This window comes from Diabrotica undecimpunctata, chromosome 7 (genome assembly GCF_040954645.1).
Source record: "Diabrotica undecimpunctata isolate CICGRU chromosome 7, icDiaUnde3, whole genome shotgun sequence".
In the NCBI taxonomy this organism is placed as follows: Eukaryota; Metazoa; Arthropoda; class Insecta; order Coleoptera; family Chrysomelidae; genus Diabrotica; species Diabrotica undecimpunctata.
This window is the reverse complement of record NC_092809.1, coordinates 50622309-50694397: the sequence shown is the minus strand read 5'-3', so window position 1 is coordinate 50694397 and position 72089 is coordinate 50622309. Positions and strand designations below refer to the sequence as shown.

Genomic DNA, 72089 nt, shown 5'->3' with positions numbered 1-72089 from the left:
ATATACAAAACTCAACAAGTATGATGTCAAATCGATTCAAAACAATGAAATCTACCATCTATCTATGAAATGGATCTATCAGTAAGTTATTAGTGTTATTATATTTGTGTTAAAGGTATAGAAAACATTATTCAATCTCTTCATGATATTGAAAAATGTCATTGATATGAAACATGCCTCTTAGTCTGTTCTCTGCATCTATTAACACATAACTATTTAGTCCATTCTGATTTTCAATTCTGTATGGACCTTCAAACATTGGTTGAAATTTCTTACAGCGATTTTCTTTAACATTACTTTTTCTAAGTGAACGAATTAACACTAGGTCTCCTTTTTCAAATGTGATTGGTTTTTTTATATTTCGATTTTGTCTTCTGATATATTTTTCAGCTTTCCTCCTAATTCGGTTATTCACTTTCTGCATTACTTGTTCTAACATATCCTGATTATATTCACTAATCCACTTTCTGTTTCCTATATGGCCAAACATTAAATATTCTGGTACTTCCTCTGTATTCAAATTATGTGTATTATTTAAAAAATACTCTACTTGTGGTATATGTTGCTGCCAAGTTTCGTGTTGATTTTGGCACAGTATCCTTAAATATTTTATAACTTCTTTAATATATCTTTCTGCAGGATTTGCCTGAGGATGTCTGATACTTGTAAAATGAATGTTGATTCCCTTTTTCTCACAAAATGTCCGGAATTTTTGGTTGTTAAAATATGTAGCATTATCTATTATGCAATTTCTAAATGGTCCTATTTCTTCGAAAAATTGATTAATATATAATTTTAATGTTTTAACATTTGTTCTAGAGCAGGGATATAGTTTAATAAACTTTGTATATAAATCAACTATCACTAGTATATGCTTTTTTCCTGTTGGACTGAGAACTAAATTTGAAATAAAATCCATGGAAACTGTATTTAGTTTTTTATATACAACATTAGATTTATATGTGTTCTGGTTTTTGAAATTCTTTTCTTTGTTTAGTTGACATATTGGGCATTGGGTAGTAATTTCTTTTGCTATACTTATGTCATTCTTTGCAAAATAATTGTCCCTAAATAGCATCCATAGCTTTCTTGAACCAATATGCATATAATTGTTATGTAAATTTTTCAATATTTTCTTTGCTAAAGTTCTAGTTATTACATATACTTCTATGCCATTTATTATTTTATAATATACCCCATCTTTCCTAAGGACTTTTTGTTTTTCACTCAAATTGATCTGATCTCTTATAATTTCTTCTTTAGAATATAATCCAGTACTTTCTACTAATTGATTTAATCCAATTTTTATTGTTCGCTGCCCTTTTTGTGGTGTATTTTCTAACCTTGATAAAGCATCTGCCACTATATTGGATTTTCCAGAAATGTATTTGATTTCAAAGCAGTATTCACTAAGTATTGACTCCACCGATGTATTCTACTGTTTCCATATTTGTTATTTAATATAGACGTTAAAGCTTGGTGATCTGTTTCTATTGTAAATTCATTACCCAACAAATAAAATCTTAATTTTGTGACACAGTGTATTATACTTGCTAGTTCTAATTCTGAAACCGAGTAACCCTTTTCATGTGGCTTTGTAATTCTTGAAATGAATTGTATTGGGGATTCGACCCCATCATGTATTTGTAATAATACCCCTGATAATCTCTCTATTGATGCATCTGTTCTTAATATGAATGGCTGTGTGTAGTCAGGATAGTATATTTTCAAATTTGGCAGAAAAATGTTTTTAATCTCTTGGAATGCTAGTTCTCTTCTCTGATCCCATCTCCATTTTACACCTTTTCTCAGTAGTTCAAGTAATGGAATTTCTTTTATACTTAGATCTGGTATCATCCTTTTATAATAATTAATTATTCCAATAAATCCTCTTAAAGTTCTTAAATTGTGTGGTGTTTTATATTCCTGAATGACTTGTGTCCGTTCTGGATCCATTTCGATTTCCTTAGTGTTAAGTTTATAACCTAGATATATGACTTCTTTTTGAAAAAATGTACATTTTTCTTGATTTATTTTTAGTCCAACTTTGTCTAATCTATTTATTATAATTTTTAGGTGTTTCTCATGATCTTCAGCCGTTTTAGAAAAAATTAATATATCATCAATGTAGTGAATTACAAAATGTTCATATTGATCCAAAATATCATGAAGACATCTACATAGAGCACTGCAAGATGATTGAAGTCCAAATGGTACTACTTTGAATTGATATACTACTCCATCTATCTGAAATCCTGTATACTGTCTACTTTTTCTTTCTAGAGGTATTAACCAGAAACTATGCTGTAAATCGATTTTAGTGAAAAATGACATTCCTGTAATTCTTCCTAATATTCCATCTATACTCATTGGTGCTTCAAATTGCTTTTCAGTAATCTTGTTAATATTCCTTGCATCCAAACATAACCTGATTTCACCTGATCTTTTTCGTACTACTACTATGGGGTTAATAAAACGTGTGTCTGCCTTCTCAATGATCCCATCTTCTAACATATTATTAATTGTTTTGTTTACTTCTTCTCTGTATTTATATGGTATTGGGTATGATTTTGTTTTAAAATCTTTTTCTTCTTTAACTTTTATACTATGGATATAATTTTGTGCAATTCTATTTTCTCTATTGACAAGTCCCTTGTGTTGCTGCAATATGGAAATGACTATTGATTTATATTCTTCAGGGCAATTTAAAACTTTCATCATATCTTCTTCTTTACAAATCACATTATTCTTCAATATGTACTCATTATTCCTTGCTTCCAATTTTACGCACTCCGCCTCGTAGGCATCCATCTGCTTAAAATTTCCATTCCTTAAATATTCACTACAATAATTATTCTTTACATTCTTTTGGGACATTTCCCTATCATCAAAATACATTTCTTCTTCATAAACTTCATTATTTTCTTTTAATAATATCCTATCAACTCTTATTCCTTCTTCTACCTCATCTTTCTGCATAAATTTAATTATTTGCCCTTCCAAAGTTACCATTTTTTCTTCAAAATCTATCTTTACTTTCTTCTTTTCCAATTCATCATTTCCCATTAATATATCAACACATAAATCCTTGACAATAAATCCTTGCATATTAATTTCTGTATTAAGAATATTAATTTTAAAATTGGCTAGTTTATCAATTTCACCCAACTTCTTATTATTTGCACCAACAATTTTAATTTTTGGAATCTTTATTATATCTGATAATTTTAATGTATTAAAAATAAAATTCTCCGAGACTAAAGTACTTTCTGAACCAGTATCTATCATAATTTTAATCATATTATTTTTGACCAAAGCATTTATATAAATTAAATTAATAGATTCAATAATTTTCTCTTCATCTAAAGAAATAAATTCAGAAGGTTTTTCATAATAGCAATGGCCTAACTTGTAATTCAGAAAGTTTACTGCACAAAATTTTGATTATTAGAATTGTCAGATTGTATCTGACCACTTGGATCTGATGTCCTATGTCTTTCCCTACTATGACTTCTACTCACATTTTCCTGCCTTGTACTACTTCGTTCCCTGTCTTCCCAGCTTCTATTCCTTCGAACACAATTTACCTGTCTGTTATAGTTAGGTCGCTCTGTATTTTTTCTATTGTTAAAATCTTGTCTATTATTATTAGTACTGTTATTAAAATGTTGTCTATTATAATTAGTATTATTATTAAAATTTTGTCTATTATAACTAGTATTATTATTAAAGTTCTGTCTATTTGGATTACTGTTATTATTATTAAAATTTTGTAAACTATCACCATACCTAGTATTATTGTTATATGATTGTCTATATTGTTGATTATCATTTTTATTATATTGAAAGTTATTATTGTTTTTTCTGTTGTTATTATTACTTGTCATATTGCCTCTTTGTATTCTTTGAATAAAATTAATAAAACTATCTATTGTTTGAATATTTTGTACAGTTACTGTTTGGACAACATCAGCATCAAAATGTCTAGATACATTTAAGACTGTTTCTTCCTCTCTAAGTGGTGGTTCTAAATATTTTGCAACTGTTATCAGTTCCAATGCATAATCTACCATATTTGATTTTAAATTGTGATTATACTTTCCAAAATATAGAATTTCTCTAAACTTTGCTTGCTCTAATTCACCCCAATAATAATTTAAAAATTTATTTTCAAATGTTTGAAAGTTATCTAAATCATTTTCAATACTAGCAAACCAAGTTGCTGCATTGTCATTTAATGTCATTCTAATATAATCTTTAATATCATTAATATTATTCACAAATCTTAATTTATGTTTTAAACTATTTATGTATACTCTAGGATGCAAATTTTTTATATTACCAGAGAATTTAATCCCAGTCTCATTTGTTAAATTTAAGTAAGGTCTCCCTATGTCTCTCATTTGTGAAATATCATCTATTCTCTGTTCCACATTTCTTATGTGATTACTATTTATTTGGATATTTTGTTGTATATCGTCTAATTTTTCTTCTGTGTTTCTCCTGTCTTCGTTAATTTTTACTTCTAAGTTACATTTTTGCAACTCTATTTTCTGTTCTATATCTATCTTATTATCTTGAATAATCCTCTTTACTTCTGTCCTCTCATTGTCTATCCTTTTCTTGTAGTCATTCCGTATACTTTTTATTTCATTTGCTACTTTTTTCTCTGCAGTTTGAAGTTTTTTATCCATTTGTTTTTCTATTTGCTTTACAATTTTATTATTATTATCTTCTATTTTCTTTTCTAATTTTCTATAATTCTCTTCCAATTTCTGTTCCATTTTTTTCATGTCCTCTTTGACTTCTTTTGAATTCTCTTCCATTTTTTTCGTATTCTCTTCCATTTTCTGTTCTATTTTTTTTATGTCTTCTTTGACTTCTTTTAAATTCTCTTCCATTTTTTTCGTATTCTCTTCCATTGTCTTGTTCATCTGCATCATTAATGACATCAAAGCTGCCATATTGACATTTTCCTCTCTTTCTGGATTCATTTCTGCAGTATCTTGTGGAACTTGAATTAAACTCTCCTCTTGTATAGGTTGTGTTTCTACTTCCACATCTTCTTCATTCTTTTTGTTTCTTGTACCTTTCTTTCCTTGAGACATTTTGAGACTTTACTTCTTCAAATATAATTAAAAATAAAATCTATAATTTTTTCTTTCTAATGAAAATTAATTTAATTATATGAGAGCACTTATCTTCCCAAACTAATTCTTTTAAATAGAGAGCCACCGCGTTGGGTGCCAAATTGTTATGATGTGTTTTTTGTTTGAATGATGAGCAATGAGTATTTTTAATAATATAGGGTTTTTATCGCGGTTCTCAAAGAATTAGTTTGTAAGTACTTTTTTAAATTATCTTTATTATAACTATTATGAAACACACATATATATCTAACCTAGCCAATGTAAATTTAAAATAAACTATCTTTAAATTGATGTTTTTATAAAACTAATTAAATTCTATAGACAATGTTAAATTTAAACAAACTATCTTCAAAATTGAAATTGTTATGACACTAACTAAATTATATTAACAAAATTTTGTACCTTTCTTTCACTGAATGCCTAAATGAACTGTTTTCCACTATATATATTCTAATCACCACTGAATGTCTTCGTACTTCGGTTATCCTTGTTTTTGTGAAATTTCTTTTTCCAATTATCAGCTTCTACCAATTTAAGATATATTTTTCTTCACCAGCATTTATACACCACCAAGCAAACCAGCAAACACCATTTATATTTATTCTTCTTTTCAATATACCAATATCCAATTATTATAAGTTGATATATACTAATCTCCAGTCATAATATAATTTTAATTCCTTCCAATGTCCATCCAATATTCTTCTAATATACTTTTATAATCTTCAATAATTATTTGTGTATAATTATAAATGTGCATTAAATATAGGCATAATTTTTAATCTTCATTTAACTCACTATATTAAACAATTTGACTATTTGTAACTGATTCACTGACTCCAACTAACTTTCATATTTCTTACTAAACTTTTCTGACTGACTTCTTGAAAATTCTGAACAATTTACTTCACTAACTAAATGTGTCTACTAACTTTCATAATGAACTCGCCTGACTTCTGACTTAAAAACTGCCATCTTGAATCCAAATCACGGGTATTTATATCTTTTTGGATATTCTAGAACCATCTGGTAAGAAATCATGTTCCAATTTCGTTCTATTTCTTCGATATGGATGTTCTCGAAAAAATATCTGTTCCATCCACCCACATAATCATTATTCCAGAATGTTCGACCGTAAACAATGGTCACACTCTGCACTCTGGAGAATTCGTTAATGTTCCATTGATAATTTTGTTGACATTTAGGCTTTTCAGATCAGAATAAACATTTAAATCATTAAATATATATAAATTAAACATTTTAAACTAACATTATTATTATAACCCCACTTATATTCGTATTATGATTAATTTCTATCTGTCAATTTACTGTATAGTTGGTTGCCTATGCACATGGCTCACTTAAATATATTTACAACATTAAAATACAACTTTTTACACTTATTATATGCTAATTTCTTAAAATTGCCCTCACATAAATATATTTTTATAAAATTCTCTACTAGTTATAATAGACATATACTAGAATAATAATACTAGTTATAATAGACAAAATTTTAATAATAATACTAATTATAATAGACAACATTTTAATAACAGTACTAATAATAATAGACAAGATTTTAACAATAGAAAAAATACAGAGCGACCTAACTATAACAGACAGGTAAATTGTGTTCGAAGGAATAGAAGCTGCGAAGACAGGGAACAAAGTAGTACAAGGCAGGAAAATGTGAGTAGAAGTCATAGTAGGGAAAGACATAGGACATCAGATCCAAGTGGTCAGATACAATCTGACAATTCTAATAATCAAAATTTTGTGCAGTAAACTTTCTGAATTACAAGTTAGGCCATTGCTATTATGAAAAACCTTCTGAATTTATTTCTCTAGATGAAGAGAAAATTATTGAATCTATTAATTTAATTTATATAAATGCTTTGGCCAAAAATAATATGATTAAAATTATGATAGATACTGGTTCAGAAAGTACTTTAGTCTCGGAGAATTTTATTTTTAATACATTAAAATTATCAGATATAATAAAGATTCCAAAAATTAAAATTGTTGGTGCAAATAATAAGAAGTTGGGTGAAATTGATAAACTAGCCAATTTTAAAATTAATATTCTTAATAAAGAAATTAATATGCAAGGATTTATTGTCAAGGATTTATGTGTTGATATATTAATGGGAAATGATGAATTGGAAAAGAAGAAAGTAAAGATAGATTTTGAAGAAAAAATGGTAACTTTGGAAGGGCAAATAATTAAATTTATGCAGAAAGATGAGGTGGAAGAAGGAATGAGTTGATAGGATATTATTAAAAGAAAATAATGATGTTTATGAAGAAGAAATGTATTTTGATGATAGGGAAATGTTCCAAAAGAATGTAAAGAATAATTATTGTAGTGAATATTTAAGGAATGGAAATTTTAAGCAGATGGATGCCTACGAGGCGGAGTGCATAAAATTGGAAGAAAGGAATAATGAGTACATAATGAAGAATAATTTTATTTGTAAAGAAGAAGATGTGATAAAAGTTAATTGCCCTGAAGAATATAAATCAATAGTCATTTCCATATTGCAGCAACACAAGGGACTTGTCAATAAAGAAAATAGAATTGCACAAAATTATATCCATAGTATAAAAGTTAAAGAAGAAAAAGATTTTAAAACAAAATCATACCCAATACCATATAAATACAGAGAAGAAGTAATCAAAACAATTAATAATATGTTAGAAGATGGGATCATTGAGAAGGCAGACACACGTTTTATTAACCCCATAGTAGTAGTACGAAAAAGATCAGGTGAAATCAGGTTATGTTTGGATGCAAGGAATATTAACAAGATTACTGAAAAGCAATTTGAAGCACCAATGAGTATAGATGGAATATTAGGAAGAATTACAGGAATGTCATTTTTCACTAAAATCGATTTACAGCATAGTTTCTGGTTAATACCTCTAGAAAGAAAAAGTAGACAGTATACAGGATTTCAGATAGATGGAGTAGTATATCAATTCAAAGTAGTACCATTTGGACTTCAATCATCTTGCAGTGCTCTATGTAGATGTCTTCATGATATTTTGGATCAATATGAACATTTTGTAATTCACTACATTGATGATATATTAATTTTTTCTAAAACGGCTGAAGATCATGAGAAACACCTAAAAATTATAATAAATAGATTAGACAAAGTTGGACTAAAAATAAATCAAGAAAAATGTACATTTTTTCAAAAAGAAGTCATATATCTAGGTTATAAACTTAACATTAAGGGAATCGAAATGGATCCAGAACGGACACAAGTCATTCAGGAATATAAAACACCACACAATTTAAGAACTTTAAGAGGATTCATTGGAATAATTAATTATTATAAAAGGATGATACCAGATCTAAGTATAAAAGAAATTCCATTACTTGAACTACTGAGAAAAGGTGTAAAATGGAGATGGGATCAGAGAAGAGAACTAGCATTCCAAGAGATTAAAAACATTTTTCTGTCAAATTTGAAAATATACTATCCTGACTACACACAGCCATTCATATTAAGAACAGATGCATCAATAGAGAGATTATCAGGGGTATTTTTACAAATACATGATGGGGTCGAATACCCAATACAATTCATTTCAAGAATTACAAAGCCACATGAAAAGGGTTACTCGGTTTCAGAATTAGAACTAGCAAGTATAATACACTGTGTCACAAAATTAAGATTTTATTTGTTGGGTAATGAATTTACAATAGAAACAGATCACCAAGCTTTAACGTCTATATTAAATAACAAATATGGAAACAGTAGAATACATCGGTGGAGTCTAATACTTAGTGAATACTGCTTTGAAATCAAATACATTTCTGGAAAATCCAATATAGTGGCAGATGCTTTATCAAGGTTAGAAAATACACCACAAAAAGGGCAGCGAACAATAAAAATTGGATTAAATCAATTAGTAGAAAGTACTGGATTATATTCTAAAGAAGAAATTATAAGAGATCAGATCAATTTGAGTGAAAAACAAAAAGTCCTTAGGAAAGATGGGGTATATTATAAAATAATAAATGGCATAGAAGTATATGTAATAACTAGAACTTTAGCAAAGAAAATATTGAAAAATTTACATAACAATTATATGCATATTGGTTCAAGAAAGCTATGGATGCTATTTAGGGACAATTATTTTGCAAAGAATGACATAAGTATAGCAAAAGAAATTACTACCCAATGCCCAATATGTCAACTAAACAAAGAAAAGAATTTCAAAAACCAGAACACATATAAATCTAATGTTGTATATGAAAAACTAAATACAGTTTCCATGGATTTTATTTCAAATTTAGTTCTCAGTCCAACAGGAAAAAAGCATATACTAGTGATAGTTGATTTATATACAAAATTTATTAAACTATATCCCTGCTCTAGAACAAATGTTAAAACATTAAAATTATATATTAATCAATTTTTCGAAGAAATAGGACCATTTAGAAATTGCATAATAGATAATGCTACATATTTTAACAACCAAAAATTTCGGACATTTTGTGAGAAAAAGGGAATCAACATTCATTTTACAAGTATCAGACATCCTCAGGCAAATCCTGCAGAAAGATATATTAAAGAAGTTATAAAATATTTAAGGATACTGTGCCAAAATCAACACGAAACTTGGCAGCAACATATACCACAAGTAGAATATTTTTTAAATAATACACATAATTTGAATACAGAGGAAGTACCAGAATATTTAATGTTTGGCCATATAGGAAACAGAAAGTGGATTAGTGAATATAATCAGGATATCTTAGAACAAGTAATGCAGAAAGTGAATAACCGAATTAGGAGAAAAGCTGAAAAATATATCAGAAGACAAAATCGAAATATAAAAAAACCAATCACATTTCAAAAAGGAGACCAAGTGTTAATTCGTTCACTTAGAAAAAGTAATGTTAAAGAAAATCGTTGTAAGAAATTACAACCAATGTTTGAAGGTCCATATAGAATTGAAAATCAGAATGGACTAAATAGTTATGTGTTAATAGATGCAGAGAACAGACTAAGAGGCATATTTCATATCAACGACATTTTTCAATATCATGAAGAGAATGAATAATGTTTTCTATACCTTTAACACAAATATAATAACACTAATAACTTACTGATAGATCCATTTCATAGATAGATGGTAGATTTCTTTGTTGTGAATAAATTTGACATCATACTTGTTGAATTTTGTATATATGGAAATTAATTTGTACCCTAAAAATCATAATTTGGGGTTAGACACAAAATTGATACTATAATTGCTATAAAAATGTCTTTCTAATATAATAAAGTGAAAAAACTTACCAATTTATATTGATGAAAGTTATTTTGAATGGAAATAATTCCTGGATTTTGTCTATAAATAAACAGAACACCATATCGATTATATTTTTAATTAAGGTTATATTTTATTTTCTGATAGCCTCCATTTTCAATTGCTTCCATTTGACATGACAGTTTGATATAGACAGCGAACAGGGATGTATTTAACACATTTTAAATAAAAAAAAAATTGATTTATTAAATTTAATAAGGTATGAGAAAATTAATATTTAAAAAAATAATAAGAAAATTATTTATTTTAAATATTATTTTGGGGTATTGATATGATATAGGAGAAAGAAAGGTATTGTTTAAAAAATTAATTTGTAAGTTATATACTAGATAATTTTAGATATAACAAGTATTTGGTTATTTTAAGAAGTTATATACTAGAGAATTTAATAAAAATATATTTATGTGAGGGCATTTTTAATAAATTAGCATATAATAACTGTAAAAAGTTGTATTTTAATGTTGTAAATATATTTAAGTGAGCCATGTGCATAGGCAACCAACTATACAGTAAATTGACAGATAGAAATTAATCATAATACGAATATAAGTGGGGTTATAATAATAATGTTAGTTTAAAATGTTTAATTTATATATATTTAATGATTTAAATGTTTATTCTGATCTGAAAAGCCTAAATGTCAACAAAATTATCAATGGAACATTAACGAAATCTCCAGAGTGCAGAGTGTGACCATTGTTTACGGTCGAATATTCTGGAATAATGATTATGTCGGTGGATGGAACAGATATTTTTTCGAGAACATCCATATCGAAGAAATAGAACAAATTGGAACATGATCTCTTACCAGATGGTTCTAGAATATCCAAAAAGATATAAATACCCGTGATTTGGATTCAAGATGGCAGTTTTTAGTCAGAAGTCAGGCCAGTTCATTATGAAAGTTAGTAGACACATTTAGTTAGTGAAGTAAATTGTTCAGAATTTTCAAGAAGTCAGTCAGAAAAGTTTAGTAAGAAATATGAAAGTTAGTTGGAGTCAGTGAATCAAGTACAAATAGTCCAATTGTTTAATATAGTGAGTTAAATGAAGATTAAAAATTATGCATATAATTTAATGCACATTTATAATTATACACAAATAATTATTGAAGATTAAAAAAAGTATATTGGAAGAAATTAAATTATATTATGGTTGGAGATTAGTATAAATCAACTTATAATAATTGGATATTGGTATATTGAAAAGAAGAATAAATATAAATGCTGTTTGTTGGTTTGCTTGGTGGTGTATAAATGCTGGTGAAGAAAAATATATCTTAAATTGGTAGAAGCTGATAATTGGAAAAAGAAATTTCACAAAAACAAGGATAACCGAAGTACGAAGACATTCAGTGGTGATTAGAATATATATAGTGGAAAACAGTTCATTTAGGCATTCAGTGAAAGAAAGGTACAAAATTTTGTTAATATAATTTAGTTAGTGTTATAACAATTTCAATTTTAAAGATAGTTTGTATAAATTTAACATTGTCTATAGAATTTAATTAGTTTTATAAGAACATCAATTTAAAGATAGTTTATTTTAAATTTACATTGGCTAGGTTAAATATATATGTGTGTTTCATAATAGTTATAATAAAGATAATTTAAAAAAGTACTTACAAGCTAATTCTTTGAGAACCGCGATAAAAACCCTATATATTATATTATTAAAAATACTCATTGCTCATCATTCAAACAAACAACACATCATAACAATATATATATATATATATATATATATATATATATATATATATATATATATATATATAAAGTTAAAGTTATAATTTTATCGAAATAAATTGTCTTTAAAAACTGTCCCGAAACAGCAAAATCCATTAGTCACTTGTAAGGTTTTCTCCAGAACAATTTCATACACAACTTCATATTAATCGCTTGAGAAAACTGCTTATAACAAATTTCACAGATGTTTTTCTCCACTACGTACCCCCAAAAAGTATTTTTAACATATTTTTGTAAGAAAACCGCTTAAATAACATTTCATGCTTGTTACGTTTTTTGTCCAGTGTGCACAATCAAATGTGATTTCAAATTAGTTTTCTTAGAAAACTGTTTAAAGCAAATTCCACATTTATGAGGTTTTTCGCCAGTATGCATTCTCAAATGTGTTTTTAAATTACTTTGATTACTAAACTGCTTTAAACAAATTTTACACTTGTGAGGTTTTTCTCCAGTATGCAATCTCAAATGTGTACTCAAAGCTCCTTTTTGAGAAAATTGCTTTAAACAAATTTCACACTTGTGAGGTTTTTCTCCAGTGTGCACTCTCAAATGCCTTTTCAAACTTCCTGATTCAGTAAATTTCATAAAACAAATTTCACACTTGTAAGGCTTTTCTCCAGTGTGCAACCTCAAATGTTTATTCAAATAAACTTTCTGAGAAAACTGCTTTAAACAAATTTCACACTTGTAAGGCTTTTCCCCAGTGTGCAATCTCAAATGTGTTTCCAAATTACTCTTTTGGCTAAACTGCTTTAAACAAATTTCACACTGGTTAGGCTTTTCTCCAGTGTGCAATATCAAATGTGTATTCAAATAATTTTTGTGAGAAAACTGCATTAAACAAATTTCACACTTGTGGGGTTTTTCTCCAGTGTGCAATCTAAAATGTGTTTCTAAATTACCCTTGTGGCTAAACTGCTTTAAACAAATTTCACACTTGGGTTTTTCTCCAGTGTGCAATCTAAAATGTGTTTCTAAATTACCCTTGTGGCTAAACTGCTTTAAACAAATTTCACACTCATAAGGTTTTTCTCCGGTGTGAATTTTCATGTGTTCAGGTAAATGATATTTTCGAGAAAATTTCTTTAAACAAATTTCGCACTTGTAAGGCTTTTCTCCAGTGTGCACTCTCACATGCATTTTTAAACTTCCTGATTCAGTAAATTTCTTAAAACAAATTTCACATTTGTAAGGCTTTTCTCCAGTGTGCAATCTCAAATGTCTTTCCAAATTACTCTTTTGGGTGAACTGCTTTAAACAACTGTCACACTTGTAAGGGTGTTGTCCAGTCGCAATTGTCATATTTTTATTTAATATTTTTTCTTCAGTGTGTTGACCTGGATATTTTCCTTTAGCAGATGAATGTAACGTTTCCATGATTTTAATTCTATTCTCCTCTTGCGAACAACCTAAAATACAAACCAACTTTAAACATTTTACTGGAACGAAAAAATTATTGCAGAAACAAAGGGATTTAATAAATAAAGAAAATTATACCCAAGTTGACCTTTCAAGGTTTGTTACTACATGTGCAACTATTGTAATGAAGAAATTGTGATTGCTCAGTTTTATATGTTGTAAAATATCATTTATTTAAAATTATACTTTGAATAAATTTTCTTCATTTACTTAACTAATTATTATTTTTAATACAGTCTCCTTTGGCACTAATAGTGGTGTTTCCAATATATCCCTTTCATCGGAGAATGCGAGTACGTTGATATATAAAGAGGAGAGTTTCTATATACATTTTTCATATGGTGCTCTGCAATGCGATGTTAGAGAGTAATGTGGAAAGGGCATCTTCATGGTGGAGACCGCTACTTATTGTTTAAGTTGACAGTTTTCCTTTAAGTTTTACTGCTCTTCTACACAAGCTTTTAAGAGATTAATTAATTTTAAATAAAGTATGAGTTAGGAAGTTTTATTTTTTTTTCAAATCGGCGTCTCATGTAAAAAACAAAAAGATTTTTTGAAAAAGATTAAATGGAGAATTCAAAAATAATTTTTAATTTGTTGGGTACCATTTTTTTTAACTTGAGAGCATTCCCGAATGCACGCAACTGATGAATATACAATTTCTAACTATGTCAAAAAAATGTGCAATAACCAATTCGTAAAACCCACTAAATTTTATTTGCATATCACAAGCAGTGTCAGGGCAATAAATAAGTCGTTAGTTTGTAAGAAAAATTTTAACACCCCGTATCTCGGAAAAGCCAACATTTGCAGGCATAGCTTTACATAGGATACTGTCATTATTTTTCTTGGAGAATCACTCCCTGAAGTTAGTTGTACATATTTACTAAAACTCTGTATATTTTACAAATATGTATTATTCAAATGGACTAAAAACCAACACTTGGAACCTCCGTACCTCAGACACAAATAATTTTTGAGTCTTAGCGAAATGATAACTTTTGGTCAGCTCTGAAAAGTTTCACCTAATTTAACAGAAACCACTTTTACATAAAAGTGGCGGAGTTCTTTGTACATAATGTAAATATGTATATAGTAGAATATTATTTAAATTTAAAAAATGAGATTAAGATTGACATTAATGAATTTTATTTTTATTATCACATCGCACTATACCAATATGTGGTAGAAAGTGTCTGCATATATATATATATATATATATATATATATATATATATATATATATATATATATATAAAAAGAACGTCAGAGTTATCGAAATAAATTGTCTTTAAAAACTATCCCGAAACAGCAGAATCCATTAGTCAGTTGTAGGGTTTTCTCCAGAACAATTTCATACACAACTTCATATTAATCGCTTGAGAAAACTGCTTATAACAAATTTCACAGTTTTGTGATTTTCTCCACTACGTACCTCCAAAAAGTATTTTTAACATATTTGTGTAAGAAAACCGCTTAAATAAAATTTCACGCTTGTTACGTTTTTTGTTCAGTGTTCACAATCAAATGTGATTTCAAATTAGTTTTCTTGGAAAATTGTTTAAAGCAAATTCCACACTTATGAAGTTTTTCGCCAGTATGCATTCTCAAATGTATTTTTAAATTACTTTGATCACTAAACTGCTTTAAACAAATTTCACACTTGTGAGGTTTTTCTCCAGTATGCAATCTCAAATGTCTTTCCAAATTAGTTTTTTGGGTAAACTGCTTAAAACAACTTGTAATGATTTTCTCCAGTGTGCAATCTCAAATGTGTTTTCAAACTACTCTCTTGGCTAAACTGCTTTAAACATATTTCACACTTGCAAGGCTTTTTTTTCTCCAGTGTGCACTTTCAAATGGGTATTCAAAGCACATTTTTGAGAAAATTTCTTTTTTCACTTCCTTTAGTAAATTCCTTAAAACAAATATCACACTTATAAGATTTTTCTCCAGTGTGTGTTCTCAAATATTGTTTGAAATTATTTTGAACACTAAACTGCTTTAAACAAATTTTACACTTGTGAGGTTTTTCTCCAGTGTGCAATCTCAAATGGGTATTCAAAGCACATTTTTGAGAAAATTGCTTTAAACAAATTTTACACTTTTGAGGGTTTTCTCCAGTGTGCAATCTCAAATGTATTTCCAAATTACTCTTTTGGTTAAACTGCTTTAAACAAATTTCACACTTGTAAGGTTCTTCTCCAGTGTGCAACCTCAAATGGGTACTCAAATCACATTTTCGAGAAAATTGCTTTAAACAAATTTCACACTTGTGAGGTTTTTCTCCAGTGTGCAATCTCAAATGTCTTTCCAAATTACTCTTTTGGCTAAACTGCTTTAAACAAATTTCACACTTGTGAGGTTTTTCTCCAGTGTGCACTCTCAAATGCCTTTTCAAACTTCCTGAGTCAGTAAATTTCATAAAACAAATTTCACACTTGTAAGGTTCTTCTCCAGCGTGCAACCTCAAATGGGTATTCAAATCACATTTTCGAGAAAATTGCTTTAAACAAATTTTACACTTGTGAGGTTTTTCTCCAGTGTGCAATCTCAAATGTCTTTCCAAATTACTCTTTTGGTTAAACTGCTTTAAACAAATTTCACACTTGTAAGGTTCTTCTCCAGTGTGCAACCTCAAATGGGTATTCAAATCACATTTTCGAGAAAATTGCTTTAAACAAATTTCACACTTTTGAGGTTTTTCTCCAGTGTGCAATCTCAAATGTCTTTCTAAATTACTCTTTTCGCTAAACTGCTTTAAACAAATTTCACACTTGTGAGGTTTTTCTCCAGTGTGCACTCTCAAATGCCTTTTCAAACTTCTTGAGTCAGTAAATTTCATAAAACAAATTTCACACTTGTAAGGTTCTTCTCCAGTGTGCAACCTCAAATGGGTATTCAAATCACATTTTCGAGAAAATTGCTTTAAACAAATTTCACACTTGTGAGGTTTTTCTCCAGTGTGCACTCTCAAATGCCTTTTCAAACTTCCTGATTCAGTTAATTTCATAAAACAAATTTCACACTTGTAAGGCTTTTCTCCAGTGTGCAACCTCAAATGTTTATTCAAATAAACTTTCTGAGAAAACTGCTTTAAACAAATTTCACACTTGTAAGACTTTCCCCCAGTGTGCAATCTCAAATGTGTTTCCAAATTACTCTTTTGGCTAAACTGCTTTAAACAAATTTCACACTTGTGAGGTTTTTCTCCAGTGTGCACTCTCAAATGCCTTTTCAAACTTCCTGAGTCAGTAAATTTCATAAAACAAATTTCACACTTGTAAGGTTCTTCTCCAGTGTGCCTTCTCAAATGTCTTTCCAAATTAGTTTTATGGTTAAACTGCTTTAAACAAATTTCACACTTGTAAGGTTGTTGTCCTGTCGCAATTGCCATATTTTTATCTAATATTTTTCCTTCTTTGTGTGTATATTTTCCTTTATGAAATGAATCGAACGTCTCCATGCTTTTAATTCTATTCTCCTCCTGGGAACAACCTAAAATACAAACCAAAAATTTTACTGGAACTGAAAAATTATTGGAGAAACAAAGGGATATATTAAATAAAGAAAATTATGGCCAAGTTGACCTTTCAAGGTTTATTACTGTCATATACTTGTTATTTTAGTAGTTCTATGAACACTTGGATGTTGACAGAGGTCATGAAACGTTACTCACTTCATTACTTACAGAGTTACATTATGTAGGTTACCACACGCATGTTTTTAATTAGTGAAATAGAGGAACAATAGAGGAATAGAGGAATTAAATACATTCAACACCATTTTCATTACATTACACATACATATAGTTGCTATCATCAAGTCCTCGTAGACACTTCATCCCAGGACCAGCAACTTCATGTGGAGTGGTACGTTGCCATGTTATCAAATCCACTGGTAACTTTAACATCCTAATATATAAGACTAAAAATAATGTAAACCAAATTGTAACCTATAACTTTTAACGGGTTTTTACCCAAAGATTTAGTGGCTCAAAACATGTACACCTAAATACTGACGATGGAATATGCATTCCGAAAACGTTTTGTCTTCATGACATAGCCCGATTGGGTTTTTAATTATATACATTTTATAAAGGATTTTAACAATTTTTTTCTTATGTACCTAATAAATGTTTTTATTTTCAACACAATAGAAACTTTTCTTTATTGTATATTGTATTTTGACAATTTTACCGGAAATACACAATGATTTTACTTTCTCTGTATCTCCAGATGATATTTGGTGCAGGCAATTTAAGCAATATATCCTGTTTCTCAATAACACTATTGTCCCCCACATTTGGAAAATAAAATTTCCAGATTCCTCCTTTTTACGCATGAATTGAACTTCAGAGCTAATCTTTTGGCCTTTGCTTTCTCTGGTGTACTAGTTAAAATACGACTTCTGCCTCTCTTCTTTCCTCTTTGAGCTTCTTTGCATTGTGCAGCTTTAGGAAATGGTCTGATTTGCTCAGATGTAATCAGGATTTTCGTTGCATGACAATTTATGCAACATTGGCATGGAAAAGTCACATACAGCAACTTAATAAAAGGTTTATGTCAGTATGCTCTGGAACATTATGGGGCAATTTTTGATAGTGGAAGCAATAAACGTAATGATCATAAAATATTTTTCTGTCAGAAGCAAATGCTCAGAATTATTATAAAAATGAGCTTTGGAGCATTTTGCAGAGGGGCATTTAAAACTAGCAATATCTTAATAGAGTATATATATATATATATATATATATATATATATATATATATATATATATATATATATATATATATATATATATATACACATATGTATCAAAATATATTAACATTACAAATTAAATTAAATATGCTGATCAGGGAGAATAATAGGCCAGGCACTCCACTACAGTATAGGGTTCAATGTTAATTAGGTGTTAAAAAACCTTTCTTTTAAAAGCTCTATAGTGTGTTTGTTTCCTGTTGAATGTCAGAGGGTAGACTATTATAAAATTTGACATACGCATACAAAGGACATCTCTCTGTTATAGACATTATGTGAAGTGGCAAATTCAAATTAAGGCTTCTTGCATTATATTCATGATTGGCAAGCAGATGATAAAACAAAGTAAAATTTTTAAAAAAGAACATAATACATTCAAATATATAGATGGCTGAGAAAGTGAGTATATTGAGTGATTTGAATCAGCCTCTACAGGATTCTCCCTCCTTCAGTTCTAAAATCACCCAGACTACCTTTTTTTGGACTATAAAAACAGTTAAGCTATGTACTGCAACAACCCAGAAGAGCCCTGGTCTAGATAGCTATACACTCTATTAAATGTATTTATCTCTTTGAGTGAAAAACATTATATACAAATTTTCTGAACTATATTCATAAAAGCATCCCACTGATTATCTACCTCTAATGTCTCAAAAACAGATACCCAGTCTGCATTACCTAACATGAATTTAAAAAAAATGTTTATTCTCCTTGATAAATATTCGTTTTTTTTTTATTATATTTGACTCAAAATTATTTTTCAAATTTTACCTTTTGAGCAGTATGATCAGATGTATGAGGATTGAATACAAGAGAATCAAATATGTCAAGATAATAGTACCTGCAATATATATTGAGGAATATCTACTATTCCTCTTTAGAAATAAACATCTGTTAGAAATTAATCTACCTACACATAGTTATTCCAATAAGGAGATTAAGTATATTTACACCATTCACAGATTGACTGTGACAGAAAAATATTCCAAATATTTATTACTGCATGAGATTCTTTAAAAAATTGCCCTATGACATTAGAGTAATACCAAAATTAACTCAGTATAAAAAAGCTGTGCATAAATTACTGTTATAAATTGAACCATACAAGTTAATTGGTTTTATGAATTCAAATATTTAACAGAATTTCTGTAATTTGTTTCTTTGTTTTGACATGTATTTCACTCTACATATATGTATGTGTATGTCTTTGTGTAAAATTTGTATAATTTTCTAAATAAAGATTACTACTACTAAATTGACATATAATATCATCAAATTATTAAAAAATATATTGTATGCATCTAGATAATTACCTTTTCAATATAAAGGTAAGTAGTATAACAACATGTAACATTTTTTTCCTAATAAACCATGGTTTGACCAAAGAATATAGACGCTTATATAGTCGCTTATATAATAAGCGTCTATATTCTTTGGTTTGACAAAACCCTATACATAGATATGCATCATATTACATATTACTACCATTATAACAAAGAATGAGAACTGGTCATTGCTTGACAAGAGTACATTTATATAAAATTAACATTCAATTCATACTGAAACAGAACACATATTTTGGGACTGTCCAATAAATAAAATAAAGGATCAGGATGTCTATCAGTAACTGATTAAAATTGATAATCAATATACCAATTACCAATGTTTATGTACCAATATAGAGGCATATGCGTCTATATTCTTTGTTAATACTAAAATTATCAAAATCCTTTTTAGGTTCCTTTTTCCTTTATAGCTCACACCAAACGATTGAACAAAATGGGACACTCACGAAGTGGAGCTAAAGTTTAAGTGATTTCCACTTTAAGAAAACAAATTTACTTACTTTCTTCATTTGTTGTTTGCTTTTCTTGGAATAGTGTAAATTTATATTTATCTTGTTCTACTTCAGTATTTACTGGTAAATCGTTTAAGTCTAAATAATCAAATGCATCGTATTCTGTTTCTGTCTTAAGTTCTTCTGTAATTTCAATTTTGAACGTATTCAAGGGACCATCATATGTCTCTGTTTCTATTTTACAAGTTTTTTCACTAGCTTCTTGTTTTATTTCCATACTATTAAGTTTAATTTGATTTGTCAATTTCAGTTTTGTTTGCACAAAAAAAATCACTATAAATAAATTTTAAGAGAAAATCTTCGGCACAATAAGCATTACATTGTGCTATTCTGAACTATGCCACAATTTAATGCTAAAAGAATTCTTTAGAATATACCGTGACTGCGCATTATTAGGAACTCATTTATGTAACGTTTAATCAATGCGAGAATGCGTCTTTTTCTTTGGTTTATTATAATCACTTTAATGATGTTAGAGCTTAGAGGTTATCCATTCATTCATGTCCATATTGAATTTATTGAAAATCAGTTGAAAATTATTGATAAATTGACATCATAGTATAAAAAGAACACACAGTTTGTGGTTAAACTGTGTTGACATATTATTTGGTAATATTTTGGCATAAATTGGTAATTTGACAGTTGCGGTGTTGACTAATGTTGTTTTTGTTTAAGTATTCCATTTTACCAAAGAATATAGACGCTTAAACTTGGTTCGCTATTCCCAGTCCGAAGTTATTAGTGGTCTGTGGTCCGAACCCGAACTGTCTATTATAGTGCATTTAGTAATTATTTTTTTGCGAAGTTAGTTACTTTTTGACAGACTAAAAGTGGCTGGAAATTACTACACAACCAAGCACACGTACTCACAGCCAATATTAATAGTAAACAAACTAAATAGTAAATAAAATAGAACTTTGCGAATTACCGACAATTAATATTTATTTATCAGCACCATATAATAAATGGTTATGTTAAATTATAACGACTAAAATATATTTTTTAAATATATACTACCCAAAATTTGATGAGTTTAGTATACACTTCCACTATTTAGAATAATTCTTCTTTTTTCAAAGAAAGAAGTCTGCAATAGTAGGATACTTGAGCTATTAATACTGAGAAGTACGAATTGTTGTGTTGTAGGTTTCCGACAATGAATCTGTCAAAATATGCCCGAGCTACAGTGATGCCACTCCTCACGATTGACGTCTTATATCTTACGATTTTTAAAATTTTTAGGCTGTTACCACAGTTTAACCACAGTAGCCACTACCAAACTTCTATGCGAATATTCTAGTATCACAGACCACGTGATTTGTGAATAGTATTCAACTGCATTCTGGTTCTGGATCATTCTCGGATTCGGAGGATTAAAGTTATCGATTTTCGAGAACATTCACGAGAAGATTCGTTGTCGTTGGAACTCGGATATAAATCGCTCGTTGCCGGTTGTCCTGTCAGTCAATTCAGTCAGACCAGAGAACAAACCCAACACATGTGTCTCGTGTCTCTGTTATTCTAGGGTCAGACAGTCAGTGTCACAGTTCACAGTGTCAGTGAGTTTCAAACTGAAAAATATATTCGCAAGGCGAATAATAAGTAATTTTGTTATTTACAAAGTAAAGTACTAGTGAAGTGAAACATGTCTCTGCTTCCATATTTGTTTGGCGATAGCTACTATACAAGACCATCAAGACTATTTGATCAACATTTTGGACTAGTTTTGGAGCCAGAAGATTTGGTACAACCTGTCTCCAGACAGTTCCTCAGATGCCCTGCCGGATATCTCAGAAATTGGCAGTCTGCATCTTCTGGAAATGATTCTGGCTCTACAGTAAATTATGGAAAGACCAATTCTCGGCCAACCTAGATGTCCAACAATTTAAACCTGAAGAAATATCTGTGAAAGTAACAGGAGATCGGGAGGTTACCATTGAAGGAAAACACGAAGAAAAAGAGGACGAGCATGGACATATTTACAGACACTTCATCAGAAGATACGTTTTACCTAAAAACTACGATATGGGTAAAATCGAGTCGAAGCTGTCCTCAGACGGTGTTCTCTCCATCACCGCTCCGAAAGTAGCTGTTGGGGAAATAAAACATAAGAGTATTGTCATCGAACAAACAGGCCAACCTGCAAAATCAGTAGAAGGAGGAAAAGGAGCTGGTGATAAGTGAAATTAAAATGTTCTCTAGATTTTTAAATCATTATTTCTTTGTGTAGTTCTTAGTTTTGTATACATTGTATACATACTATTAGTATAAATTCATCTTTGTATTTACAAATCCTGTTAGTTTGTATTATTGTAAGACTGATTTCACTAATGTTTAATTTTTTTTTTGTATTTACAATATAGAATATCAATAAATACTTATCGTGTTTTTATTTTAATAAACCTTTGATGTCTGAATTTTTAAAGGACTATGAATGAAAACCTTGAAAATACTTAATGAAACCATGTAAAGTACAAGAACAATATTTATTTATATATATATATATATATATATATATATATATATATATATATATATATATATATATATATATATATATATATATATATATATATATATATATATATGATAATATATCTTAAGAGTTTATTAGAAATAGTTAATATTTTTCTGTTGTTTTATCGACTTCTGTGTTTGATGGTTTGTACACAACTGTAACTTCTTTGCAAATAAATCTAATCTTTTTTAATCTTTTTGCCCTCTCAGTTGAAGTTGGGACACACCAAATCTAATTAAAGTTTAATCATCTCTTATGTGCAACCATTACTTTATAGATTTCTGAACTCATAAAAACTTTTTCTAGCTTTATGTCCTCTCAACCTTCTTATCTTATGCATATTTTTCTTTCCTTAATATATGACAAAACAAAGTGTTTTTCTTTTTATGATAATGTTCTGTTTGTTCTAGTTGTTACTGTTATATTAGTTATTCGAAAGAATATAGATGCTTACATTTTTTATATAATTATAGTTTGTATTTCTTGGTTATTCTGTTGACCCAGCATATTTGTAATAAATAGCAGAAAAACCTCATTTCAAATGAGTATAATTCTCTAATGATATATATATATATATATATATATATATATATATATATATATATATATATATATATATATATATATATATATATATATATATATATCGCTGTTGGGCGTGAAAAAGGGGACAAGTCAATTTTTGATGAAAACGGGATTAACTCAAATATAGGTTAAAAAAAAGTACGTTTTAATGGTGTGTAAAAGGGGACTAGTCAATATAGCTGAATTTGTATGTAAAGTTGATTGTTCCAAAAGAGGCACTTACAAAATAGTACAAAAAGTTTAGTGTAAAAAGGGATATGTTAACATATTCCTTTTGGCACTGCCCATATCAGTATTGCTCTTAGTGAATAATGAGACAACTTGACTTGTCCCCTTATTCACGGTTAGCTTTTAATGTAACTAGCAACTAACTTAACACACACAACCTATAAATTAGTATGCAACATGAGTCATAGTTGTGATTATTGCTGCAAAATAAAAATATTTGTTTAAATTTAGTAATACCAATATAATAAGTGAAAATTAAAAAATGTCTAGAGGAAAACAAATTCTAAATATGCTTAATGCCGATGGTAAGTAAAATCATAATTTATTTTCCACTGGTAGTTGTACAATATTTTTACTGTAATCTAGAATTATCCTGTTGTTTCTGTATGTATTGCACACAGAATAAATAAAACAAATGGGATATTGTTTTACAGATTAACAAGTGAATGTTCGTATATATTGTTCAGATAAGGAAACTGTATTAGAAAATTGCAATAAAAGATATACAAATGCTGACAATTACTTGGTAGGGATTATACCAATGATAAAAACCTTTCCTTATGGTAAGTAATAAATAATTTTATTAAAAGTAGATACACGTAATACAAACTATGAAAGAAATATGAATAAAAACAAAATGCTCATTTAGTGTCGTTCTTTTGTTGTTTGCTAATAAAAATTTTATGAAATAATTTTATTTTTGTTGCATTTTAGAGCACCATGCCAGAGATGAGTCTGAGATGTCCTACGCCAGTAGCGTTGCTGCATCACTTCCAGATGAAATTCAGGATCGATTAGATTTTTCATCAGATGATAGTATTGCAGATCCAAATTTTGTCCCTGCGTAGGATAAAAAATATGATAGCTTTGCCGAGGACAGCGATATAGTAGAAAAAAAAATTAAGAAGATATAAATAATACTGCAGTAGTCAAATATAACTTAGACGGGGAAGTCCACGAGAAAGTTAAAAACGCACGAACAAAGAAACGAGAAAAATGAGACAGGAGAGACGAGAAAAACGAAATTTTGGTAAGGCGTAGGTTACAAAAACTAAAAGAGATTAAAGAAAAAACTATGCAAGAACTGAAATTATACAGAAATAAGTGCAAGGAAAAAATAAAGGACGAAGTTCGCTTGCAACTTTTTAAAGAATTCTGGGAAATGGGAAGCTACAATCGTAGGTTAGAATATATAGCTTCTCTCATGGATGTTAAAGACAAGAGTTCTATGCGAATTAGGTGTTCTGACCCAAGCAAACAACGGTACCGACAGCATACCATAATTTATCATTTTCCTCTTCATGGCGTTCGTTCTGTTGTTTGCAAGGACTGTTTTGTGAAAACTGATAATATTAGTAAGAAATTCATAGAAGTTATAGTAGCAAAAAATGTTCTCAAATATCAGGCGTAATGACATTAGATTAACGAGGATATCATGAAAATCGGAAGAAGGTATCAGATGATGAAAAAATAAGGGCAAGGGATCACATTTTATCTATCCCCTTATATAAAAGTCACTATACAAGAAGGCAGTCATCGAGGAAATATTTACCTTCAAACTACACACTCACTGCTATTTATGAAGCTTACAAGAAGATGTACCCAGATAACTTGATTAATCGTAAAATGTACGAAAACATATTTTACAGCCTTAACATCAGTATAAATAAATCTAAGAAAGACACATGCGGTAAATGTGACAAATTAAAAATAAAAATTACTATGTGCAAGAATGAGGATGAAATAAAACTACTAAAAGAAGAGTAAAACGAACACCATTTACAAGCTGATCAAGGATATAAAAACAAAGAAGACGATAGATTTCTGACTAAGGATAATGCTAAAATGAAATCTATTACTTTTGATCTCCAGCAATGCCTGCCAACACCAGACCTCCAAAGTGGTGAGTCGTTTTACAAGAGGCAATTGTGGACATTTAATCTTACAGTTCACGACTGTGATAACTCACAAGCCCACTGCTATTTATGGCATGAATCCTTAGCAAAACGGGGCGGAAATGAAATTAGTTCCTGCCTATATCAATACCTAACAAAAGATTTAGATCCTAAAGTTGAACACCTAATAATGTGTTCAGACTGCTGTTCTGGCCAGAATAAGAACAGGTTCATAACAGCAGCTTGTTTAACTGCTTTACAATGCTCTGCAAATTTAAAAATTACTGAACACAAGTTTTTAATACTACGTCATACACATATGGAGTGCGATACGGATCATAGTTTAATAGAAAAAAAAAAGAAAAAATTTAGTAGTCACATAGAACATCCACATGATTGGGCTCAACTAATTCGGCAAGTAGGGAGGAAACGTCAATTTTTAGTTACAGAAATGCAGCGCTTTGCGTTTCTTAATTTTGGTGGCTTATTTAATTCTGTATTAGTTAACCGCAAAACTGATACTCAAAATAACAAGATAAACTGAAGACAATTTCGTTGGTTACGGTATAAAAAATCTAACCAGTTTCAATACAAGTTGTCCTTTGACAAAGAAAAACCTTTTAAGACCGTAGATTTAGGAAAGAGGGAAAAAGCAGATATAAATTTATTTCCCAAAAACGCATATAACAAGCCTGTGACAATAACGATAAAAAGAAAAAGCTCCTGATGGAGTTACTGCCGTATATATCAGAATCACTGTGTGACTTTTACAAAAACTACCCACAGATAAAGACTTAGCTGATGTGCTCCCGAATTCATCAACTTCTGACGACGATTAAAAGTTTGAAGTATCTTTTAGCTAGATTTGTATGAATAAGTTATTTATGTTTAATGTTTTTAGTACATAAATACAACTAGCACTATACAAGTAAGCTTGTAGTAACGTAATAAAGTTTTCCATTATCCTGTGTTATCATTATAATGTTCAATTACAAAGGGGGTAAGTCATGTGAGTATTTGTGAAAAACGAGGTAAGTCAAACAAATATCGTTTTAAACATATTTTTTTCCCAAATACTCAGCAAAAAAATGTTAAGCCATGTTGGAAAAGTACATCTAAAAACAAATTTTAAGTAGATTATCATTCAAAACAACTGTAAAAAAACATCATTTTTTTGTAAAATTTTAAATAGTGTTTTTCTCGTTTTCACATTTTATGACTTGTCCCCCTTTTCACGCGCAACAGCGATATATATATATATATATATATATATATATACATATATATATATATATATATATATATATATACATATATATATATATATATATATATATATATATATATATATATATATATATATATATATATATATATATATATATATATATATATATTCTTCGTTTTCTTCTAGTGGGTGATGACCATTTTTCTAACTTTTTTGGCTATCTATTTTCAGGCATTCTCTGTAGGTGTCCATACCAGTTTAGTCTTTTGGCTTCGATAGTATCTATTATGTCTAGATCAATTTCCATTTATCTACAACCCAATACTTTCTATTATTGTATTATAAATCCTTTTATTTTCTTTTGTTATTTTATTATTCCAAAACAGTCCGTGTAGCTATCTAATGGCTGATCTTGTTTGGCCAATCCTAAAATGTATTTCTTCGTTACTCGGTGCTTTGGATGTTATTTGGACTCCCAAGTATTTGAAGGTATTGCTTGATTTTATAGTACCCATTTCAATTTGTAGGCTTTCTGATTTTTCTCCTGTAACTAAATACTCGGTTTTTTGTATATTAATTGTAAGGCCCCACTTGGTGTACTCCTCCTCCAGTTTTCTAAGCATATAGTTTATATCGCTCTCGTATTTAACGAGAATGGCTTGGTCGTCAGCAAAGTATATCGTGTACAATCTCTCGTCTTCGATTAGAATGCCCATATTGCAGCATTTTTTTCTCCACACTGAGAGCGCCTCATTCAAATATATTTTGAAAAGTGTAGGTGCTATGTAGCAGTCTTGCTTTAGACCCTTACTATATTCCTTGTTTTGCTACCCAGAGCATTGAAAGTGGTAGACTATCGTATGCCCTTGTCAGATCTATAAAGACTACATGAGTTGAAAGGTTGTGGGCTAATCTTTTTTCAATAACCTGCTTTAGAGAAAATATGCTGTCTATACAGGATCTGCCTGTATGAAAGCCATTTTGTTTTTCTTTCTGTCATCTCTTTTTCAATCTTATTTTTTATTATTTTTCCATAGAGTCTTGAGAGTGAATTTATGACACTTAGCCCCCTGTAGTTTGAATAATTCTTTCTATCTCATTTTTTTAGATGTTGTTAATATGTGCTTTGACCAGTCTGGTGGTAAGTCATGTCCTTTATAGAATAAGGTGAAGACATATGTCACCGTAATACTTGTGGGCTGTGTTTTAATAATTCGTTCGGTATACCCTGTGATCCGCATGCTTTTCGATTTTTTTATATTCCGTATTGCATCTTCGATTTACTGTACTGTTATTTCATCTTCTTCTTCTTAGCCTTCTGTCGTCCATGTTTGGACATAGGCCTCTCCCAACTCCTTCCATCGGTCTCTATCCTGAGCAACATATTTCCAATTTGTTCCGGCTATTCTTTTAATGTCATCAGCTCATCTCATCTGTGGTCTTCCTCTTGGTCGTTTACTTTCGTAAGGTCTCCAATGTTGTATTGTAGTATTCCAACGTTGGTCTTTTTGTCTAGCAGTGTGGCCCGCGAAGCTCCATTTAAGTTTGGCAATTTTTGTTGTTATGTCCTCGACTTTTGTTTTGGATCTTACCCAGTCGTTCCTCTTTTTATCTGACAGTCGTATACCTAACATTGCCCTTTCCATCGTTATTTCTGTTGTGGCTAGTTTATTCATGTTTGCCTTGGTTAGGGTCCAGGTTTGACATCCATATGTCATGATAGGAAGGATGCATATTTCATCTTATTCCACTTCATATGTTGTAATGGTGTTCGTGAATTTTGGTTTTGTTTCAGTTAGAATTTGTGAGTAATGTTCGATCCAAGATCTTTCTTCTATTAAATATATTCTACTCACTTCTTTTCTGTTTGTTCTCAGGTTTTTTACTGTTTTCCATGCTTCTCTTGATCTTGTTGACCCTATATATTTGTTGAGCTTTTCGCATTTACTTTCCCAGGAAACATTTTTTGCTTTAGTTACTAGATTTTTTACTTCTCCGTTTGATCTTGCGTACCTATGTTCGTCTTTCATCTGGGTCATTTGTTTGCAGTCACTTCTGATATGCTTGTTTCTTGTTGTGTACTGCATTAGCGATGTCATTTGTCCACCACAATGGAGTATCCTTTTTGTTCTTTTGGATCGTGCCGAGTACTTCATAAGCTGCTTTATTAACTTTATTTATTATCTCTTGGTAGGTATTCTGGGCTGAAGAGTAGATCAGGTTTGTTAATTTTTGGTTTTTTTAATTTTTTCTTCTCATGCAGTTTTTAATTTAAACCTGTGAACTGTTTTTATAAATTTAATTTATTGGTTGGTCACGGGCAGTGTCTTTTGTTAGCAGGTAGAAAAGGTAACGTGATGCATCTTGGAGTTTCAAGGCTTTCCCGGGAGTTGGCATTGAAGTTCTGCAACTCAACCGAACTTCCTTCCAAAGATGAATGCCAACCCTGGTGCGTCTTTGATACTGGCCGGGATGGTAAGGGCCAGCGAGTAGTCATCGGGGAGCGCGAGTAGATCTTGCTTTTCTTCAGTGGTAACACCATGTCTTGCTTTACCGGTACCTCCATAGGCACCCATTAATTCCTCAAACGTGAGGTCAGACACATCTTGGACTTGGTTTACTTCCACTTCTTCATCTATGTCGTGGTCACCTTCGAAAGACGCCAGCCGGTTATGGTGTACTATCATCGGCTTTCCCCTCGGAATCTTGCTTATTCGGTAGATGACATCGTTGATCTTCTCCATAATAAGGAATGGACCTTGACCTTCCCAAAACTGCTGCAACTTGGGAGAACAACCTTTTCGCTTCTTGGGATTATAGAGCTAGACTTTGTCGTTCTTCTTAAAGCACCCCTTTTCGGCTTGAGTATCGTACCGTTTCTTCATTCGGTCGCTAGCGATCTGAAGATGGGAACGGACCAACTCGTGTACATCGTCCATTCTTCTTCGTAATTCGATCACATAATCTTCACCTGCTACATCTTCTCTAGGTCGACACTCAAACTCCAGATCACAAGGTAGTCGCATCTCGCGTCCGAATAGGACTCTGGCTGGTGTCTGGCCTGTTGATTCGTTAACAGCATATCTGTAGGCCATTGTGAAGAACGGAAGATATTGGTCCCAGTCTCGCTGATGATCAGACACCTTCTTTGTCAAATATTCATCAAATATGCTGTAGTTCTTGTTTTCTTCATGCCTAGTCTATCACATATTCCTTGGAATAGATCGCTTTTGAAGTTCCTTCCTTGGTCACTATGGATATCCAAAGGCACTCCAAATCGGCTGATATATTCTTTGATCAACTCATCTGCAATGGTGGCGGCCTTCTGGTCTGGAAGTGCGTAAATCTCCAATAAAACCGTTCCCGAATCCGCTGAAGGGTTTTCTTTACACCGAAAAGCCTTCCTGATGGACTGTCGTGTAATTGACGAACTACTTCGGCTATTCTGCTCTTTGATATCACTAACTGTCTTCTCTTCTCTGAACCGTCATCATTTTCCAGTACCCGTTTGAGCAAGCCATCTTCCATGATAAATGAGTCCCACTGGGCCCAATACGTCTTAACTACTGAGCATACTCTTGATATTTCTTGCCAAGGTGGTCGACGGTTTTCCTCTTTCCATTTTCGAATTTTCTGTACAACTGGATCTCTCTCTTGTTCTTCCCTTTTCTTAGTAGGCGTCCAGTCGTCGTTGACCATCGTTGTCCCTTAGTTGTTTTATTGCAGTGGGAACACTCTGCTGGGCATGGCCTTCTGGAAAGAGAATCAGCGTTTCTGTGGCTAACTCCGGCACGGTGCTCAATCTTGAAATCGTATTCTTGGACTGGTTCGATCCATCTGGCTATCTGACCCTCTGGATTCTTAAACTGCATTAACCACTTAAGGGCGGCATGGTCAGTTCGGATTAAAAACTTCCTTCCATAGAGGTATTAATAGAAGTGCTCTACTGATTTCACTACTGCTAGAAGTTCTCTTCTCGTGAGCAATAATTCCGCTCAGGTTTTGAAAGAACTTTACTAAAATATCCAAGGACTCGTTCCTGTCCTCTTTGAATCTGAGATAGCACTCCTCCAATTCCCACATTACTTGCATCTATATCTAAGATGAACTCTCCTTCTGGCAGTGGGTACCCTAAAATTGGTGCTGTGATTAAATGCTTTTTTGAGGTCTCAAAGGCATTTTGACAGTCTGTATCCCAGCGGTAATCTCTTGATTCCTCTGTAAGTCGCGTTAATGGCTTAGTGATATCTGCAAACTTCTTAATAAACCTCCGGTAGTAAGTACATAGTCCAAGAAAACTTCTCACTTGATGTTTGTCAGTTGGTTCTGGCCATTCCATAATGGAATCGATTTTTCCCTTATCCACGGCCACTCCTTCTTTACTGAGTATATGACCCAGATAATTGACTTTACCTTGAAATAGGTGAAACTTCTTGGGGTTTAACATCAATTGGGCAGCTTTAAGTCGATTAAAAACGTTTTCTAAATTCTTCAGATGATCTTCAAATGTCACCCCCAAGACGATTATGTCATCTAGATAAACCAGGCATGTTTTCCAAGATAACCCTCTCAACACATTGAGTGAAGGCTGTCTTCTCTTTATCTACTGGGTCCATTTCTACCCGCCAGTATCCAGACTTCAAATCCAAAGTAGAAAACAATTTACTTCCAGCCAATGTGTCGTCGATCCGAGGCAGAGGATAACTATCTTTCTTGGTAACGTTGTTCAGCAAACGGTAATCCACACAGAACCTCGTCGTTCCGTCTTTCTTCTTAACCAGGACCACTGGAGAGACCCATGAGCTCGAAGAAGGTTCTATTACCCCGTCTTTCTTCATTTCCTGAACAATCGTTTCAGCTTCCTCTCTTTTCGCCTGTGGTAATCATCGAGCTGTTTGACGAATTGGCTTAGCATTACCAGTATCAATTTTATGCTTAACAACGGTAGGTCTCCCCATCTTTCCTCCTTTCGGTACGAAAATATCACGATACCGCCGAAGAAATTTCCTTTTGTCCATCTGATTTAGACTGTCCAGCAACTGCAACCATTTGGTCGAATTTGTCGTTGGAATTATCGGATGTTGTCGTCTGACGGATTATGGATGTCACAGGTACACAAGTTCCTACTTTTGTCTCTTTCTTGATGATCACTGGGTAGTCATTGACATTAATAAGTCTCACAGGTATTTCTTTAGCCGAAGTCACCAATTCGTTTCCAATTATGATTCCTCGTCCAACCTCGTCGTCATGGTTCCAAGGCTCCATCATAAAAGGTGTCCTTTCGTCCACAATTCCCTGTAACCGCGCTACTTTGATCGTTTCACTTCTCGCAGGCACGACTGTATCTTCTTTAACGGCTGCTTGCACAGTGTTTTCATCATGTGGATGAAGAAATACCTCCTCGTTACCAACTTTGATTACCTTATTCTTAAAATCCAATTGGAATCCATGTATATTCATTACGTCCATTCCTAATATAACATCCTCTTCGATGTCAGCAACTATAACAGTATCTATGGACGAACTTTTCTGCTCCAATTCCTAATTGTACCTGGATTTCTCCATGAATGTTGGCATTTTCACCTGTAGCGGTCCGAAGTCGCAACCTCGTTGGTAACTGTTTCTTACGGCTGTTTATAACTGTCGGGCGTATAATGGTTCTGGTCGCTCCGGTATCTACCAACAACGTATGCCTTTTACCATTTATTTCTCCCTCTACATATACACTATCTTCACGACATTTCAACGAAGCTATTAGTATGAGAGGGTCTTTGGAAAAATTCCGGGTCGAAGCTGTCCCCTAAGGCTGACTCGTTCTAGTTTTCGTGATGGTGAGTTTCTTGATTTTATGGTCTTCGTTTTCTTGTATGTAATACTTTTCATCGTTTTAACGAGCTGGTCAAGTTTATCTTCATCTCCTTCCTCTTTTACAGTCCTAACTTTAGCATATCGTACTAATCTGACAATATCTACCTCATATTCTTGAAGAGCCTCATCTCTCTTTTGTCTTCGATTTTTAAGCTGCGACTGATATTCTTCTTCTTGATGTGCCTATCCGTTACGAATGTTGGCAATCATCATGGCAATCTTTATCTTATCTGCAGCAGCGCGGAAACGCTGCACAGATGTTGTATTGAACCAGATTCTGAGGTTTTTTAACCAAGATGTTCTTCTTCTTCCTGGACCTCGTTTTCCAAATATTTTTCCTTGCAAGAGAGCTTGAAGGAGAGCATATCTGGATTCATTTCGCATAATATCTCCAAAGAACTGCAACTTTCGAGATTTGATGGTGGTCAGTACCTCTCGGTTCGTATTCATTCTTCTGAGGACCTCCTCATTTGTGACTCGGTCAGTCCACGGGATCTTAAGCATTGTCCGATATGGCCACATCTCAAATGCTTCCAGTTTTCTGCACATATCTTCGTTCAAGGTCCACGATTCAATACCATAAAAAGGACAGAGAAGACGTAGCATCGCAGCATTCTTACTTTTGTATCAAGAGAGAGGTTGTGACTCTTGAAGAAGGCCCCCATCCGTTTGAAGGTGGATCTAGCTTTTCCAATGCGTGCTCTAATCTCCTGGTTGTTGGTCCATTCTTCATTTATTATGATGCCGAGGTAGTTGTAGTGCGTCACTTTTTCTACAGGGGATTGGTTGACGTAGAGTTGACCTTCTGTTATTCTTTTCTTGCTAATTATCATAAGCTTTGTCTTCTTAACGTTTATATTGAGTCCATATTGTTGACTGTAATACGTGATTTTGTTCGTAAGAACTTGTAGGTCTTCTAAGTTGTCCGCAAATACTATGGTGTCATCTGCATATCTGATGTTGTTTGCCGGTAACCATTTAGTAGAATACCTTTTTCAGTTTCGTGCAAAGCTTCGATAAATATTGTTTCAGAGTACAGATTGAAGATTAGAGGAGACAAAATACAGCCTTGCCTCACTCCACGCATGATTTTCACATAGTCAGTGTGTTCACCTTCAACTCTGAGATTTACTGTCTGATTCCAGTAGAGACTTCTAATTATTTTCAGATCTTGGTTGTTAATTCCTGTTTCTTTTAGTATTTGCATCATCTTCGCGTGCTGTACTCGATCAAACGCTTTCTCGTAATCAAACAGACATGCGTATACGTCGCAGATGACGTCTTTGCATCTCTGGAATAAGACTTGTACTGAGAACAAAGCCTCTCTAGTACCAACAGCATTTGTGAACCCGAACTGGTTGGGGGAAATTTGACTTTCACACAGCTTGTAGATTCTCTTATGAATTACCTTTAGGAACGATTTTAGGAGATGACTCATGAGGCTTATAGTACGGTAATCTTCGCATTTTTTTGGCTCCTGTTTTTTTTGGAAGTGCAATAAACTTTTAGTCATTCTGTTGGTATTTCTCCAGGGTTGTATATGTTGTTGAACTGATATACATGCTCCAAATGTTCCTGGCCATATCGCATATTTAACCTTTTCTTAAGTTGTTCGAAATCATCCGTCTCCTCTACGGCTATGGTCTGAAGCACGTCTAAGGCATCTCCTCGAATAGCGATAGTCAGGTTTACAGCCTTTTCTTTTTCAGACCATCTATTCGCTCTTGCAGCTGATTCGAACTGTTTCATGTAGTTGTTCCATGACGATTTTCCGTCTAAAGTTGGGACTTTAACAAGAACAGAACCTCCACTTTCTTCAAATTTCGGCCGTGTTTCCAACTTACATTTCGTCTCGTCTTCTTTTGTCTCTATTGTAATTGGATTACTCTGCTGTTCCTGTTTCCTCCATCTTCCTTTCCATCTCTTTTATCTTTTCTTCGAAGGCCAACTTATCGGCAGCAACTTGGTTTTTTAACGAAGATATTCTATCGTCGAGGGCAGACATCTCAGAAGTGACTTTAGGGATTTCCAAAGAGATGTTAGCAGAAACTTTGTTTTGCAGAGAAGAAATCTCGTTAGTGACTTTGTTTTCTAAAGAAGCGATGTCGCCGGAAACTTTCGAAATATCGCCAGAAACTTTGTTCTCTAATGATGCGATGTCACTAGAAACTTTGGTCACATCAGAAGAAACTTTCGAAATATAGCTAGAAACTTTGTTCTCTAATGACGCGATGTCACTAGAAACTTTGTCCACATCAGAAGAAACTATGGCCAGATCAGAAGAAACTCTCAAGATCGACGAGATGACAGCAGCATGTTTGTCTTCAAATATATAAGTTTCCGGGTCCAAACCCTCTTCCTCCAAAGAGTTCTTCAGTCGTTGGACTAAATCAGCCTTTTTTCCGGTAGAAGCTAATTCTCTGTCCTTGAGATGTGTTCTTAAATTCGTAACTGTGAGCTCATAAATCGTAGTCATTTTCACAATTTATTTAAAACATATTCCACTCTGACACCATTGAACTGTTTTTATAAATTTAATTTATTGACTTTATTTATTATAAAATGTTCTATACTTTACAACACTTTATGAGTTTATTTACATACATTTATTTATTTAATCTACATAGAAAACACTTAAATATTAATTTATTTACACTTATATAATTTATTTAAAACATTCACACCGGTTACAATTTAAATAGCCGCGCGAACAATTTATTAATCGACACTTATTTTCGACTGTCCTTTTAAATCTTAAATCGTCCGTTTTATACCTGATTTGTTTGTCTAGAAATTTCTGCTGGCTTCGATCGGAACGCTGGTGTATTATTCAATCCTCATCTGGAAAGTTTCAATCGCAGGTATAAGCGGGGACCCGTATGAGTCACATTTATCGTAACACCTGCTTAGAGTAAATATATGATGACTAGAAACGAATTGATCGAGAGTAGTGAATCGATGTCAAGAACTGCTATTATACGAGACTATACTGGATAAACAACAATAAAAAATGTTCAGTTGCATTACCATCCAATAAAGGTAAAAGAATTATTACATATTTTACACTGCGGTGAAGAAAACGAATGGATCAACGACGTACTATTGATATCTGCCAAAACATTAAAGATGCATCATTATACTACCACGACATGAACGTGAATTGAAAAAACTCTTCTCCCAAAAACAGCGTAATTGTCATGGACAACGCTTCATATAATTCCAAATTAATTTAAAAAATACCGAATTCTACTTGTAACAAACCCCAAATCCAAAAATTTCTAGATGAGGAAGATTTGTATTTTGAGGAGACATATACGAAAAAGCAATTAGAGGTTACTAAAAGTAAGCAATTTCAAAAGAAATATGTTGTTGATGACTGTGTTCTCAATAATGGACATACCGTGCTTATACTACCTCAATATTTTTGTATATTAAATCCAATATAAATAATATGGGCGCAATTAAAAGAAACTATAAGAAGAAAAAATGTTGCGCCTAAATTTTCATCGGCTGTTCTCCAATTAATTGCCGAACTATAAAACGTTACAGCGACAAGTTGGGAAAATGCTATTGAACACGTAATGGAGGTGGAAAACGAATACGCTAAATATTTGCCAACATTAACTAATTTAATTATAACTATAGTGGCGCTGATATAGCGATAAGTGATAAAATGTGCGACAGTGATTCTGCATAGGGTTGTAAGTAATTAGAAATAGATCTTTATTTACTGTAGTATTTATACTTGGTTTTTTAATTTTGATATACTTAACAGGGAAAATTTACATATTATATAGATGCTTTTCTATTTATTTTTTTTTTAATTGGAGCAACATCGATAAAACCTTGTAACAAAATAATTTACGTATTTAAAATTTTAAAGTATAATACGGTCCTGTTGATATCCGAGAATACTTGTTCTTCATACAATGTTGCCAAACTGAATTTTGTTATTTTCAGTTTAAATTATCTAGCCGAATTCCGAGACTACTAGACGGGAATGTGTGTAGAATATTGGACGAAAGACTTACAAACAAGTGTTCGAAACACGAGTGCAAGGAAGCATGATGGATAGAGGGTACCAGGAAAGAAGTTGTAAATAGGGGCTAAGTATGCGAGACAAAAATATGAAGAGCACAACCCAAACCGCCTTACACACAAAGGTAGAAAGGCTCAAGACTAAGTAAGTTTTAACCTATAGTAGTAATGTTAATATGATTAAAATAAACTAATTTTCATTTAAGACTACTTTACTTATAGCAAGAAACCTTTTTCTTTTTATAATTTGTGGAAATAGCTTGTTTCCTATACCTTATTTTGAAATAGGTTTTTATATATGTTGTCAGGATATAGGTAAAAAATACAAATCTTTAAAAAGCTGGTTTTATCGTAAATGCCTTCAAATAAATACATATACAAATTAAGTAGCACTTATTTAATTGGAGCACCAACCATTGTTTTACTTCGTATTTTGCCGCCAGATTTCGTAACTAAATTATTTCCCTGCCACTGTGCTATACATTCTGTATTTGTTTTCAAGTCAACTTGCAATTTTTCCCAGACCTTTTTCTTGGGATTTAAAACGTCATCCGGCTTTCCGTCTTCGAAATTTTCTATTACTACTCTTTCACCAGGGATGGCACCTTCTGGCGGTATGAGGGTTTCTACTTGTTTAGGAATATCCCTGAAATAAAAAAAAAGATTTAATTTTTGTTGAAAATGATAATACAATATTAAAAAAAACTGGTTCTTTTTTATGAATATTTTATTTTATTGCAATAAAAAAAACAGCAAACTAAATCAATTTGTTTATATTATGCGGTCTGTTGTTCCCGCTTTAATATCTGCCTCGCACTTTCCGCTATTAATTTTGAGAGATATATCTATGGTCTAAGTTTACTCTTTCCAAGTACACACGCGGGTGTACTTGGAAAGTAGATCCCCCAGGGATGAGTGCTGCCAGGTCTGGCACGTGTGCTGTAAGTTACACCCCCTTCCAATATGGACGTCGTTCTCGATTGACGTCATGTGACCAATCCAACATGGCGGCTGTCAGCTGTTAACACGTGATCAATCCAACATGACGGCTGTCAGCTGTCAACACGCGGCCAATCTAACACCACGACTGTCAATTTTTGTTCTAAAGTAATATCAAAAGAATATTAAGTTATTGTATTAACATAAATGTATAGACTTAAGAATCTTTTTCTACAGCATTTCACTATACGCCTTCTAAGCGTTCAATAAATAATATTGTGATAATAATTCATAATAAAATATCATGAAATATTTTACAGTTTTTTGTAGATACTATTTTTCAATTTGGATAATTGATCCCTCCTGGGAAAGAGGCGGAGGGCACCTTTGAAATCTTAAATAAGAACCCTAATTCTTTATTGCATATTTGGATTCCTCATAAAAAAACAGTAACTTATATTAGAAATATTTTTTGGAATTATTGATAGATGATTCGATATAATCGAAACAAAAAACGATTTATCCTAGCAACCTCGGAAAATTATGGAATGAGTCTAATATCTCGAGAAATGCATTTCTAAATGAAAAACCAAAAACCAAGTGTCTCATATTTTTCAAAAATCTATCGAATGACATAATACAAACACTAAAGTTTGTTTGAAAGAAAAAGGCTTCGGTCCGAAAGCTTATCTATTTGAAGACAGGAATTCTGCCTTGATGTCGTCAATCACATCGTTAGAAAATAAAGTTTTTGTTGCATTGGACATTGCTTCATTAGAAAATAAAGTCTCTAACGAGATTTCTTCTCTGGAAAGCAAAGTTTTTGCTAACATCTCTTTGGGAATCACTTATGAGACACCTGCCCTCAACGATAAAATATCTTCGTTAAAAAACCAAGTTGCTACCGATATGTCGTCGTTTGAAGAAATGATAAAAGAGATTGAAAAGAAGATGGAGGAAACAGGGACAGCAGACAGAATCATCAGATCAATTACAGTAGAGACAAAAGACGACGAGATGAAATGTAAATTGGAAACACATCCGCCAGACGACAACATTGGATAATTCCAACGACAAATTAAGGGAATTTCTTCGGCGGTATCATGACATTTTCGTACCGAAAGGAGGAAAGAACTAACGTTTTTAAACATAAAATTGGTACCGTTAATGCTAAGCCAATTTGTTAAACAGCACGACGATTACAACAGACGAAGAGAGAGGAAGCTGAAACGATTGTTTAAGAAATGAAGAAAAACAGGGTGATAGAACCTTTTACCAGCCCATGGGTCTCTCCAGCGGTCCTGGTCAAGAAAAAAGTCGGAACGATGAGGTTCTGTGTGGACCATCGTTTGTTGAACAATGTTAGCAAGAAAGATAGTTATTCTCTGCCTCGGATCGATGATACGTTGGATAGGTTGACCGGAATTAAATTGTTTTCTACTTTGGATTTAAGGTCTGGATAGTGGCAGGTAGAAATGGACCCAGTAGATAACGAGAAGACAGTTTTCACCACAGGATCTGGATTGTGGCAATTCAATGTTATGCCATTTGGACTCGGTAATGCTCCTGCGACATTTGAGAGGCTTATGGAAAATGTGTTAAGGGAGTTATCTTGGAAAACGTGCCTGGTTTATTTAGACGACATAATCAACTTAAAGCTGCCCAATTGATGTTAAACCACAAGTGCCAGCTGTTTCGAAGTAAAGTCAATTATCTGTGTCATATAGTCAGCAAAGAAATTGTGGCCGTGGATAAAGGAAAAAACAATTCCATTAAGAAATGGCCAGAACCGACTCACAAACATTAAGTGAGAAGTTTTCTTGGGTTATGTACTTACTGTCGGAGGTTTATTAAGAAGTTTGCAGTTATCGCTAAATCATTAACGCGACTTAAGAGGAAGCAAGATATTACTGCTGGCATGGAGACTGTCAAACTGCCTTTGTAACCTTGAAGAAGCATTTGATCACAGCACCAATATTGATACCGTTATCTTAGATACCGCTGCAAGTAATATGGGAATTGGAGGAGTGCTATCTCAGATCGAAGTAGGACAGGAACGAGTCCTTGGATATTTTAGTAAAGTTTTTCAAAACCTGAGCGAAATTATTGCATCACCAGAAGAGAACTTCTAGCAGTAGTGAAATCAGTAGAACACTTCTATCAATACCTTCTGTAAGGAAATAGTTTGAATTCGAACCGACCATGCTGCCCTTAAGTGGTTAATGCAGTTTAAGAATCCAGAGGGTCACGATAGCCAGATGATTGAACGACCTCAAGAATACGAATCGGGACGGAGTTAGTCACAGAAATGCTGATTCTCTTTCCAGAAGGCTGTGCCCAGCAGAGTATTCCCACTGCAAAAAAAAAACAGAATCCAAGGAAGCAGCGCTACTAGGAACAATGGTCAACGACGAGTGGACGCCTACATATTTAAAGAAGAACAAGAGAAAGATCCAGTTTTACAAAAAATTTGAAAATGGAAAGAAAAAAACTGTAGACCACCTTGGCAAGAAATATCAAGCCTATGCTCAGTAGTTAAGACGTATTGGACCTAGTGGGACTCCTTTATCATGGAAGACAGCTTGCTTAAACGAGTACTGGAAAATGATGATGGGTAAGAGAAGAGAAGAGCAGAATAGCTGACGTACTTCATCAGTTACACGACAGTTCATCAGGAGGGCATTTCGGTGTAAAGAAAACCCTTCAGAGACTTCAGAACAACGGGAACGGTTTTATTGGATGAATAGTTCCGACGATGTATAGAACTGGTGTAAGAAATGTACTACCTGTGCTACGAGTAACGGAGCTTATCGAAAAAGAAAGGCTCCTATGAGACAATACAATGTTGAAAGTCCGTTTGAAAGAATACCTTTTTATATTACTGGGCCTTTTCCAGAAAGTGAATGGAGGCAAGTACATGTTGGTGGTAATAGATTACTTCACGAAATGGGTCGAGATCTATGCAATTCCAGGCCAGAAGGCCGCCTATATCAGCTGATTTGGAGTGCCTTTGAAGATCCATAGTGACCAAGGAAGGAACTTCGAAAGCGATCTATTCCAGGAAATTTGTAATAGACTAGGCATGAAGAAAACAAGAACTGCATTCTATCACCCACAATCGAATGAAATAGTAGAGCGAATGAATAAGACCGATGGCAAAAATTTGACAAAAATGATGTCCAATCATCAGCTAGACTGGGACTAATTGCTTCCGTTCTTCGCAATGGTCTACAGATACGCTGTTAATAAATTAACGGGCCAAACACCAGCAAAAGTGCTATTCGGACGCGAGATGCGACTACCTTGTGATCTAGAATTTGGATGTCGGCCTGGAGAAGATGTAGCTGGCGAGGAATATGTGAACGAATTGCGAAGAAGAATGGACGATATACACGAGTTGGTCCTTTCCCATCTACAAATCGCTAGCGACCGAATGAAGAAACGGTACAATACCCAAGCCGAGAAGTGAGGTTTTAAGAAGAACGACAAAGTCTAGCTCTATAATCCAAAGAAGCGTAAGGGTTATTCTCCCAAGTTGTAGCAGTTATGGGAAGGTCTGTACCTCATTATGGAGAAGATTAACCATGTTATCTACCGAATAAGTAAGATTCCGAGGGGAAAGCCGATTATAGTACACCATAACCGGCTGGCGTCATTCGAAGGAGACCACGACGTAGATGAAGAAGTAGAAGTAAACCAAGTCCACGAAGTATCTGACCTCGCGTTTGAGGAATTCATAAAGCGGGACATGGTGTTTACCACTAAAAAAAGCAAGATCTACTTCCAGATAAGTACTCACTGGCCCATACCATCTCGACTAGTATTAAAGACACACCAGGGTTGACATCCGTTTTTCAAAGGAAGTTTGGTTGAGTTACTGATCTTCAATGCCAACTGTCAGCTTCCGAAAAAGCTTTGAAACTCCAAGATAGATCATGTTACCTTTTCTATCTCGGAACTAAAGATACTGCCCATGACCAACCTACCTACCAAGATGTATGACCAACCTACCTACCAAGATGTATGGAAAGCATTACTTCAATCGAGAGAGCATGTATTGGAGTCCAACATGCAAAAGTAAGCCATGCCAAAGCTAGAGTGCCACCAATTAGATTGGAGGGTTGTCCGAAATATGGTGGAGATCTTCAAAGACACCGAAGTCCAGACATACAATTAGTCTGTTGCAATCCGCATAGTTACTGATTTGGAGAGAAAACAGTCCCTTGCCACTTTTATAAAACTGGGAGTTGTAAAAGAGAGTCCAGTTGCCGATACCAGCATTCATTTCCAGTCTGAAGTGCCCCCTCTGAAAGAGGCGCCGAATGTTACGCCACTGTATCCTAACCTAACAATTGAACGCAGACAGCCCGTTACCAGAAGCTGGCTGAAAGATCGAGAAAAAGAACCGGTGTTTAGAAGGCTTCGATGAAGTTCCAAGAGAACAATACAGTTACGTGGAGATGTGGGTAGAAAATTCCAGTGATTATTCGATTCAGAACTGAATCATATAAATACAAATAATTTAGATTTTTAAGTTTAGTCTAAAATAAACTGTTATGTCGCGTAAGCTGTAAAATAAATTAATATTTATTATTATTAATAAATTAATGTTTATTTTACAACTGTTTCTTTTTTGTGAATTAGAATAAGTGTAGAAGACTGCAATAAATTATATAGTGTAAATGAATTAATTAATTAATCTTAATTAGTCTTAATCGTAATCTTAAGTCTTAGAATATTTTAATAATAAATTAAATGATTGTAAGTAAAAGTTAATCAAATATAGATACAGTAAAACCTCCGTTAACCGAAATAATTGGTGGGGAGGCCGTTTCGGATAACAAGAATTTCGGTTAAAAATAACTTTGTTTTTTATAATATTCTTGATCAAAGTATTGGTATTAGAAAATACTATGAGTTGATTTCGTAATGTTTTCTAATAAGTAAATCCAAAATAAAGTAATAAAATTAAGGAAAATGAACAAGTTTAACATGCTTTTTTAAAGAAATCTGCTATTTTTTTTGCGTTTTCGTTTGACAACGATGTTTCTCTCTCCCTCCATCGTTAATTTGCAGAACGTCATGAGTTTGCCTCATTCGATTGTTCGACGAAACGTAAAGCAATCTGAAAAGGACAAAACTTTATGTAATGACAACAAAAATTAAGAATCTAGTCGTGTCCCTAACTAATTAGGCCTACTGTATAAAATTCTTTCCTCTAAAGCATTGAAAATCTCGTCGACGGTCTTGTGCTGCCTGTTACCTCTTGGGTCGTCATCTTCGTCATCTGATATGCTCAGGTTGTCTTGATAAAGAACCATATCAATGATGTCCTGGTCGATGAATTCACGTTCTGAGTCATCAGCTGCTAACCAGTCACGTATCTCTTCTTAGTTAATTTCGTCATGTCCCGGCAAATTTTTAATGAAAGGTTTAATTTCTTCTGTCGTTTTCTTACCATTTTCTTCTTCAGGATTGAGAATTTCGGGAACAATTTTGGATTAATTCGTCTCCTGTAATAACAGATGTCTTAAGAATGCTTCTCTATAATGTCTCTTGAATGTCTCTATGACTCGCTGGTCTGACGGCTGGATTAAGCTTGTGATATTCGGTGGCAAAAATCTGACAATTGTCACCATTTTGTAGATTTTGAGGGCGAGGGCGCATTTTCAAAATATTCTAAAAATAAAGTGGTCGACATCCATGAACTTTTTTGGCTTCTATACCTTAAAATGCCTTTTCGGAAATATCTTTTAGAGCTCTTGGTTTTTGTGATTTCCCAACACACATAGACATCAATTGGTGAGTGAAATTAACGGAATTGTTTACGTTTTGCGACAAACATTTACTTTTTATTGACGAAATTATTGAAACTGTCAGCCGTTTCGGTTAAGGGAGGTTTTACTGTACAATATTTTCGGAGTTAATTTCTGAATGACAATCCCGTGACTTCGGTCCTGATTTTTGATTAAAAAACATTAGATATAAAAAGACTTTATTACTACTATATGTAGAATAATTAGCCATTAAATGGCATACTATTTTCTTTGGAAAACATTTGCAAATAAACGTTTTGTAGATTCGTCAAACCAGTTCTTGGAAGATCTGTGTTGTACAAATATGTTTCCCTATTGGTCTGACAATGGGCGTTGCTCACGGGGCGTGGCCACATGACGTCAATGGACCAATAGGAATGCGGCGTGACTTACACCTTACCTGTTCAAAATTTTTCCATGTAATTTTTCCATTTTTACTTAAGAAATATTTAATTGTTTTCAAATATTTAATACGTAAATCACTAATGTCCATTTTTCAATTCAACCTTAAGATTTGTTACTTCATTGAGGTGAAGACATGTCTAGAGCCGTTATTAGAACATTTACATATTCACAAATACAACCCTCTTGATTCACTTAATCAGATATGTCACTGAATAATTGAATGTCTAGCTTCCAATAATATTGCTGGTAACTATATTAACTAATGAAAACAATACCATCAAAATACTTACACTGAAGCACACAAAACCATTCCTTGGGATTCCACTCCTCTCATTTTTGCCGGTTTAAGGTTACAGAGTACCACCACCATTCGGTCCTGCATCTCTTCGATGGGTATGAAATTAACTAAACCACTTACAATGGTTCTAGGTTTTTCCTCTCCTAAATCGATTTTTTCAACATAGAGACTATCAGCTTCGGGATGTTTCGACACTTCAACAATTTTTCCAACACGAATATCTAACCTGCTCGGGACGATTTCATCTGTAGTGGCATTTTGATTGGCAGGGGCTTCTAGACAAGAATTAAGACATTAAGTATTGTAAACAATAAAGTATTATACTCAATTTAAAGTGGGTGAAGATAATCACTATACGAGATGTGGCAATTAACTAATGAGACTGATGCAACTACAAAGAGAAGTGGATATGTGACAAATGTCTTATATTTAGTGTGTAACCTTCTAATTAGAATATAGTATCTCTTGCTTTTATAAATAAATGAATGGCTAGAGATGATTTCACTGTAAAAATGGTGAGTACATAATTTATCAAAAAGAAGTTGTTGAAATAATGTGTATTGCTTGTACATGCTTTTGAGTATTTTGAAGATGGCCAGAAAGAAGCTGAAGATGATTCATGACGAAATCCACTTACACATAAAAATTAATGAAAATATCTAAAAAATCAGTAATCTGATTCGATCTAACCATCAATTAAGTATTCAAATGATTGTTGATATTGTAGGAATTAACAATGAGTAAGTATGACGACTTTCACTTTCCACTACAAATTAACTGTCAAGAGGTTTCTAAACAAGTACAGAATTCCAGTGTATCTGCCTTATTCTTCTATAGGTTTCCTGAGGTGAAATTTGTATTGAAAAGAATGTAATTTTAGTTTGTTGAAGCTGTGAAAGCAAAAATAACATACATCCCGAAGGATCTGACAGAAGAAGACTTCCAGCACTGTTACAAACAATGGAAGAATCACATGAAGAGTTGCAGTGATATAAAAAGGGTGCATATTTCAAAAAATATGCAAATAAAGTTTTATGGCACTTACTGTTTTTGTTTGGTGATGGATATGCCTTTTCAGCTAGTTTCTTCAATTCAGCAGACTCAAAAATTTTTCTAATTGGATCTAACAACCTATTAATATACATTTCCACAGCTCCCTTTAAATCGCCTGGATGGACATCTTCTTTGGCGAAAGATTGTTCCAGATCTTCATAAACCGAAAAGTTTAAGTCTCCTCCATATTCTTGTTTCCTAGAAATCACGAATTTCTCATCTGGTTTTAATAAAGGAAATATAACATGCTTAGCAAAAGAAAGCAAACCATTGTTTTCGATATTTCCAGGTTCACAAAAAGCTTTCTTTAGTTTCTTTTTTACATTGGCAGGAGAGTCGAGTAAATCAATTTTGCTGTCTTCTTCTGAAGAGGACATTTTCGTTCCTGTTAATCCTGGCACTGGAAAATATATATATTTTACAATTTAATTTTTTAAGAGACTGTCAACAAACTGTTAGATCCATATTGTAAAATTGAACTTTCTGTTTAATTTCTTTAAATAGTGTTATTGTACAAAATATGTTCCATTTATTTCTATTTTATTAGGTTGTAAACTTTTTGAATAAGTCAAATCCTTTTTAAGCAAAAGGTTTCATTTACTAAGTGATTTTAATAATTTTATCAACTACTGTAACAGTAGGTGATAAATCACTGGGAAAACTATCTATAGTTAATAATTGATACTTACCCATTGGATTCATAAGGTGAGCCCTCTTTTTGTATCCTAATTGTGGTAAATATTTTTCTGCAAAAGTAAAGATTTTTCTTTGATCGATTCCTCCAAACTGTGCATCAACTTTTAGGTACTCTTCATCCAGTGCTTGCAAACCTAATAGTAGAATATTTTTATAAATACTATAAATCAAAAACAAATGTAAATCTTAAGCGATAAGACCGCTGTTTATCTTTTATCAAGTTATATGTCTATCAAGACCACTATACTCGGTTCGCTATTCCCAGCCCGAACTGTCTAGTGAATTTAGTAATTATTTTTTTGCGAAGTTAGTTACTTTTTGACAGACTAAAAGTGGCTGGAAATTACTATACAACCAAGCACACATACTCATAGCCAATATTAATAGTAAACAAACTAAATAGTAAATAAAATAGAACTTTGCGAATTACTGACAATCAATATTTATTTATCTGCACCATATAATAAATAGTTATGTTAAATTATAACTAAAATATATTTTTTAAATATATACTACCCAAAATTTGATGGGTTTGGTATACACTTCCACTATTTAGAATAATTCTTCTTTTTTTACAGAAAGAAGTAATTGTAGTATACTTAAGCTATTAATACTGAGAAGTAGGAATTGTTGTGTTGTAGGTTTCCGACAATGAATCTGTCAAAATATGCCCGAGCTAAGCGAATGGAGTATATTAATATTATTTATTACTATGATCTTTATATAAAATATTAAATTTATTTAAATGTATATCTCTTTGTTTAATATATGAATTTTCATATACTATATGTAAACTAAAAATAATTTCATCAAAATCAGAATTTGATTTCACATCGAAAAGCAAATCTTCAATACTTACAATATCTTGTTCAACAAAAAATAAATTAGATCTATGATATTGTAACCTTTCGCAGATCATGGACAAGCTGGCTCTATGTAGAATGTTTTCCAACCTTCTGCTTGAATATGTTTGTATTTTGAAAACGATTTCCGAAGTGGAAATTGAAATGTTAATAAATGTACTTTAACCTTTAATTGTGGCTTATTCCCATTTAAATAGTAATTACTTTAAAATGCCACAAGAAAATAGCTTCAGAACAATATTAAGAAACCGTTACGGGCCCAGCGTTATTCAAAATTTTCGGAGATTGGAAATTCTATACAAGAAACTGGCACATTGTCAAAATTCAATCAAATTGTTACGAAGATGTAGAGACAACAACCTAATACCAAAGGGCTTGAAGTTATGTCCAGCATATTCAAGCAGAAGGTTGGAAAACATTCTACATAGAGCCAGCTTGTCCATGATCCGCGAAAGGTTACAATATCATCGATCTAATTTATTTTTTGTTGAACAAGATATTGTCACTAATCTTTATATAAGTTTTAATCTTAAGTAATAAGGCCTCTTTAAAAAATTTTTGTTATTGTTAACTTGAGAGATGTTTTGGAGCTTCTAAAATTAGATTGAAAGTTTTATATTCCTTACGAAGTTTTTTTTTTCAAATTCCAAAGTCTTTTCTGAGAATGTACAACTACTAACAGCTATTACAGCTACCTCTAGGCATCTAAATATATGTAAACTTTATCTTTGAATTCTACAAGTTTTCCTCACCAAGAAGAAAACAAAAAACACTATTTTATGCTACTGATAGAAAAATCTGGTAGTTCTTGTGCTGCTTCAACCTATGTGCATATTATATTATTCATTGGTTGCACTAAACAAATATAAAAAGTTTAAAAAAACTTTACAGAAATTATAATCCTATGTCTCCCAAAAAATGTGGATGATGTAATAAGTATCCATTTTTAAATTAAAATATATTTGAACATCTTATATGATAAAATGGGAATAACTTCAAATCAAACAAAAAATTAATCAAAAAATTAAAGTTAATAGAAAAGAAAGATAGAAAAAATATATCTCAATAATTGAAAACATGAATTGAGTGGTATGAAAGAAGGTAGCAGAGAAAAGAATAATAAAACATAATAAAGTGATATAAAGATGAATAATTATAATTTGATCTAATAACTTACTAGGATACAGAAGACCACTTAGTAAAGGATTTTCTACTTGTTTAACAACTTCAGCTCCAGCCTTCTTTGCATCATGTTCAGTAACAACTGAAGTCATTTTGTAAACATCTAGTGTGTATTCTTTAGACAATTCATAATCTGTTCCCTTCACAAATTTAAGTTTGTCCAAAGGAACTCCAATAGATTTTAGCATAGCTTTAATGCAATGTTCGTAATACTGAACTCTAAGCTCTAAAAGTTCCCAAGGTGCCTTCATGTTATCTAAATATGCATGGAGATCTAAAAATCTATATTTAGTACGTGGTAACTAAAACAAACAAATGCATACATACCAGCAAAAAGAATAGTAACTTCTACGCCAGCTCTGAGAAAGTCTGCTATCTTGGACATTGGAACAAAGTATGCAATGTGAGGTTTACCCGTTGTAGCTGTGCCCCAATACAACTTCAAATCACGTTCTTTCAATACTGCTTTAATTCTATCTTCTCCTAATATTTCCTGCAGGTTTCTGGATATTAGGTGAAATTTTTCATCTATAGTTAATTTGCTGTTCTCAGCCATGTTCTAAAAAGTTTTATTTATTAAGGATGTCAGTTTAGAAAAGTGTTCGCACTTACTAACTACTATGTTTAAGTACCGCTTTTAAATAAAATCAGAACAATATTGAAACAAATTGGGCAACAAATGATGAAACTTCGGCAACTTTGAGGAGAGTAAAAGACTACCTAACCCTCTTATCTATGGACTAACCTACAATTATTGACTTGTCAATGTCAACTTTGAAATCGTATTGGACTTGAACGTATGTAATATGTAGCCATAATATACAGAATAAATTTTTATATTTAATAGCAGTTAAATTAATTATTTGCATCACTTTTTACATACATATTTATATTACGTAAGTTTTGGTAGTTTTTTACTGTGTATACCGTCTTGTCAGTTCTAGAAAAATTCAAGGAATATGGGGCCATAAGATAAAGAAGAGCCACGTAGAAACATAGGTTATAATTTTTGACAGTTCGAAAATGGTGATGTGTTTATAATTCGTGTCAATTTAGTGAAATAGCATTCAATTTTTTGTATAGGACCTCTTCAAAATGGTAATTATTACAAGTAATAATTTTGTAACATTGTTACAAGTGTTTTCCATTTTAGCCACTTCGATTAGATATAAAAAGAAAGCTAACAGCTCGCTCAGACCGGGTAAAATGTGTGGATCTTCACCCTACAGAACCTTGGATGCTATGTTCTCTTTACAGTGGAAATATCAACGTTTGGAATACCGAAAATCAACAACTGGTTAAAACTTTTGAAGTATGTGATGTACCTGTACGGACAGCTAAGTTTTTGCCCAGAAAGAACTGGATAGTCAGTGGATCTGATGATATGCAGATTCGAGTTTTCAATTACAATACCTTAGATCGGGTGCATTCTTTTGAAGCTCATTCAGATTATGTGAGATGTATTGTCGTACATCCTACACAACCTTATATATTAACAAGTAGTGGTAAGCATTTAATATGATTGTGTATTTTGTATATATAAAGATAGTTCTATAGTACATACAAAGTTTTTAAGGTGATTTATACTATTTTTCAGTAATGTATACATCAGACTGAAAATTTTGCAAAGGGAGGAAATGTATTTTAATCTGAAAATAAGCAAATAAAACTTAAATAGAAAACAAAAATAGACTTGTAGTAACTAATTGGATACTGAAATAACTATGAAATGTGGAAAAATATTTTATATTTTACTTTTACAAAATTTATAGGAAATTCCATTTTAAAATTTCAATATCTAGTAATAGTAAAAAAATATGATAACATAAATCTATTATACTTAAGTTTTAAAACACACATTTATGCATAGTCCTCTTAAAATCATTTATTTATTTATTTATTTATTAACGGGATACCACCCAATTCAATATATACACAAAGTATTACAAGTATTATCTAGTGATACAATAATTACAAAGATATAGCAAATATGTATGAAAAGAATTGGCGATGCAGCCATATAGAAAAAAAAAACAAATATTAAAACTATATAAAGCACAGAGCAAATACAGATCACATAAAATAACAAAATTTTTTTTTAAACACATTCTACAGACATTTTCCGAAGCGCACAGCAACAAATCAAAGTCTATTCTATTTCCATTTAGAATGATTCTAATCAGTGGAGAATGCCTACCAAAGTTAGAGCGATGAAATTTAATTGCAAAATTATGAGATGTTCTAGTAACTCTAGAGGGAACATTAAAGTCGATTAGAGACAGTAGATCATTGCAATTAATTTTTGAATTCAGTAGTTTATGAAGAAACAAAACATCAGCATACATCCGTCTGGAAGATAGCCTAGGAAGATTTAATGTATTTCTAATTTCTGAGTAGGAGTGGTCGCTTAAAGGTTTGTGTAATTTAAAACTTAAGTACCTAATGAATTTATTTTGGACTTTTTCAAGCTTGGCTATATGGACTTCATAAGTGGGTGACCAAACGACTGAGCAATACTCAAGAACAGATCTTACTAGGGAAATGTAAATCAGTCTGATGGAATTAATGTTATGCAAACATCTAGAGGTTCTAATAATGAAGCCTAACATTTTAAATGCCTGGTTATTCACATAATCAAAATGAGCGCAAAAATTTAGTTTGGAATCTAATTGAACACCTAGATCTCTTACAGTTGAGACAGCCTTCAGTGGTTCTTCAGCTAATTTGTAATTATAAGAGAGGTTGTTAATTCTTCTACAGAAACTAATAAAGTGACATTTTCCAACATTAATGCTCATTTGGTTCCAATTGCACCATGCCATAATTTTGTTAATATCAATTTGGAGTTTTTCACAATCTGAGACGTCTTCGACAATTCTATAGATTTTTAAATCATCAGCAAATAGCAAAAATTTAGAGTTAATTTGAGATTTAATGTCATTAACAAATATATTAAAAAGGAAAGGCCCTAAGTGGCTTCCTTGTGGAACACCAGATGTTACGGCGATTTCACTAGATTGAAAGTGTTTAATTTTAACAAGTTGTATTCTGCTAGTTAGGTAACTACATAACCAGTTATACAGATTGCCTGTAAATCCAATAGTTTTAAGCTTGTTACACAACAATTTATGATTCACAGTGTCAAATGCTTTGGAGAAATCTGTATAAATAGCATCCACCTGTAGTCTCCTTTCCAAAGCATCAGATATGTATTGCGTGAAAAGTAAAAGATTTGTCGAAGTTGATCTACCTGAAAGAAAACCATGTTGCTCTTCAATTATTACATTGCATAAAGGTGTTTTAATAGAGTCACATATTATACTCTCTAGTATTTTAGGAATAGAAGAAAGAATGCTTATTGGTCTGTAGTTAGCTATGTTACTCCTGTCACCTGATTTGATTGATTTGATATTCCATATGAAATGTCTGGTAAATCTACACTATTGTTAATAAACTTTCATATTCTGTGAATAGGGGAATGCAAGCTGAGTGAAAAGAAATGAGAGACAAACCCTTATGTTTCAATTATTCAACAGGAAAGTTTAATTTTTTGTTTGAGTTGTATACACCTTTTTTTTTTTTTTTTTTCTTTTCCTCTACCCTTCTACCCTGGTGTGTGGGATTCAGTCCGCTTATATGGTATATTCATATAGTCTCTGGTGTTGTCTCTCCTAGTTTTCCTCTCATGTCTGTTTTATCTTGGAAAACGTTGCAATGGAATATGCAATGTTCTGTGTCGTCGCACACTCCGCATTCTATACATAAGTCATCTTCAGTTTTCCATATGCGATACGTGTAGGACCTGAAAGAGGCGTGTCCGGTCAGGAATTGAGTAAAAAAGTAATTTGTTCTTTTAAACCTACATTGATACCACTGTTTCACGTCTGGAATTAGTTTCTTCGTCCACTGTGCTTTTTCTGTCTGTGTCTCCCATTCTTGTTGCCATTCGTTTAGCATTTGTTCTCTTACCTCGGCTTTGACCCCTAATTAGGTGGCCGTTTACACTGTCGTAAATGATCTTACGTTCCTTCGCTAGGAGGTGGATGGGGGGGCGTACCCGCAATCACCTGTAGGGCTATCGTTGATGCAGTCCGGTACGCACTTACTACTTTCAAGAGGGGTTTTCTTTGAGCTCTTGTTAATAATTCCTTATATTTTTGAAACTCAACACGTCAAGCCATACAGGTGCCCCATATGGGAGGGTGGATTGTACTACCTGGAGATACATTTTTCTTTTATAGGTACTTGGTCCACCTATATTTGGCATGATCTTTGTCATAGCAGCGATTCTCTGTTCAGTCTTCTGAACTACATTTATAAGGTGTTTCGTGTATCTCAAACCCGAATCAAGGTGTATGCCCAGATATTTAGCACAGTTTCTCGGTTCTATAATACTACCATTTAAATCAAAACTCAAAGTTGGTCTATGTTTTGGTCCCTTTAGTACTACTATATCTGTTTTGCTACTTGCCAACTCTAGGTCATTCTCTATCATCCACCTGTTGACTTTTCTGTAACAACTTGTCACTTTATCTTCAATATCCCCCATTTAAGTTAGCTTCTATTAGGATTGCAAGGTCGTCTGCATATGCTATGGCGTAGGTGTCCTGACCATAGTATATTTCTAATACCCCGTTGTACAGTACATTCCATAGGGTAGGTCCCATGACGGACGCTTGAGGTACTCCTGATGAGAGTTTCATGTCTGCATTATGTGCTATGTTTAAGTATCTGTTTGTCAGGTATTTATTTATAATATTTATAATGTATTCTGACACTCTTGCTTCTTCGAGCTTCGTTAGTATGTGATGCCAATTTGCAGAGTTGAAGGCGTTCTTCACGTCGAACATCACGAAAATAGCCCATCTTTTTACCTATTTTTTTACAGTGTCTCGAGATCTTCTTCACCGCATCTATAGCCGATCTGGCTATAGTTCTATACATCTGGAGTTCTATACACCTGGTGAAACCACAAATTATTTTATAAATGAAGCATACATCAGCCACCTCTTTGTTTTAAGTGTTAAGGTTCAGGGTCTTTTGACTTCAGATTCATGGTGTATCTCCATGTTAGTGTTAATTTTAAATGCAGCAAACCTTAAAAAGATATCTTGAATCTCTCTAACTATTCCTTGTAAGTCGGATAGACGGAAGACCAAATACATGACACATACTCAAAAGGAGACCTGACAAGGAAATTGTATCAAGTCTTGGATTCATTTATTAAGAAAAGAACATAATTATTTTAACAAATCCAAGTAGATTTAAATTCTGCTTTACTAAGATTATTTTCTTTATTAATATGGCTTTATAATTTATTCCATTATCAAATCATATGGAGATTTGTGGCAATCGCATAATTTTATGTCACTATCTGTGACTATGTGTGTTTTGGTGCCAGTTGATATATTGATTTCAAAGTTATCAAAAATCCATGTTCTAGTGACAAAAATTGAAAACTGTCAAACATATTTCTGTAAGATACACACAAAATTTGTACAAGGCCTAGCTCTGAGTGACATGTGTGTTCCAATGGATCAGTGGGATCCACATGTCTAAAAATCAAACTGGTCACACTCCTTAATGGAGCAGTAACTATCTGACCCACAAGCTATAACCAACCACCCCTACCCACCGCAGGACATAACGAATGGGGAGGCTTTTCTACTGAGTGTTACTTTGGATGCCCTGGGTAATGGGACATCCTCTGTTTTACTTTGTGTGGTTAGGCCACCTAATTTTAAGGGTAGCTAGACAAGCTTTTCTTCTTATGACTGATTGAATTTATTATTTGACTTGACTTTGGACTTGTGTCCCAAAAGTGTGTTCCGGACAGATGTCCAGATTTTTGTGTGCTTGGTCACTCAGACACCAAATCAGCAAAATAAATTTTATTCTTCTCACTAGCTGAGTGCCTGAAAGGTCTGGCCACTGAGCGGTGTCTTTATGTTTGTGCCTCAGAATGACAATGCCGGAGCAATTGGAGAAATATTTGTTTTAATCCTCATCTCTAATAAACTCGAAAATCAGGAATTAATGGGGAATAACTAAATAGTCCATTGTAGCCTTAAAAAAAATATAAAAAGTGTTTTGACAAAAAACAGAATATTTATTTAGTATAAGGTTACTAACAAAAAGCCAAATCTTAATACAAGAATTACCATAAGAACCATATTAGTACAGATAGTTTTTTCTCTATAAACAAATGTTGCTTCAGCTGCAATAATAATATTAAAAATTTCACAAAATATACTCAGTATATACTCTAGTATTGTACTTTTTATCACCCTGATCATTAAAACTTTGTATGATATAAGTAACTTTTTAAAATAGTACACATATATTTAATATTCAAACATATTATCAATATTTAAAATTTTTATTTACATAAGGTATATTTTTATTTAGATGATATGCTTATCAAGCTTTGGAATTGGGAAAAAGCATGGGCTTGTCAGCAAGTTTTTGAAGGACACACTCATTATATTATGCAAATCGCCATAAATCCGAAAGACAACAACACATTTGCCAGTGCATCTTTAGATAGAACATTGAAAGTATGGCAGTTGGGAGCATCAACAGCTAATTTCACACTAGAAGGTCACGAGAAAGGTGTTAACTGTGTGGATTATTATCATGGTGGAGATAAGCCTTATTTAATCTCAGGTGCTGATGATAGATTAGTAAAAATCTGGGATTATCAAAATAAAACTTGTGTTCAAACTTTGGAAGGACATGCTCAAAATGTAACAGCTGCATGTTTCCATCCAGAACTTCCTGTAGCCCTTACTGGAAGTGAGGATGGTACTGTCAGAGTGTGGCATGCCAACACTCATAGATTAGAGAGTAGCTTAAATTATGGTTTTGAAAGAGTATGGACTATTTTCTGCCTAAAGGGATCAAATAATGTGGCCTTGGGTTACGATGAAGGTAGCATTTTGGTTAAAGTTGGTAGAGAAGAACCAGCTGTTAGTATGGATGCCAGTGGAGGTAAAATTATTTGGGCTAGACACTCTGAACTTCAACAGGCAAATCTCAAGGCATTAGCTGAAGGTAAGATTTTTTTAAATTATAAAGAACTTATAAATATAAGTAGAGTATAACATTGTTTAAAAAGCATTAGATGTGAAACCAGTCGTATTGTTAGATAATCTCATATGTTTTGGAATAGTTCGGCTTGACAAGAGGTTTAACTTGGTCAACAATATACAATCTAGAGCATACTGTCACTAGAGTGGTAGGATGGTCGATCTCCAGAATAATCGGTACACATTACTATACAATATGATGTCTTAGCTATTTCTGGAATGATTCCTTACAATATTGTAAAATCATGGTAGTAGTTAAATATTATAAGACAGCCATTTTTGTCATTGATCAAGTTGGCACAAATTGCGTTTAAGTTTTATTTATATCTGTAGAATTATAGATTTTTCTCTGTAGGTGCAGAAATAAGAGATGGAGAACGCCTTCCTGTTTCTGTAAAAGATATGGGAGCTTGCGAGATATACCCTCAGACAATTCAACACAATCCTAACGGCCGTTTTGTCGTTGTCTGTGGAGATGGAGAATACATAATCTACACAGCAATGGCTTTAAGAAACAAAGCGTTTGGTAGTGCACAAGAATTTGTGTGGGCTCAAGATTCCAGCGAATATGCCATCAGAGAATCCGGATCTACCATCAGAATTTTTAAGAATTTCAAAGAGAAGAAGAATTTCAAGTCCGACTTTGGAGCTGAAGGTACAAAAATTCACATACATTATTATTAAATAAGTATAATTCCGTTTATATATTTTTAGGTATATATGGTGGTTACCTTTTGGGAGTCAAATCTGTTTCTGGTTTGACTTTCTATGATTGGGAAACTCTCGATTTGGTAAGAAGAATCGAGATACAACCAAAAGCAGTTTACTGGTCCGATAGTGGCAAACTAGTATGTTTGGCTACAGAAGACAGCTACTTTATTCTTTCTTATGATTCCGATGAAGTTCAAAAAGCCAGAGATAACAATCAGGTAAGTAAAATACATGAACATGTACACCACAAAACCTCAACTACAATTTTATTTTTTTTTTTCGTCTTATCTGCCTACTTGATTTATCACAATTTGCTCAACATGTTATATATTTCACAGCGGTCGTTTGGTTACATAGATCTTTCCATACTTTTACCTGAAAAATATTTCATTTATATGCTACATCTATGGTTGTGACTTCCCGATAGATTTTAACGCTTATCGTCAAGCCTTTTTGAGACGATTCCTTACTTGTAAAAAGTAAGTAATCCTTTTGCTCATGTATACCCGCTGGATTTTTTTCTATGTTTGTGTTGTTTTCCTAACATCTTTTCAGTAGAAGAATCTCTTATTTTTCCAATCATTTCCCAAAGTTACCACATTAATGAGATTGAGTTGTTCCTCTTGTTTGCTTTGTTTGTTTGTGCTTCATCTTGTCCCATCTGTAGCTTGATGGAAACTTTCCGTGATTCACTCAAGGTGACTTGGTCCTATTAAGATAAACTGCCGCATTGGTAAGCACTTTCTCATTAGCCACCTACTTACATATGATACAATACATACCACATCAGTTACTTCGGCATTCATCCATCAACGATCTTACTCGCCATGCCATCAGTCAGCTATTAAATAATATCCAGATATATCATTTAAAATCAAATTATCTCAGTCATTCGCCTAAGTATAATGAACTAGTTTTGAAATTTTTGCTATTTTATTAATTAGTATTAAAAGACAACAGGCAAACAAAGATTACTTTTTTTTCGTTCTGAGAAATTTTATCACTTTTTTTTTATTTACTTTGTAGGTTGCTGATGATGGAGTAGAATCGGCTTTCAATCTTCTAGGTGAAATAAACGAATCAGTTCGAACTGGTCTGTGGGTAGGCGACTGTTTTATCTACACGAATTCTGTTAATCGTATCAACTATTTTGTTGGAGGTGAACTAGTTACAATTGCCCATTTGGATCGGCCTTTGTATGTCTTAGGATATGTGCCTAAAGATGATAGATTATACTTGGTAGATAAAGAGTTGCGCGTAGTAAGCTACCAATTACTCCTCTCTGTTCTTGAATATCAAACTGCCGTCATGAGAAGAGACTTTCCAACAGCAGATAGAGTACTTCCGTCTATTCCTAAGGAGCACAGAACGAGAGTCGCACATTTCTTAGAAAAACAAGGCTTCAAACAACAAGCTTTGGCCGTAAGTACAGATCCAGAGCACAGATTCGAGTTGGCAGTAGCATTAGAGGATCTTAACACAGCCAAGATTCTAGCTCAAGAAGCAAACAGTCCGCAAAAGTGGAATCAACTAGCAGAATTGGCTGCCGCTACTAATAACGTAAGCCTAGCCAAGGAATGTATGCAGAAAGCGCAAGATTATGGTGGCTTATTGCTTCTTGCTACGAGTTCCGGAGATGAAAGTTTAGTCCGTACTCTAGGAGAAACGACACAAGCAGAAAGCAAACATAACTTAGCATTTTTGTCACACTTGTTAGTAGGTGATTTAAACAAATGTCTAGACATCCTTATTAATACCGGTAGATTGCCAGAAGCTGCATTTTTCGCCAGATCTTATCTTCCTGATAAGATAACGGAAGTCGTAGAACTTTGGAAGACTCAGTTATCTTCAGTCAATCAAAAAGCTGGACAAAGTCTTGCCGATCCGAAAAATTATGAAAATCTGTTCCCTGGTTTACAAGAGGCAGTGGTAGCCCAGAAATTTTTGGAACAGCAGAATAAAGGTTTAGCACCCGCGCGAATTGCCACCACTATTCCTCCTAATCACGACAGGAATGTTGTAGCCGAAGTTCAAGCACAATCGAAACATGATGGACCATCATTTAGTTCGAGGAGTCTTTCATCAGAAATAGAAGCACAAACAAGGAGTTCTGCTAAGTAAGTGTAGTTTTAGATTATCAGACTAGTATAAAAAAATTTAATTTTTGCATACATACAATGTGTAATTAATACTTAAATATGTCTCAAGCTTGCAGTAAGTCATTAGCATGATTACTCAGTAGTCCCCGTACATAATCACTGTTTTCTGGTGGAGCACCGTTCGTTTTTAGATGACCTTCACGAAATTTTCTATGCATTATAATACTATAACTTATAATTAAATGTACAATCCATTTTGTATACACTATTTATTTGTACAATTGCTGTAAAATACCAACCAACTTTAAAACTAAAATCACACTAATTTATAGGCGTAGAAAAACATCCTGGTAGTTCTATCTATATCTCGATAATTCGTGAGCACAGTGACCCTTTGTGACGTTCTATCGTTCCGGCCGGTACCCTCCATCCTAGATAGAGTGACTATCAGATCGTATAGTCTCGCGATTTGTTAGTGTGACACTACACTATCATTTAGAAACTTGTATTCGATTCGTAAGAGTGTCAGGAAATTTTGTGAACAAAAATGATTATGTGGAAATGAAAATTGCATTATTGAACAAGGAAAATGCATTTTCCAAAGTGCATTTCAAAGTGATGAAAAATGATAAATTTGTAATTCGCAAATAATTGACGGAAATGAGTTTAATATTACTACTCGGGAGTTTTTGGGGTCACTGAACATAAATATCATGACGGGAATGGTCATGGTGTGCGATACACCTAGTGCCAAGGACGAGCCTTGTCCTCTACAGTTCTGTTGAAATTTGATACAAAATCAGTACAAACTCGGTACTCGTCGGCTTTGGGGTCGCTGAACACTAATATCATGTCGGCAATAGTGTGCGAGGCACCTTGGGCCCAAGACGACCTCGGCTCCTATAGTTTTGTGAAAATTCAATACAAAATCAGTGTAAACTCGTTACTCGGGGGTTTTGTGATCGCTGAATACTAATATCATGTAGAGGCACCTGGTGCCCAGAATGGGCTTCGTCTCCTGGAGACTGATTTTGTATCGAATTTCCACAAGATTCTACGATACAAGGCCCTTCGTAGGCGTCAGGTGCCTCACTCACCATCGCCGACATAATATTAGTATTCAACGACCTCAAAAACCCCTGAGTAACGAGTTGGCACTGATTTTGTATAGAATTTCCACGAAACTCCAGGAAACAAAGCCGTCTCGGAGACCATCGCCATCATGATATTCATGTTCAGTGACTCCAAAAATCTCCGTGTAGTAATATCGAACTCATTTCCATAAATTATTTCCGAATTACAAATTTACTATTTTTCATCACTTCGAAATGCACTTTGGAAATGCAATTTCCTTGTTCAATAATGCAATTTTCATTTTCACATCATATTTTTTGTGATACTCTTACGAATCGAATGCAACGAGTTTCACTGAGATCTATCCAACTGCAAAAATTTGGTAGGTTTTGGGCTTTTTACTGCTTCATTGCCTCGCCTACTAAGTGAATAATGTAACACAAAATTTTTGTGTTGTGTGTTTCCAAGAATGAATCTGTCACAATATTCGCAAACTCGGCGAACCGACGGTTTTATGAGAGATGATAATTCCCAACATAATGTCATAAACCGACTTGGCAACAGTGTATGTGAGTAATAAGTGAAAATTATTTCGCCCCAACGAAAAGTCGAAAAATAGTAGTTAATTCAAAATATACGCATCAAACAGTATCGAGACAAGAAAAAGGGCAGTGAACAGAAAATCATGAGGAAAACTCAAAAACTAAGCCAACATACATAAATAGTGTAATCAACAGTAAACAGTAAGTGGATATTGCAACCTGACAATTGACAGATAAGGAACGGTAAGGCAACGATGTGTGCGATAAGATCATAAACCTAGCCAGCCGAACGGCGACGTTGCCTGATTGTAAGAGAAATACACCGTATCCTGAAATTGAAAATAAAGTTGAAATTAAATTTACAGCGTAAGAACTCTAAAGAGAAACAAAGTTTTTGACGAGTTGACTGGAGGTTAGTTTCTATCGCTGAATAAAGATGGAGGAAATTACGAAAAGATAAAGTGACAAATGAGATAGTATGAGTCAAAGAGGCAAAAAATTGATGAAGTGCAAAATTATTTCCAGCTAATAAAATTGCAAATGGCAGGATTAAAAGCCGACAACGTAGTATTAAAATCAGAATATAGAGTACACTAACAAAGAATAGAATGATTAGAAAGGGAAGTAGGAAAGAAAAATATTATATGCTGTAACAGAAAAAGAAGGTGAAAAATATTGCACTTAAAATCCAAGTTTCGCTAAATGAAAATACCGACATATAGATGTAAAACGCGTTGGTATCCAAAAAGATAATAGTGAACTGAGTTTATTAGTCTAATTTATTAAGGTTGATCTTCACCCTCGATTAATTTGTTTCTGATCCTAGAGATGGCTCTACTGCGGCATACTACTGTGGTAATTTTTTTAACTTAATCGTAGATTTCTACATGACGACTCTGTAATATTTTCAAACCCTAATATAAATTACAGTTTTCTATAATTATATCCATTGGCTGAGGTGCCAAGTTGTGCAGACAGTAATAATTTTATCAAATACCTAGTAGACCAAATAAGCAAAGATATCTTTAACAACATCTTTATGTATAATATTTTACTGCTCCGCTGTGTCAATCGGAATGTATTAAAGTTACGCATTTGCAAGAACATAATCCACACCATATCATTGAAAAATGACACATATTTATTATGTAAACATTTTTATCGACAAAGAGGTACTTAGCGGCGCTATCTGTGAATATCGTATTACCACTAAATTTATACATGCAATCATATATTAGATTTTTGTTGATAGAATAGTTAAAAATTAAATTATCTGGTATTATTTAATATTTTAGTGGGATTTATATGAAAAATGGTCAATCGTCAAAAATGTTATTTAAAACATGCGAACATGTCTTTCTTTTGGTCTGTTTATTACTGGTTTCAGGTTTGTTATCTTCCTTATTAGTGCGTCTTTTTCTCTTCTTTGTATGTGTCCAAACCATCTCAGTCTGTGTGGATTAATAAATTTTACTATGTCTTCCCCTTCGGTTATATTTCTATTTCTTATTTCATGCTTTATTAGTCTTCTATATTCTCCTTGTTCGGGCTTTATTGGGCTGTTTATTCTTATCATTTTGCTTTTAATAATTCTTACTTTTTCTTTATATTTTACTTTTTATTTATATTTTTATTTTCTTTATATCTATTTTCGTACGACATATTACTTTCGCTACGTATGCTATCACTGGTCTAATTGCTGCTCTATATATTTTTGTGTTTGTTTTTTGCTGTTTTTTATCTTTAAGTAGTGAATGATATTTCCAAAACACGATATTCTTCTCTCACCTTGTGTGCGTGGTAGTGTCATGCGTTGGATGTACGATTTGGGGTAGTTGATGCCTATTTAGTTATCACGGTTCTATTTGGTCTAATTAGTTCTTCAGTTTCCGTATTCGACCATTTTATAAAGCCAAATGAGTATGTGAAAAGTGGTATTGCGTATGTGTTTATTGCTTTTACTATGTGCTTGAAATTAAGTTTGCTTTTGAGTATTAGTATCCCAGATTTAGTCATACGGCTCACACTCCATCTAAGGGGAAAATTGACTCATCCCAGATACCTACGGTATCAAAAGGATTGAGCTCTGGTGGGACTCTTTCCGTGTTACCGAGCCCTAGGTGGCTTGATATGTTGGAGTATCTCCCAAAAATTTTCGTACACATCTGGACGTTGAGGGTACTACAGCTTTCTGCATAGTCTTGTAGAGATGTTCATTCAGACCTAGCTTTTTTATGTTTTCTAGGAGTTTCTTTGGAATTACTCCAGTAGTAGAGAGAATAATAGGTATTGTCTGGGTACTTTCCATTCTCCACTGTCTTCGTATTTGAATTTCCAGATCCCTGTACGTGGCGATTTTTTCGTTCTGTTTAACACGAAGATTATGGTTGTTGGGTATCGCCACATCAATTAATGTTATTTGTCTCTTTAGTTTAATAACTAGTATGAGATCTGGTCTATTATGTGCCACTGTTTGTTCTGTGAGCACAGTGCGGTCCCAGGATAGCTTGTAGTTGTCATTGTCAAGTATACTCTCAGGAACGTATTGATAATATGGAAGATGGTTTGTTTGAAGAAGTCCCAGTTTGATAGCTATCTCTTGATGAATGATCTTTCTTACTGAGTCGTGCCGTTCCTTATATTCAGTTGCAGCAAATGCCTGACAGCCCCGGTAAGATGTTTGATGGTTTCCTGAGCTTAACATCCATATCGGCATTTGTCATTCTGGACCTGAGGGTCTTTGACGATATATTTCAGGTAATTTTTGGTTTGTATAACCTGATCCTGAATGGCTAGTAGTGAATCTTCTGTTTCAGGGAACATCTTTCCTGACGTCAGCCAATAGTTCGACGCTATATTGTCGACATGGTCTTGACTGACCTCATTGGGATGTCGCCCATGCAGAGGTTCACTCATCAAACAGAGAAAGAAATAGGTATGAACCCTGTGACTGTAAGAGAGATGATCGTGAAGATGACTGGAGGAAGTACGGAGGAATGGAATAGTGTTCACAATTACATCCGAGCAGTCATTAAAAAGAAAGAAGAAGAAGAGAAACACCAACCGAGCCAACGACAAAGATAAGATCTAATTACTATTTTAATGGAAATAAGCCACAATTGAAGGTTAAAATAAGTTTATTGACGTTTGAATCTTTGATCTTGCACTAATAACTTGTTTATACTCCAACAATTAATAGAAAAAAGAATAGTAGTTGGTACCAAAGTACATCTAGCCTTCATCGACCTAGAAAAGGCGTATTATACAGTTCCAAGACTTAAATTGTGGCAACAACTCGACATTAGTCCATACCTTTTAGGAATAATTACAGAAGTATACAGGGAGAACACTACTTACCTAAAAATCGGAAATAGACTATCAGAGCCAATAAAAGTAACTAAAGGACTAAAACAAGGATGCATAATGTCACACTCACTGTTTAATTTATATATTGAGGCAGCCCTCCATAATTGGAAAAACCACTGCCTGGGAATGGGAATCCCCATAAGAAATGACGTACTGTTCTTCCTGAACTTTGCGGATGACCAAGTCGTCCTAGCTCAAGATTTTTATGATCTAGAATTTATGATAAAGCGTCTATACAGAGAATATGTAAAATGTGGGTTACAAGTCAGCATGAAGAAAACAGAATATTTAGTTATCAATTCAGATGCAAGGTTTGAAGTGTTGATCGACGAGGACGTGGAAATCAAACAAGTGGAAAAATTTAAATATTTAAGTGCACTCATTACTAAGAACGGCTTGGGACAAACCGAAATTAAACACCGAATTACTCAAAGACGTAAAATTGTAGGATATCTGAACTCCTTATGGTGGGATCGCAACATTTCCAAAAGGAACAAAAAAAGAATAGGGCAAACCATGGTCGAATCAGTTCTTTGTTATGGCTCTGAAGTATAAACAATTGTCAATGCAGACCTGAAGAGAAGATTGTTAGCAGTTGAAATGGATTATTTGAGAAGAAGTGCTAGAACATCAAGCCAGGAAAGGAAGACCAACGCTACAGAAACGGTCATTGACAGAATAGAAAAAAAGAGGTTCAAAATGGTTTGGACACCTATTGAGAATGCCTGACGAACGTTGGCCCCAAAAACTTCACAAATGGATGCCCCCCCGGAAGAAGAAAAAGAGGTAGAACTTGACGCTCATGGAATGAAGGAATTAGAAGAGCGATGGAATCGAAAGGTTTGGAGGAGGAGCATGCCTTAAACCGGCAGAATTGGCGGAGAAGAACGGGAATACGGCGATAGCCGTCTCCAAAATAAATTGTATTTACAAGTTGGCTTATTCCCATTAAAATAGTAATTACTTTAAAAGCCACAAGAAAATAGTTTCAGAACAATAGATAAGATTTAGATAAGAGAAGTGAGTGTTCCAAAAATGTCTTCACCCCACTTTCGGAGTACGGTACGTGCGACAGTCAAATGCACACAAGTAAGAGAGGGTGGTTTTAGTTGGTAGGCAGGATAATAGATACCTGAATCTTTGGCACTGCTATCTTTAGTACTTTAAATTAAACTAAAACCCAAATTTTATGGACTCAAAATGGAGGTAGCATAAAAAAATTTCAAACCCCCCCCCCCCCTCAGACAAATTCTGTGTACGATACTGGTTATGCAAGAAACACTATTTTTATAAATACTAAAATAATTAACCATAAACGCCTAAATAGGTTTTTAAAACTAAATAGGTTTTTTATAGATATATTACTTATAGAGTGTAAATTTTATGATATCCTACTTTCAAAATAAAAGTTGCAGTATCTACTATTCTGTAACTCTGTAAGTTTCAGCATGACCGGTTCAAAGTTCAAACCGATAACATTCCTATTAAATTTTGTTGTTATCTGCCAAAGTGTTGTACAAAGTAATTGATATGGCAACCCTGTTAGTGTGACGTTTTGCTTGAAGCGTTTCGAAGCCGAACGTAATGCTATCTATCGATGATAAATACTACCATTGCTTCAGATGGAGCCATCTCCCTACATTACGATTTGAAGGCGGCAGTTCAAGACATAATTCTTGTTTAACGAGATTTTTCATATGTTTAGGAAAAAATATTTAACTTTTTGTTGCAAATATTTTCCACTTTTACAGTTTTAAATATGTTGTTATTAAAAAAATTTTCGGTTTCTTACCGGTAACTTTATTATAAGCCGAAACATATTATTTTTTCCTATTGGAACAAAACTGTAAATTCAAAAATTTTCAAAAAATTCATAAGTATTTCTTATAATCATATCTTGATGCTGTAAACAAAATAAACAAAATCCTATGTTTGGTTTTCCCGCTTTATACTTGGAAAAAAGTAGTTTTTTTGAGTTTTTTCAAAAACGAAAACATGAAGTTTGTTTAAAAGTTGTCAAAATACTTCTAGACATCACATATACCTTCTCAAATTTTTTCAAATTTTTTGAATTTGGGGTTTGTCTTTTGGGGGGTGCAGATCAACCTTAACTTTATTTATTATAAAATATTCTAACACTTAGTTTATTTAAAGTCTTTATTTGTACAATATAACAGTAATTTATTTCACACTATAATTATATAATTTATTTACAACATTTATTACAATTTATTTATCCCGACAGTACGCGCGTTACATTATTCAAAACTCGACTCGATTATATTTTCAGACTGCCTCACACAATGATAGTTCCGCTATATATATATATATATATATATATATATATATATATATATATATATATATATATATATATATATATATATATTATATTTATATATATATATATATATATATATATATATATATTATATTTATATATATATATATATATATATATATATATATATATATATATATTTATATATATATATCAAACAGCCGTTGTTCGGGAATCTCTTCGAAGCCCACGGATGTTGACCTGTGTTGACCCTTAAATTGTCTCGAACACCATGGAAGAAGACCGGTCTTATACTTCATTTTGTTTATCTCGAAGCTTCTTTGATCTTCGGTTGCCAACGAATTTATTCGACTCTTTTCTGGAGAGTTCCAATCGCAGGTATAAGAGGGGACCCGTTTGGGTATTACCTGCTAAAAAATACTTGTTAGAAAAATATGTTTACAGTTTAGATGAGTCATTATTTATCGTAACGTTGCGTTTTGTGATAATGTATAAAATACTGTATTTATTAGCCTAACATACAGCTAGAACAATGATTATTATGGATTGATAATAAGAAAAAGGTAGGTCTATTGTCCATTGGACATCAGGGTTTTCATCGTCTTCAGCACTTGGGTAGTCTCCTGCCGAGTTTGAACACTTCTTTTATAAAATGTATGGCATACGGTTGGTACAAATGGCGATAAGGACATAATATCGTCATACTTTTATTTGCTAATGGGATGCAATTGATTTGTTAAAATCTAACATCCTCAGGCCAGGAAAATATGTTGCTTCTTCGGGATCGTACCAAGTTCATGCATTTAAAATCTTGATTAAAGGATGTTTTTAAAAGAACTGTCCTTAATTTTCTTTTCTCACTTGTAAATGAACACATTGTGAGATAAGAACAGGTGCCTTTTTACAGTCTACTTTTCTGGAAACAAAAGGGACATCCTTTCCAACAAACATTATCATCAGATTTCTTAAAATCCTCTAATTCCATGTTGTACACAGAATACTTAGCTACAGAATTAATTCGTTGAAACACTAAGATCCTCTGGCCAGGAAAATATGTTGCTTCTTCGGGATCGTACCAAGTCCATGCATTTAAAATCTTGTTTAAAGGATGTTTTGAAAAAGAACTGTTCTTAATTTTCTTTTCTCACTTGTAAATGAACACATTGTGAGATAAGAACGGGTGCCTTTTTACAGTCTACTTGTCTGGAAACAAAAGGGGCATCCTTTCCAACAAACATTATCATCAGATTTCTTAAAATCCTCCAATTCCATGTTGTACACACAATACTTAGCTACAGAATTAATTCGTTGAAACACTAAGATCCTCAGGCCAGGAAAATATGTTGCTTCTTCGGGATCGTACCAAGTCCATGCATTTAAAATCTTGATTAAAGGATGTTTTGAAAAAAGAACTATCCTTAATTTTCTTTTCTCACTTGTAAATGCACAGATTGTGAGATAAGAACAGGTGCCTTTTTACAGTCTACTTGTCTGGAAACAAAAGGGGCATCCTTTCCAACAAACATTATCATCAGATTTCTTAAAATCCTCCAATTCCATGTTGTACACACAATACTTAGCTACAGAATTAATTCGTTGAAACACTAAGATCCTCAGGCCAGGAAAATATGTTGCTTCTTCGGGATCGTACCAAGTCCATGCATTTAAAATCTTGATTAAAGGATGTTTTGAAAAAAGAACTATCCTTAATTTTCTTTTCTCACTTGTAAATGCACAGATTGTGAGATAAGAACAGGTGCCTTTTTACAGTCTACTTGTCTGGAAACAAAAGGGGCATCCTTTCCAACAAACATTATCATCAGATTTCTTAAAATCCTCCAATTCCATGTTGTACACACAATACTTAGCTACAGAATTAATTCGTTGAAACACTAAGATCCTCAGGCCAGGAAAATATGTTGCTTCTTCGGGATCGTACCAAGTCCATGCATTTAAAATCTTGATTAAAGGATGTTTTGAAAAAAGAACTATCCTTAATTTTCTTTTCTCACTTGTAAATGCACAGATTGTGAGATAAGAACAGGTGCCTTTTTACAGTCTACTTTTCTGGAAACAAAAGGGGCATCCTTTCCAACAAACATTATCATCAGATTTCTTAAAATCCTCCAATTCCATGTTGTACACAGAATACTTAGCTACAGAATTAATTTGTTGAAACACTAAGATCCTCAGGCCAGGAAAATATGTTCCTTCTTCGGGATCGTAACAAGTCCATGCATTTAAAATCTTGATTAAAGGATGTTTTGAAAAAGAACTGTCCTCAATTTTCTTTTCTTACTTGTAAATGAACACATTGTGAGATGAGAACAGGTGCCTTTTTACAGTCTACTTTTCTGGAAACAAAAGAGGCATCCTTTCCAACAAACATATCATCAGATTTCTTAAAATCTTCCAATTCCTTGTTGTACACAGAATACTTGTCTGATGTGTGCGAACCAGCTGTTGCCAATCCCAGGGGATAAGTATGCTCATGTTTGCTGCCATTTTTTCTCTATCAGAGCATGAATGGTGTCCGCTTCCATGTGTGTCTGGCCTTCTAATAAAAATTATTGATTAATTTCCTTGATCTAAGGGTGTTTATGGATAATCCAAAAAAAGCACATTATGACAGGTTTATTTTTGTTTTGGTCGTAACAATTGTCGGTCCACAGTGTTATTTTCTCAATATCTGATTGGGGGATATTATTATCTGCCCATTTTAATATAGTAGAAGCGATCTCATTTCCTCCCTTATCTCCTTTTATTTCATTCCACGTCATGCAGTGGGCCGACAAATCAGAAGAGTCGTGAATGGTAAAATTAAGAGTCCACAGCTTTCTTTTGTAAAAACTGAGGCCAGTCGAAAGCAGAGGTGTTGGCAAACATTTTTGTAGGTCCCCTGTCAAAACCTTATGACAACTAGTGTTATCTTTTGAAGCCTTAATATCTGCTTTTTTCAGGTCATACCTGTTTTTTGATTTGGCAATATGGTTGTTATATTCGGACTGAATGAGGTCTTTATCTGTTGGAGTTAATTCCAGTTTAATTGGACAGAAAGCGCGTCACAAATATCACAAAGACGTCCCAATAATACCAACTTTTAGCAACGTACTTTTCATCGACATTGTTTTGTTCGCAATTCCAAAAACAGTTCGTACATTTTTTCAATGTAAATCTCTGTCCCTAGGTATTTTCTTTTTTCCCTGCTGTAGTGGCTTTGATAATGAGGGAATGAAGATACATGCTTTTTTACATTTTCAAGAGTCTCGGGAGGTATCTTATTTGTGGGAGTGTTTCTGACTCGCTTGTCTTGCTTAACTATTCCACAAGTCTCAGTTTTTTAAAGCATTGATATTGATACCTACTTTATTTGAAACACATAATGTATTTTCAAACAATATTTTACATACTCTAACTTGGCTTGAGTTTACAGTAAAGTGGTACAACAGAGTATTTTGTTTGTGTTTAGGACCATTATCATTTTTCCTATGACGTGCAATAGGCTGACTAATTATACAAGAACGCACAAACTGCCTTGACATGAGGATTGCTCTTCTCAGTATAAAAGGAATTAAAAATCTGCATTCTGTCATTCTCTGTAATTTTTTCATAGCATTTTAGCCTACAATGACATGCCGGCTTCATCGTTTTGGCTGGAACAACCTTGTCTTTTTTTGTTTATGTACTCCATCCCGGCAGCATACTTCCTTTTTCTAATGTTACATTGCAATTCATCTACATTATTTATCTTTTTTCTTCCTGATTGTTTTAGTAAGGATTTATTTTTTACCTTTCTCATATTATTACTTTCTGGTGTTGTGTTTACAGTAGAAAGTAAAAGATTTCTTTCTTCATTTAATGTCAATATTGGGTCATTTGTCATAACATTATCGCTTGTGTCGCTAGTTAAGTATAAGTCACACTGAAGTAGGTCTATGTCGAGTATAGTTCCATTTTGTTGTTTGTTATCTATTAAGCCAATTGGTTTTTCACTTACCTTGGCTTTTGTTAACTTATGCTTGAAAATACTCTTTATCAGCATCCAAGTCGTATGCTTCACCGAGACTTGCAATGGATTCTGTATCTGCATGTGCACCTAGAAGAAAAAAAAATCAACACTAACTACGTTCAAGGAATTAAAAATGCTAGTTTGTTGTCTGGTAAAAAACTTTAAAACTTCGGCAAATTTAAAATACTAAAATAGACTGGAAAATGTGTTTACATGTATATGTTTACTAATTATGCTTAATTAACTTTATTCATATAGTATCCTAAATTAAATGTTACGAATGGAGTACACAATAACAATTTTAACAATACTTTTAGTGTACTCTAACTGATTTTGATAAGTATTTGCTTAATAGACTTCATTTGTGCCCGACACTTTATTTGATTGTATCAAACTTATATTTAAAGTATGTTATGCAAGTAAAGCAACATATTCTGCCTTAGAAAAATACTTACAGAATTGTAACATAACCTTAAAAATGTTTTACCTTTTTCAGCCTCAGTAACTCGTAAATTTAGTAAAGTTGCGTAGCATTTTGCCACAAAAGTTCTCAGGATTCTTTTCTTTTTCACTTCTAATCACTATATTACCACAAAAGAAGTATAATAATTATAAATTATAACATACAACTTGGAGAAACAATCAAAGTATATCAAAACGCAAACTTCCACTGTCAAAACTAGATTTAATTACACATGATGCTTTTTCCCTCTAACTCATAAAATATTTTTTAAGATTATAATAGCATTATGTGCAGATGATGCCCTTTACCTTCAACCGAGAATGTTGCTTGTCACAGCTTATCTTTGTTTACATGGGGAATTTTACCTAATGCTCTATACCACTATGTAGAGCACAAAGAGTTTAGTAAGATAGTGCTGAGATCCCAATTTTGAAAAAAAAATGGACATAGCCAGTTCCCTCCCAGGTACAGATATGTATTATATATAATTGTGGATGATGTCTGCGACTTCCTTTAACCCGATTTGTTGTTATGTTCTTGTTTTTGACTTAGTATTGGCAGTCAAAGCCTGCTACATTCTGCTGATGAGCTTGCTACACATTTTTCTTCGATAGCAGAATGAGAGGTGTTTGTTTGACTTTTCTCTTTTTTATGTCTGTTTTTTCATGATTATTGATGCATCTTTCCATTGTACTCTGTGCTCATTGTCCCAAGCATGTTTGAATATCTGAGATTTGTCGAAGTCTCTGTTCTTGATGATGTTTCATGCTCGTTTTTCCTGCCACTTAGTGGTCTTGCGGTTTCTCCCACATAGAAATTGTTACATTCAAAGGGTATTTTATAGATACAGTTCTTTGATTTGTCGTGTTTATTGTTAAGTTTGTAGTAAAATGGGGAGAAGCGTGGAAGAAGGGTAGCTAGTGACAAAAAATAGGAAAGGATCGATCAAAAGGGGGACATAATTCCAACCCGATATTTGGGAAATGATACTGAGATTTGAGAGTTGAGAAGAATGTATATATTTATTAGATTTTACAATATTTTTTATAATTGTTTTAGTTAATATTTTAAATTACTTCTTCTACTATGTTACTTTAAATTTTAGACCTGAAGAATCTTCAAACATTATCCAGTTGGATCAAGATGATGACGATATCGATTTAGATTTGGACGGTGTAAATATTGATGAAAACATTGACACGACGGTAAGTGTATATTTTTAAAATAGCTTAAGTAGTAGATTAAATAATGTTCCTAAGTTTATTTTATTCATTATCTTCTATCAAAGGTGTAGATATGAGCGGTTTTGTCTCTAGCATCTGTTTCATCGCTTGTTCTGCAACTGTTTCAAAGAAAGTTGTTGTGCGGTAACTGAAGAGGTAACTGAACATTTCTTAATACCAAATTTTATTAAACTTCCTCGAACTTACAAAATTTACCAAATCAGTATTTACAAGTTATTTTTCATTTCTTTTTTATAGTTCCAAGTCATAAATTTGATTTGTATTTTTTATTTAGATGTTTGTTTCTAGAAGCAGCAGTGTTCTTCGTTTCAAACTTTGAGCTATTGTGATGTTCATAATACGTTTTCTTTAAGTAATTATATGAAACAAAGTAATTTTCTTTGTAGCAGTGTCATATGTGGTGAGCGAGAACTTTTACCTCTTTCTCATACTTTAGATCAAACAATTTATCTTAAAAATGAAATCTTGTAGATTGACGGAAGAGATCTGATAAGAAAATATATCATTAATTCACAATTTAGTTTTAATATACCTACATATTTAGTTTAAAATTGTTTTTCTTTTTCAGGATATCAACATCGATGATGATTTGCTGAGTGATTGAAAATAACTTTTTTTACTTTAGTATTAAATCTGTATATTCATTCCTATTCTTAAGAAAATCTATATGAATTTTAATGTTTTAATAGTTAAGAAATACAAAATTCTTTTTTGTTTTATTCCTCTAGAATTCTCATCAACATTTTTTTAGCACCTCATGAAAAAAAGAAACGGTTTAATAATCCGTTTTCCTTGTATGGCCTGTATCGTTATGGGCCGTTATCAGTCATCTATAGTCTGATTCACGAGAAGAATTCATTGCTGTCCTTATGGCAAGCGAGGTTGCCGTTTAAAAGCTACTGACGTTCTTGATCGGCACGTACAAAATAGGAGCGCGCTGGCCCTCATGTACAATAACATTAAACCATACAGTCATATTAGAAGTAAATGTAACATTTACAACTTGACAATGAGACGGAGTCTACTAGGAAAACTGTCAGTGATATTAAGCAGTGGCTACAAATTTAAATTACTAATCCATATACCTACAGGATCTCCCAACTTAAATCAATGATATAAATTTTTATATTTTTTAAAGCAAACCCTGTATTTTATTTGAATTTTAGAATCTTAAAAAAGGAATGTAATATTATTTATTGCATATTTTATTAGTCGTATACTTATTAGCCGGAAAAAATTTGTCTCCGGATGAGTCAATGGTACTATGGCGTGGGCGTCTGATTTTTCGCCA

At 32.8% G+C, this 72089-nt stretch overlaps 3 protein-coding genes and 1 pseudogene across 3 annotated transcripts; 2 read left to right on the top strand and 2 right to left on the bottom strand.

Annotated features, from left to right (window-relative positions):
- Nucleotides 1-15244: 15244 nt before the first annotated feature.
- Nucleotides 15245-21014, bottom strand: LOC140445336 (uncharacterized). The gene is made up of 2 exons (XM_072537308.1): nt 20277-21014; nt 15245-17164 (listed from the first exon to the last, which is right to left on the bottom strand). Exons 1-2 carry the CDS (start codon nt 20503-20505, stop codon nt 15534-15536), a joined length of 1860 nt encoding a protein of 619 aa, XP_072393409.1. The 5' UTR covers nt 20506-21014; the 3' UTR covers nt 15245-15533.
- A 534-nt stretch (nt 21015-21548) lies between these two features.
- LOC140445335 (protein lethal(2)essential for life-like) lies at nt 21549-22691 on the top strand (annotated as a pseudogene).
- A 14288-nt stretch (nt 22692-36979) lies between these two features.
- On the bottom strand, nt 36980-48666 carry TyrRS (Tyrosyl-tRNA synthetase). The gene is made up of 7 exons (XM_072537306.1): nt 48513-48666; nt 48228-48459; nt 47896-48174; nt 45849-45989; nt 45152-45559; nt 44099-44381; nt 36980-37294 (listed from the first exon to the last, which is right to left on the bottom strand). Exons 2-7 carry the CDS (start codon nt 48454-48456, stop codon nt 37042-37044), a joined length of 1593 nt encoding a protein of 530 aa, XP_072393407.1. The 5' UTR covers nt 48457-48459; nt 48513-48666; the 3' UTR covers nt 36980-37041.
- Nucleotides 48667-48843: 177 nt separating this feature from the next.
- Nucleotides 48844-71504, top strand: beta'COP (coatomer subunit beta'). Its single transcript, XM_072537305.1, has 8 exons — nt 48844-48998; nt 49054-49405; nt 54309-54953; nt 55344-55643; nt 55703-55917; nt 56726-57816; nt 70660-70759; nt 71367-71504. Exons 1-8 carry the CDS (start codon nt 48996-48998, stop codon nt 71400-71402), a joined length of 2742 nt encoding a protein of 913 aa, XP_072393406.1. The 5' UTR covers nt 48844-48995; the 3' UTR covers nt 71403-71504.
- Nucleotides 71505-72089: the final 585 nt, after the last annotated feature.

Coding starts and splice junctions, on each gene's coding strand:
- LOC140445336 (XM_072537308.1), bottom strand. CDS start 20,505: ATGGAAATAAAACAAGAAGCTAGTGAAAAAACTTGTAAAATAGAAACA. Junction 17,165..20,276: donor GCAAACAACAAATGAAGAAA/GTAAGTAAATTT, acceptor TTTGTATTTTAG/GTTGTTCCCAGGAGGAGAAT.
- TyrRS (XM_072537306.1), bottom strand. CDS start 48,456: ATGGCTGAGAACAGCAAATTAACTATAGATGAAAAATTTCACCTAATA. Junction 45,990..47,895: donor AAGTGGTCTTCTGTATCCTA/GTAAGTTATTAG, acceptor TTCTACTATTAG/GTTTGCAAGCACTGGATGAA. Junction 45,560..45,848: donor TCACCTTATGAATCCAATGG/GTAAGTATCAAT, acceptor TATATTTTCCAG/TGCCAGGATTAACAGGAACG.
- beta'COP (XM_072537305.1), top strand. Junction 55,644..55,702: donor GTCCGACTTTGGAGCTGAAG/GTACAAAAATTC, acceptor ATATATTTTTAG/GTATATATGGTGGTTACCTT. Junction 55,918..56,725: donor AAGCCAGAGATAACAATCAG/GTAAGTAAAATA, acceptor TTTACTTTGTAG/GTTGCTGATGATGGAGTAGA.